The sequence below is a fragment of the Pelophylax lessonae genome, assembly GCF_965119305.1.
Source record: "Pelophylax lessonae genome assembly, chromosome: 3".
Taxonomy (NCBI): Eukaryota; Metazoa; Chordata; class Amphibia; order Anura; family Ranidae; genus Pelophylax; species Pelophylax lessonae.
Window position 1 is genome coordinate 265,721,583 of NC_138770.1, and position 72,089 is coordinate 265,793,671.

The 72,089-nt window shown below is 44.8% G+C and overlaps 1 protein-coding gene across 1 annotated transcript; it reads right to left on the bottom strand.

The window, feature by feature from the left end:
* Positions 1-19,957: 19,957 nt before the first annotated feature.
* Positions 19,958-32,436, bottom strand: RPL22L1 (ribosomal protein L22 like 1). Its single transcript, XM_082251475.1, has 4 exons — positions 32,341-32,436; positions 27,986-28,096; positions 25,550-25,671; positions 19,958-20,110 (listed from the first exon to the last, which is right to left on the bottom strand). Exons 1-4 carry the CDS (start codon positions 32,347-32,349, stop codon positions 19,969-19,971), a joined length of 384 nt encoding a protein of 127 aa, XP_082107601.1. The 5' UTR covers positions 32,350-32,436; the 3' UTR covers positions 19,958-19,968.
* Between the last annotated feature and the right edge of the window lie 39,653 nt (positions 32,437-72,089).

Genomic DNA, 72,089 nt, shown 5'->3' on the forward strand with positions numbered 1-72,089 from the left:
TGTATTTTGGGGTGTCATTTTTGCTGTGTACATGCTATGTGTTAGAAATAGCTTATAAATTGACAACGTTTTGGGAAAAAAAAAGAAAAAAAAATGTTTTCTTCATTTTCCCAAGAATTGTGGGAAAAAATTATAACTTCAAAAAACTCACCATGCCTCTTACTAAATACCTTGGACTGTCTACTTTACAAAAAAGGGTCATTTGGGGGGTATTTGTACTGTCCTGACATTTCAGGGCCTCAAGAAAGGAGATAGGCCATCAGTACATCTGGTGTGATCAATTTTCAGTAATTGGTACCATAGCTTCTAGACTCAATAACTTTCACACAGACTAAATAATATACACTAATTTGGGTTAATTTTACCAGAGATATGTAGCAGTATAAATTTTGGCCCAAATGTATGAAGAAAAATTAATTTTTTGCAAAATTTTATAATAGAAACTTTTTGCAAAATTTTTGCTCTTTTTTTGCTTATATCACGGAAAAAAAAAAACCCCAGTTGTGATCAAATACCACCAAAAGAAAGCTCTATTTGTGTGAAAAAAATGATAAAAATTTTGTTTGGTTACAGTGTAGCATGACTGAGCAATTGTCATTCAAAGTGTGAGAGTGCTGAAAGCTGAAAATTGGTCTGGGCAGGAAGGGGGTCTAACTGCTCTGTATGGAAGCGGTTAATAGGCCACCAGTCTCTGGGGTTAAAGTGTAACCAAAGAGAAAGATTTTTTTTTATTTTTTTTGGATAGAGTAAGGAGGGGTTAGCCTGGGTTCACACTACTGCGATGCAGGAGCCACCGCTATTCCTGTGCGGGTTCCCACATCGCATCTCCCCGCAGGCAGTTCACACTCCGCTATGCGAACAGCTGCCGGTGTCAAAACAAAGGTAATGACACCCCCAGATTGGTTTGCAGATCGCAGTGCAAACTGTGAATTCGGACAGGAATTGGATCGCATGGGATCCGATTCCTGTGCGGGGAAAAAAAAAGGTTCCTGCGGCATTTTCTTGGGAATGCAATGGGAGTTTAGCCAAACAAAATGTATGGCTGAATTCGCATTGCACAGACATCCAATGTGATCTGCATAGCAATGTGGTGCAAATCGCATGCGATGTCTGTGTTTGCAATAGTCTGAAACAAGAGGAGATTTCTCTTTACTTCCTGTCCCATAGCCAAACAGGAAGTGAGAGAAAATCCCTAGAAAGTTGAAGGATATCCCTGGTTGTCACCAGAACTAGTGTCACCATTGGATGATTTCCCCTCTATTCCTGCTCTGGGGACACCCAAAATTTAGGGTTTTCATTTACTTTGACATTTGATGATAACAGTAAACAGGACAAATAGAGACAAACAGAGAGGGTAAATCTATCTAACAGGGACATAGGCAGTGATGGAAACCTGACAGAGGATCTAATCCCTCTCTTCTCTATCAACAAACTAGAAAAAAAAAATTGCATTTAGTTATACTTTAACAATGCAAACCAATAAGTCACGCTCAAACCTGGACAGAGGAACAATAATTCCAAACCAAAAGAGTATGGTTAAATGAGAAAGAAGTATAAATGTACAAATTGTGAAATATAATATAATAAATTAAAAATTCTATAGTATAAAGTTCAAAAAATTCAAAAAAATTATTGAGTGCAGAATTGTTGATATCCAACACAGGAGAATCAGCATCTAATAGGGAAACGGCTTACCAGAGATGAGTAAAGAATAGCATGTAACTAAATCCTCAGTTCCTTCCTAGAGGTACAGAATCCGGATTGGTGTGTGTGGAGTAAGATGGCATCACATTTTCCTCAATTGAAAAGAAAAAAACGCCATAGCATGATACCACAAAAATAAATAGTGAAAAGTGACCCAACACCTCGTGTGTGTGAAAATTTATTGAATTAAAAAAAACACCTCCAAAGTGTTTTAAGGATAAGGGTAGGTACTTCTTACCAGAAAAATATATAAAAAGGTGCACCATAAGAGCCCAGAAGAGATGTGTAGAAGGGAAGCACTCAGTGGAGGGATTCCTTACAATGGATGGATAACAGTAGCAGCAATAATAACCCCAAGCATCAGTGCCAGTTTACACAATAACAAACCACATCATTGACATCAGCAGCAGCAATAATAACCGTCAGCATTAGTGCCAATTTGCACAATAACAACCCAAAGCATTGGTGTCAGTAGCAGCAATAAAAAAACAGCATCAGTGGCAGTTTCTGCAATTGTATCCCCCAGCATCGGTGCCAGTTTAAACATATTATCCCCATCATAAATAGCAGTTTCCATAATAAAATCCACTGGTGCCAGTTTACGCAAAAAAAAACTTGAGCGTTGGTGTCATTAGCAGCAATAATAACCCTCAGCATTAGTGCCAGTTTCTTCAACAATAATACCCAGCAATGTTGCCAGCTTATGTAATAACTCCAAGCATCGATGGTATGTGAACTGGCTGGAGTGGTTGGCTCTCGGGGGTAAAGGATAAGTTAGGTTTTTTTTTTAATAAATAAATGCACATACACATACACAGTGAACTAATACAGAAGTACATGTACATAGCTATTTATAAAATATCATTTCCATGTGGGGACACATGTGTGAGGTGAGCACCTACCCCATAGATTAACATTCCCTCATATCCAATTATCTTCTATAACCAAAGTGATGGCGCACAGGAACTACACTATTTATTTTTTTTTAAATAGTGACAGTAAAGCCCAGTACACACGTACCGATCGTCGGCATACAAATGTTCCTCTTTTCTCCCCGGGATGTCGGTGTCTGTTGAAAAGTGCAAAGACAGCACAAGGACAGCACAAGAATTTTGTCTGCAGACTTCAGCTGACTGCAGAAGTGATGTCATGTAATGGTTAACTTTCCCTGTGTTTTTAATTTTCTGAGCATGCCCAGTCTTGCAAATCTGCGGTCTGTCGGCCGAATTCTGTACTGACAGGCGAACAATCGTCCGTTCTGGTGTCCGCAGACAAAAATTTTCATGTTTGCACGAAAGACTTTTGTCCGCGGATTGTGCGCAGACATCTGTCGGAGGCACCATACTAACACGCGTACAATCGGCAGATCTTTCGTCCGCCGACGTTTGTATGCCGACGATCGGTACGTGTGTACGGGCCTTTAGTTCTGGAAGAAGATCCTCTGATTGCTGTCACTAGATCCAGTGGATCGGGGAGAACCTGCAGGAGTGGGAACTTGTTACATCTTCCCAAGGATGTACTTATCCTTCAACCACTTGCCAGGCACCTTCACCCTCTTCCTGCGCAGGCTTATTTTCAGCGCTGTCATGGGACACTGTACCCATATGACATTTTTATCATTTTTTTTTTTACACAAACAGAGCTTTTTTTTGGGAGGGGGGGGGGGGGTGGTATTTAAAACACCACTGGATTTTTTATTTTTTTGCAAAACATCAAAAAAAGACAAACATTTTTGAAAAAAAATGTTTTCTTAGTTTGTTATAACATTTTGCACATAAGTAATTTGTCTTCACTGATGTGCACTGATGATGCTACACTGACAGGCTGAACTAATAAGCAGCACTGATGGGCACTGATAAGTTGGCACTAATGAGGCTGCACTGATAGGCAACACTGATAGGTGGCAACGATTAGCTGCACTGATAGATAGGTAGGCCTCACCCCCCCCCCCCCCATGAGTTAGCCCAATTTAAGCAATTCTGAAGGCACTGATGAGCTACACTAGTGGGCACTGAATGGGAGCACTAATAGGTGGCACCGATGAACTGCACTGATAGGCGGCACTGGTGAGCTACACTGATAGGTGACACTAATTGGCACTGATAGGCAGCACTGATGAGCTGCACTGATAAGTGACACTGATGGGCACTGATAGGCGGCACTGATGAGGGGCAGTGATAGGCAGGACTGATGAGCTGCACTGATGGGTGGAACTGGTGAGCTGCACTGATGGGCACTGATAGGTGAAACTAATTGGCACTGATAGGCAGCACTGATGAGCTGCATTGATAGGTGGCACTGGTGAGCTGCACTGATGGGCACTGATTTGGGGCATTAATAGGTGGCACTGCTGAGCTACACTGATAGGTTGAACTGGTGAGATGCACTGATGGGCACAGATAGGCAGCCCTGGTGGGCACTGAATGGGGGCACTGATAGGTGACATAGATGGGCACTGGTGAGCTGCACTGATAGGCAGCACTGGTGAGCTGCACTGACAAGCACTGAATGGGGGCATTAATAGGTGGCACTGATGAGCTGCACTGATAGGTGGGACTGGTGAGCTACATTGATGAGCACCGATAGGCGGCACTGAATGGGGGCACTGATAGGTGACACTCATGGGCACTGATGATAGTTGGCACTGGTGAGCTGCACTGATAGGCGGCACTGATGAGGGGCACTGATAGGCAGCACTGATGAGGGGCATTGATAGGCGGCACTGATGAGGGGCATTGATAGGCGGCACTGATGCGGGGCACTGATAGGTGGCACTGATGAGGGGCATTGATAGGCGGCACTGATGAGGGGCATTGATAGGCGGCACTGATGAGGGGCACTGATAGGTGGCACTGATGAGGGGCATTGATAGGCGGCACTGATGAGGGGCATTGATAGGCGGCACTGATGAGGGGCATTGATAGGCAGCACTGATGAGGGTCATTGATAGGCAGCACTGATGAGGGGCACTGATAGGCAGGACTGAAGAGTGGCATTGATGAGCTGCATGGTGGGCACTGCTAGGTGTCTAGTGGGTAGGCCTCATCAGTCATCACTAGACCACCACCACTCCCCCCCACTAGACCACCCCCCCAACTAGACCACCAACCCCCCCACTAGAACACCAACCCCCCCACCCCCCACCATTTTCCACCACCTCTCCCCTCCTAAACCAGTTACATTTCAGAATAGTCAATTCTGCAGCTCACATATTCATTTCAGCCTACCTTGAAGCTTTACAATTAAGCACCAGAGCGGCAGAGCCCAGACAGACAGTCACAGTGCCAGTGTCTGCTTGCTTCCAGGACCCAGACCTTCTTTCCTCCTCGTTCGGTCGTTCCTCCTCACGCTGGGCCGCAGTCACTTTACCAACGCTCGGGCCGGTCTCTGGATGACGTCACATCGCGCCCGGGATGAAGCTCCGCCCAAGTGGAGGAGCACGCAGCCTCGGCACACCGCGCTCCATAGACTAGTGCACACAAGCATTGGAGTCTCGGTCACAGACAGTCACGGAGGCAGTGTCCTTTCGGGGGGGTGACTCGGGGATGATGCTGACAGGAAGTATTGTGTCTGGACTTATTAGGTAGCCGGCCGGCTGCGGCCAGCGGCCGCTGATGTAAAATGTAGCCTCCCTGCTGAGTGAGTTTACATTGGGCCTAAATAGTGGTGGGGGCCTGGAGCTGCAGCTCCAATAGCCCCTACCTTAATCCGGCCCTGACAATACGCCAAACAGCACAGAGACAAGCCTTAAACCTTCTGGCACAAAGTAATTTGGAGCGATGAGACCAAAATTGAGCTTTTTGGCCACAACCATAAACGCTACATTTGGAGGGGAGACAACAAGACCTATGATGAAAGGTACACCATTCCTACTGTGAAACATGGAGGTGGATCGCTGATGCTTTGGGGATGTGTGAGCTAAAAAGGCACAGGAAATTTGATCAGAATTGATGACAAGATGAATGCAGTATGTTATCAAAAAATACTGGAGGAAAATTTGCATTCATTAGACCAGAAGCTGAGAAGGAGAGGTACTTGGACATTCCAACATGACAATGATCCTAAACACAAGGCCAAGTCAGCCTGTCGTTGGCTACAGTAGAATAAAGTGAAGGTTCTGGAGTGGCCATCTCAGTCTCCTGACCTCAATATCATTGAGCCATTCTGGGGAGATCTCAAACATGCAGTTCATGCAAGACAGTCCAAGAGTTTACAGGAACTGGAGGCTTTTTGCCAGGAAGAATGGGCAGCTTTACCATCTGAGAAGATGAAGAGCCTCATCCACAAATACCACAAAAGACTTCAAGCTGTCATTGATATTAAAGGGGGCAATACACGATCTTAAGAACTGGGGTATGTAAACTTTTGATCAAGGTCATTTGGGTAGTTTCTGTTGTCATTATGATTTAAAAAGAGTAAACACAGTTGATTGATAAATGGCTTCAGCCAAACACTAACCATAAGTGAAAAAAAAGTTTTTGTATTATTCATATTTCCTGAAAAGCCAAGAAATAATAAATTCTGCCAGGAAATGTAAACTTATGAGCACAACTGTAAGTGTTAATTTATATTAGAAATCTAAACAGCTTGGCTATTAGCATCCTTTTTATACAGGTAGCTTACCAGGTCCGCATGTCAGTTTTTCAAGCAGACCTGATTGTGAGCTTCATGCTATCCTATAGGCAGCTGTTTACATCCAAATATCCTTTGGTCCAAACAAAAAAAAAGGTCTCTGTTCTTTTCCATTTTTTTTGGACCTAAACATGACAGTAATCCAATGCAAACAGAAGCACCATCGAATAAGCATATAGATTTAATAAGGGTGTGGATAGCTTCTGTATTTGCAAAAAGCAAAAAAACGAAAGGACGTGGATGTCACAAACACAAATATCCGTTCCGTTTTGCTTTGATTCAGCAGATCTGTTCACGGATCCCCTGATGAATAGAACAGAAAAGCCCATTGTGAAAGAAGCCTTATTTGGTGCAGATTTTTTCTCCAATACTTTTCTGTGTATTTGTTTCTTTTACCTTTGTTGGAATAACACAAGGCTTTGATTTTGGCTTTAGGAAACAGGTTTATTTCTATTAGAAACATTTTTTGACTGGTTGCTCTTTGCAGTGGAATCATTCCAAATGTAACTATAAATAATGCCAAAGCTTTGGGAAAACTTTGCTTCCGCTTTGGTTTCAGAGTCATTTATATAGTAGTAAAAGATACGCAAGCGATCTGATTCCCAGAATACTGTAAACTGGTCCTGTAAAACATTTTCTTTTCTATAAATGAAAGCTTCATAGCCTACACACTAAATTGCCATTCAACAGTGGGCTAGAATTTTCACAACAATGGTCACAGCTCCATCTACTGGACTAAAACTATCTCCTGGATTTTACTGATACCAAAGAGCACAAAGAATGCATTTTTATCCTGTCCGCTTTTATAAACTTAAAAAAGGTCAGAATTTAGTAATAAATCACTTTGCCAATCCTAAGAGGAATTGTAGTAACTTAATATAGCATTAAAGCGGAGTTCCACCCTGGAATTTTTAATTTTTTTTTTAAATACCCCCGGGACAGTCAGGGCTAGTGCATTCCACAATGGATAGCCTCTGATCTGTCCCGGGTTGCACTTACCTGTTAGGACAAATACTTACCTTGAAAAAGTCTTGTCCAGCGCTGCCATCTCAGATGTGGGCAGCTTGAAGCCAGCGCGATCCTCTTCGGAGTCCTCTTCCGCCTTCTTCGGTCCCACGATGCCCTGCGCCGGCCCCGCCGTCACTTCCGGGCACGCGCGTCATCCCTCCACAGCTTCTGGGCATGCCCAGAAGCTGTTTAGAAGGGGATGACGCGCGCACCCCGGAACTGACGTCGGGCCGGTGCAGGCGCAATGATTCCTGGGAGCTATGACGTTCAGCTCCCAGGAATCATTGCAGAGCCAGGAAGTGACGACGGGCCGCGGCCGAGGAAGGAGGAAGAAGGAAGTAAGGTAAGTATATTTTCTTCGCTACGAGGTAAGTAAAAAAAAAAAAAAAATGCGATTAGCCATTTGTTTTTCAGGTGACCCGGAGCGAGAAGATGGAGGTAAGTATAAAATTAGGGTGGAACTCCACTTTAAGCAGACTATCAGGGATTTGATATCTTTTTTTTTTTCTAACTTTTCGCTGCCAACGCGGTTTTTACACACATTAAAATTATTTCAGGCTTGAAGATTACACAAAACCCCAAACATGATATACTTTCCAAAAGTAGACACCCTAGAGAATAAAAAAAAAAAAAGTGGTAGTTCTAATTTTTTATGTCAGACAATATTACCGCACAGGTCTAGGAAACGCAACATTTCAGTAAAAACACAAAGTGGAGTTCCACCCTAAAATTTAACTTCGGTCCATCTTCTTGCTCCGGGTCACCTGAAAAACAAATGGATAATCGCAATTTTTATTATTTTTTTTACTTACCTTGTTTTAGAAGAAAATATACTTACCTAACTTCCTCTTCCTCCCTCTGCGGCCACGGCCGGTCATCACTTCCTGGCTTGCAATGATTCCTGGGAGCTGAACGTCATCGCTCCCAGGAATCAATGCGCCTGCACCGGCCCCGACGTCAGTTCCGGTGCCGGCCCCCGACGTCAGTTCCGGTGCAGAAGCTGTGCAGGGATGACGCTGCAGCCCCGGAAGTGACGGCGGGGCCGGTGCAGTGCATCGTGGGACCGAAGAGGACGCAGAAGAGGATTGCGCTGGCTTCAGCTGCCCACACCTGAGATGGCAGCGCTGGACAATACATTTTCAAAGTAAGTATTTCTTCTAAAAGGTAAGTGCAACCTGGGACAGTTCAGAGGCTATCCATTGTGGAATGCACTAACCCTGACTGTCCCAGGGGCATTTTTATGTATTTTTTTTTTGTTTTAGGTGGAACTCCACTTTAAAGAAAATTTTAAGGCCAACAAATAAATGATCCAAAGTTTTGGTAAACTATAAAAGCAGAGATTGGACCAAGTAAATAGATACCCAACATTCCAAACCTTTAATTTGTGTGGGTCCGTGAAATGGTGACAAACTTCATTACCTTATATTTTCTATAAGCAACATTTCAAAAGCCCCCCCAATAAGTCATCAGTTTAGTGTTACAGAGGTCTTGCGCAAGAATTAATGCTCGCGCTCTGGCATAGGAGGTGATATCTAACAAGCATTGCAACCTATGTTTTCATGCGTAGGTGCCCTTAACACATGGGATTATGCTCATACTGTACATGCGTATATGTGAGGGGGGCCTCAAAAAATTTTGGGGGGGTTTTATGTACTTGAGTGTAACAATTTCTCTTTTTTTGCAATTAAAGTTTTTTTTTTATCACATGTGGGTCTCTGTCCCCTATAGGATGATTTTTTTTGTGACAGGTTCTCTTTAATGAGACATGCAGGGTCTTTTAGACCCAGCATGTCTCCTCTGGATGTATTGAAACATTCCTTCACGGCTAGTTGGGGAAAGTGACATTGTACATGTCACATTCCAGGTCATCAAGGGGGGAGAGTGGATGTGTCCACCCTTCACGTCGGTCCCAGGCCCAAAAATGGGCAAGCAGATGCCAGAAAACATAACAGGGGCACCCTTACCAGGAGCGTGTGGAAGCAACCAGGCTCCAGCACAGCCACAAGAACACTTCCACCTGACAGGCAGAAGCTTGCTTGTCAGTTTTACACACCATTCCAGTGGCTACAGCCATCGGATTGTGTGTGGAAACCCCCCCTTGCTGTCTGGTCTGTACGCTATACGGACCTGGCAACAAAAGAAATGTCAGATGCACCCAAAGTGGAACCTAAGATGTGTTCCATTAGTTTTAGGCTTTATTCACACCTAGGCATTCCAGAATCACAAGCAATTCTGCCTGCACTGGCAGAACCACAGCAAAATGAGAAGGAAAGGAGTAGGAGCTTCTTTTGGGTGACAGCGTCGCGCATTGTGAATTAACCACTGAAGCCCCGGAGGATTTGGCTGCTCAAAGACCAGGGCCTATTTTGCGATTTGGCACTGTGTGACTTTAACGGACAATTGCGTGGACGTGCGATGTTGTACCCAAATGAAATTGACGTCCTTTTTTTTCCACAGAGATTTCTTTTGGTGGTATTTGTGATCACCTGTGCGATTTTTACTTTTTGCGCTATAAACAAAAAAAGAGCTACAATTTTGAAAAAATAACGATATTTCACCTTTTTTTTATATGAAATTCCCCCCCCCCAAAAAATGTAAAAATCAAAATTTTTTAACATTTTAGGCCAATTTGTTTTCTGCTACATATTTTTGGTGAAAAAAATCGCAATAAGCGTATTTTAAATGGTTTGCGCAAAAGTTATTGCGTTTACTAACTACGGGAAAGATTTATGTCATTTTTATTGTTTTTTTTAACTAGTAATGGCGGCGATCTGCGATTTTTTTTGCGGGACTGTGACATTGCGGCGGACAGATCGGACCCTTGACTGACATTTTTGGGGGTACCAGTGACATTACTACAGTAATCAATGCTATACATTATTATTATTATACAGGATTTATATAGCGCCAACAGTTTGCGCAGCGCTTTACAATGTGAGGGAAGACAATACAGTTACAATACAATTCAAATCAAGAGGAACTAGAGGGCCCTGCTCGTTAGAGCTTACAATCTAGAAGGGAGGGTCAAGTGAAACAAAAGGCAATAACCATGGGGGATGGGCTGATGGAGAAAATGGAGGTATATTTGTTAGGTGTGGGTAGGATAGGCTTCTCTGAAAAGGATGGTTTTCAGAGATCGCCTAAAAGCTAATAGAGTAGGAGATAATCGGACAGATAAGGGTAAGGAGTTTCATAGGATTGGAGAGGCTCTGGAAAAGTCCTAGAGGCGGGCATGGGAGGAGGTGACGAGGGAGCTAGAGAGCAGGAGGTTTTGAGAGGAACGAAGAGAGGGATTAGGTTGGTATTTTGAGACTAGGCTAGTGATGTAGCTAGGGGCTAAACTGTGGATTGCTTTGTAAGAATTTTAAATTTAATTCGCTGGGTGAGCGGAAGCCAGTGTAAGGCTTGACAGAGAGGAGCAGCGGACACTGAGAGATTGGTAAGGTGGATGAGTCTGGCGGCAGCATTCATGATTGATTGAAGGGGGATAGCCTGTGTAGAGGTATGCCAACGAGAAGGGAATTGCAGTAGTCGAGGCGCGAGATGACCAGGGAGTGAACTAAGAGCTTTGTTGTGTCTTTGGTAAGAAAGGGGCGTATTTTGGAGATGTTGTGGAGGCTGAGGCGGCAAGATTTGGACAGCGATTGGATGTGGGGTTTGAAGGAGAGTTCAGAGTCCAGGAAAACACCTAAGACCTTGGCATGCGGGGATGGGCTGATAGTAAGGCCATCGATATTGTCAGAGAAATCAGGGGAAGGGGCACGTGGTGGCGGAAAAATTATAAGCTCGGTTTTGGATGGATTGAGTTTGAGGAAGTGGTGAGACATCCAGACCGATATATCTGATAGTAAATTAGTGATATGTGAGGAGACTGAGGGAGAGAGCTGAGGGGTGGATAGAAAGATTTGGGTATCGTCAGCGTAGAGATGGGTATTGGAAGCCGTGGGAGGCTATCAACTGACCCAGAGAGGAGGTGTAGATTGAAAATAGGAGGGGTCCAAGAACAGAGCCTTGGGGGACCCCAACAGAGAAGGGAAGAGGAGGAAGTAGAATTGTACATAACGCTAAAGGTGAGGTTGGATAAGTAGGAAGATAACCAGTGAAGAGTACAGTCACGGAGACCAAAGACATGGAGTTTTTTGAGGAGGAGGGGATGGTCAACCATATCAAAGGCAGCAGAAAGGTCCAGAAGTAGGAGTACAGAATAAGGTCCATTGGTTTTGGCCATTAGTAGATTATTTGTCAGTTTTAGGAGAGCAGTTTCAGTGGAGTGTTGAGGCCGAAATCCAGACTGAGGGGGATCAAGGAGGCTATTCTCGGCAAGGTGGTCGCATAGTCGGTTGTAGACTAGATGTTCGAGGAGTTTGGATGAAAAGGGGAGCAAGGAAATAGGGCGTAGGTTGTTCAGATCGGTTGGGTCCAGTGAGGGCTTTTTAAGTATGTTGCTGACTAGTGCATGTTTTAGAGAGTTGGGGGAAGATGCCAGAAGAGAGGGAGAGATTGAAGATGTAGGTTAGAGAGCGTAGAATAGGGCCAGAAGGTGAACGTAGCATTTGTGAGGGAACAGGATCCAGAGGGCAGGTCGTTAAAAGGACGTTAGCAAGTAGTTTAGTAACCTCATCTATAGTGGCGGGGTTGAATGAGGGAAGTAATGATTGCACCTGTGGGCATGAAGCATAAGGCATGGAAGGTATCTGAACAGCAATGATCTCCTTATGAATTGTATCAATCTTCTGTTTGAAGTAGTAGGCAATCTCCTGGGCAGTGAGTGAGTCGGTGGGGGGGGGGGGGGGGCAGGGGTAGTGGAGGACGGAGTAGAAAATTAAAGGTAGCGAAGAGTTGCCGGGGGCGTGATGACAGGCTGTTAATGAGAGTGATAAAATAGGTCTGTTTGGCAGTGTGGAGACTGGAATTGTATTTTTGGAGGGCAGATTTATATCGGTTGAAATCCTTCTGAGACCTAGTCTTACGCCATAGGCGCTCAAGAGCACGGCTATGCTTTTTCAGACTTCTAGTGTTATTTGTTTGCCAAGGTTGAAGGGGTCGGGGACTGATTCGGTGTGTGGTGAGGGGGGCCAGTGTGTCCAGGGAGGCTAAGAGTGAAGCGTTGTAGACAGAAGTGCCTAGGTTGGTGCAGGACAGGGGTGCGATTTTGCCATAGAGGTGGTCGGTAGCAGAGTAGAGAACAGAAGGGTTGAGATGGCGTAGGTTTCTGTGGGTAACTGTAAGGTAGCTGGAGAGAGAGGAGGTGGAGGAGAGGGAGAGAGTGAAACTAATAAGGTAATGATCAGAGAGAGGGAAGGGATTGTTTGAAAGGTTGTGCGGAGTGCATAGGTGGGAGAAAACAAGGTCAAGGATATTGCCTTCAGAGTGAGTAGAAGCATGTATCTATCGCTTCAGGTCAAAGGAGGAGGTTAGATTGAGAAGTTTGGAAGTGGCAGGAGTGTTAGTATTAATAGGGAAGTCGCCAAGAATGATTGTGGGGATTTCGGAAGAGAGAAAGTAGGGTAGCCAGGCAGAGAAGTCATCAAGAAAGGTCGATACTGGTCCAGGGGGGGCGGTAGATCACAGCTATCCTTAGAGAAACAGGGGAGAAAAGACGAATGCAGTGTACTTTAAATGAGGAGAGTGACAGAGAGGGGGGGTGGGTGAAGTACCTGAAAGGTGCTATGTGGGGCTAGAAGGATCCCGACACCCCCTCCCTTGCGTCCATTGGGTCTAGGGGAGTGAGTCCATAGAAGACCACCTTGGGATAGGGCAGCAGAAGACGCAGTGTCGGATTCGTGAAGCCAGGTTTTGGTGATGGCGAGTAGATTAAATGAGTTAGCGATGAAAAGGTCATGGAGAGAAGTGAGTTTATTACAGACAGAGCGGGCGTTCCAAAGGGTGCAAGAGAAAGGGAGTCTGGTCTTGGGAAGAAGAGAGATGGGAACTAGATTGTGCTGACTACGGCTGCAGCCAGAGGGTGCAGGGTAAGTGGTGTGTTGAGCATGGGTAAATGATGGAGGCCCAGGGTTTGGGAATATGTCTCCAGAGGCTAGGAGAAGCAGAAAGGTGAGGGTGGTAATATGAGAGTGTAATTTATATGAAGGGACATGCCCCAGTGTCCTGGGGGATTTGTGTGCGTGTGGATTTAGAAGTAGAAGGCGATGGTGAGTGCAGTAATAAGGTGAGGACAGAAGTGAGGGTGATATATATAAGCTGTGGGGTGGAGAAGAGGGGTGAAGCAGAGAGAGGTTAAGGATAGAGGACACTGCTGTCAGAAGGAGTGGTAGAGAGTGCATTTTACAAGGAGAGAGCTGAAGGGGTAAAAAAAAAGTCCCCTGCAGTCTATGTGGTGTATATCTCTGCCTTTCCTGTGTTCATTCACTTTGTGCATTCTCTGAAGTGCAGAAACAGAAGTGCTTCCCACTTATAGAAATCGCCCCACTTTGAGAAGAGAGCCCCAAAAGCAAAACGTGCCCCTTGCAAACGTGCCTTTGCAAGGAGATGCTTACTTAAATACTGTTAATTGATAAGCACCCACCCCATCACTAACTAATCAAGAGTTAATAAGGTAAGGCTGGCTAAACAGAGCAACATTTTCTCTTCTGAACAGATTTATAAGTTGAGAGCCATAAAGATAAGGGGGCAAAAAACCTATAAGTTACAACTAGAGACAGAGGAAAAAAAAACAACAAAAAAAAAAAAACACATTGCAATGAGAACAGTCTACACATGGTTGGGAAAAAGAAACATACCATAGTTAAAAGACAAGAGCATTAAAGAGGAGCAGTTTCAGAATCGCAAGTTTGCATCAGTGGGGATGTACCATAGTTTAAAGACAAGATACATATGCACTGTTACTGTAAAAATGACACTGGCAGGGAAGGGGTTGACTTTATTGGTAAACATTGGGTTAAATGTATCCCTAGGGGCATGATTCTAACTGTTGGGGGCGTGGCTTGTGATGTAACCATAGAGACATACAGGATCGTATAGTCTCTGCAGTTACACCAGGGAGAATGAGAGATGGCTTTGTTTACATTAGCCGTCTGCCTTTCTCCCTCTCCAGCGGGAGATCGCAAGTGGCCCGCGGACATCAGAGCCGCCGGTCACTCGTGCGGGGATGCTACTGAACGAGCGGGGGCTCGCGCTCGCCCCCTAGAGGCTCGTGAGCGAGCGACATACCCCTACGTTGCTTTGCCCAGGAGGGGCTGACCGCCGCAGTAAATATACTGACAGCGGTTGGCAAGTGGTTAACGCAGGGCAAATTCCATTACCCAATTATGTGCAAACAAATACTTTTTTTGCATGTGATTGGGTGTACTTTGCAAAGTGAAATTTTACAACAATCACTAAGCGAAGCAAATTCCCATGCAAAGAAAACAGACTATTTGTCCTTCGTAAACCTGGGTTATACACATCCCGAAAGTTGATCAGCAACAACTGGCCGACTTTCAAGACATGTAATGCTCTGTTCAACTGAATCTGGTCTGACGTCCAGCTTCTGTCGAACAATCCTGCTAGAAAAGTATCAACACTTGCAGGCAATGGCTGCAGCAGTGATCTGTGCATTCTGACATCAGAATATAATAGCGCAGCAGGAGAGAACCCTGCATTACACATGCTCTATTTAAATGTAGGGATCTTTGAGGTAGGTTTGATTAACCCTGCTTGATGTGTATACCCTACCTAAATCAACCCAAATGGGTAAAGGTTGGCACTTTGGGGGAAGATTTACTAAAACTGGTGCAGCTGTGCATAGTAACCAATCATCTAACTTTTTCAATTAAGCTTTGACCATGAAACCTAGAAGTTGATTGGTTTCTATGCAGAACTACACCAGATTCTGTGTGCACCAGTATAGTAAACATACCCCTTTTTGTCAAGTTTGTACTGTTGTCCACATTCTTGTTGGGGAGATTTATGTATGCTTCCTGCTTAGAAGGCCACACAGAAAATGAGGGCAAATCTTACCAACATGGACAGTAATAGAAATCTGATAGTTTTGCATAAAAAGGAATAAAGTTTAGAAGCTAAGGGCCACATGTGTTGGATGGTTTATTCGAGCACCATTCCACCACATAGACAAGCATTTTGCCTTGTCCATGTTCAAAATTGGTGAAAAATCTGCACAATAAAAAAAAAAAAGCTGCTATGCAAGACACAAAAACACTCAAATAACAATAGTGCACCACTTAAATGTTATGCATATATGAATAAGAAAACACCAATTGTTTTGTAAAGTCCAAAATATCCAAGAAAAAGGTTAAAAATGCCAATTGCAGTGATCCCACAACCGTGATGGAAAAGGAATCCTTAAGAAAGCCAGGTGACACCATTCACTCTCGCACTGTCTACTAAGATATCATGTGACCCCCCCCCCCCCCCAATAAGAGTGGTCAACATATGCTCATCATACAAAGACAATCGGACATCTCAGGTAGGTAGGAGGGTCACTAAGATTGGTGAGCAAACAGCTCCAGCAATCAAACGGCAGCCTGGACTTCCTCTTCTAGACAAGCTTATATTCTGCAGTTGTCCATATCTGTTTGCAGAGAAGACACATCCTTAGGCTTGAATAGTAATTACGGTGTTGTCAACTTTCCTCAAAGAAAGTCGCTCACAGTGAAGTCCAGGGTAACTCTGATAGCACTGACAGCCAAAGGGATTCCATGTCTCTGAACACAGGGGGACCACCCCACTGCAGCTGAGGCAGAGGTTGCTGGCCAATGAGCAGCCATCCACTGTCAGAACTGGTGTGGCAGCCATCCCAAGCACATGCAGCCAATTGAGCACTCCAAGCTGCAGAATCAGACAGGCAGCACATGTGGAACTCACCCATTGTGCTCAACCCAAATTGCTCAGCTAGCAGCTAAAAAAAAGTTGGGAAAAAGAACAGTTCAGGAAGCAGCAGTAGCACCTCCTGAACACCTGTCAGTCACTGCTATATTGCCTGCTGAAGTGATCCACTGCAGACCACTTTTTAGAGGGCAGTGGTAAGCTCCACACAAATGTAATCGAAGCCTTCCTCACTTTATAAAAGTAGATCTAAAAAAGGTAAAAAGCCCCCCACCCAATGCACTGACCCAGCCCCTGGTCTCCATTATAGTCACTTACTGAGGATGTAGGGATGGAGCAATCACAACAGTATGGGCAACAAGTCTTTACGTACTTGTTGCTTAGGGTTATGGTGTATTATCTCTATGTGGAAATCCTCAGTGCCCTCCAAATTCAGCTGAAGAGAGACCGTATAAAATGCTAGATAACCTGCAAGACAGGTTAAAACATTAAAATCTAAAATCAAAGTATATTATATTGCAGCTTACCCATTAGATGTGGTGGCTGAATTTGTTTTCACCAGATGATCTGGCTAGTAACACCCCTCCTGTAAAAGGACACCTGGATGAAGCTGCAAGAAACCTTTGTACAGCAGCATTGGCAGTCTAGGGGGGAAGGAATATGTCCTGCTCACTGTCATACAGGGGGTGCAGGTAGAGGGCTGCATTGGGTTTGGGCTCCCGCAGGACCCAATGCAAATCTTGCGGGAGCAGACGGTTTTACCACTGCTGCGGGCGGGAGTGGGCGGTCAAAAAATTTTGCGGAGACCCATGGAGTAACGTATTTTCCGGTGTATAAGACGACTTATTATAATAAAAAAAATATACCCCAAGAATCAGAGGTCTTATACACTAGGTACTGTAGCTTCAGCTAGTTACAGAACATATATGTATGATATATGGTTCCTGCGCTATCGTGGATACTCCCAGCCACCCTGATGCTGCACCACAGAGACTGAAACTATAAAACAGTTGTAGATACTAATTATTAAGGGGGTTGTGATGCGCTCCGGGGTGCTTAAAATATATTAAAGTACTTGTGTGTAATTATCACCTCAAAAATAAATATGTGCAAAATTAAGTATACTGCATTCCTGTTGCAGATGTTCCAAAATATATCTGATTCATATACATAGAATAATAAAGTGCTTGTGTGAATATCTTAATCCAATAAAATTAATAAGCAAATAGTGCTTCTTATAGGTGCTTCATTAACCACTTGCCTACCGGTCACCTCCTTCCCATCCAGGCCAATTTTCAGCTTTCAGTGCTCTCACGCTTTGAATGACAATTGCACGGTCATGCTACACTGTACACATATGAAATTTTTATTTTACACAAATAGAGCTTTCTTTTGGTGGTATTTAATCATCTCTGGGTTTTTTATTTTTTACAAAAAAAAAGAAAGAAAATTTTGAAAATACATTTTTTCTCCTTCACTGATAGGTTGAACTGATGGGCACTGATGAGGAGATACTAATATGCCGCACTGCTAGGCACTGAGAGGCGGCACTGATGGGCAGCACCATCAGTGCCTAGATGAGCAGGCACTGACTGGCAGCACTATGGGCACTGATTGTGGGCACATTGTCCCCGACGGCTGATCGGTTCTCCTCCTTCCTCACACTGCAGTCTCCGTGTGAGGAAGGAGCGCTGGCGATGAGAGATGATCTCATATGTTTACATATGAGATCATCTCTCATTGCATGGGCCGATTATGTGGTAAATGGCCAATGTGATTGGCTATTTACCACAATCTGTGATTGGCTGTGTCCAAGGGACACGGCCAACACAGATTTTCCCCAATGCGCGCTCGCAGGGAGACTGTCTCTGGGAGGCCGTATAGACGGCCTCCCGGAAATGTGAGTCCACGCTGTAACCGTCTATCGCGCGGATGGCAGGCGGTTAAGAAAGTGCTCTGTGCATCTAGTGCCAATATCAATATAGGTATCAATTAAGACTTCAACAATAAAAAACAATGTATCAAATATGTGCAAAATAGCAAATACACATCACTAGATGTCCAATCCAAACGGTGCACCAAACAATTCTCAATAGACTGGCTGCACCAGTTAACTTGATGTCCAAAATATTTATATAAAAAACCAATACAATAAAGAACGGTGATTGAGTGATGAAACTTTTTCCCTCCACCTTGTGCTGTGATTTCACTTCTAGGTGTGCTATATTCTCACCTCAAATCAGAGGATAATACACCTGTATTATCTGGGTAGATGGTGGTTCCTTTTCCTCCTTTGTTCCAGCGTGGTGTCTAGTGGATGCAAATTTCTCCTCAGGGGTTGTTACTTCCCAATCTTGTACTGTCTGTGGGGATCCTTTAATGCTTTCCCTAGGGTGCGATCTCTTTGGGTGTGTATCAGCTCCTTAGGGCTCATTAAAGTGATGGGGCCATTATTGTGCAGTATTTCAAAATTTTATTGCATAAAATATAGCAGACTTACATTTAAAATCGCCTTTTCCAGTGTCAAAACAACGTCATGGGAGCTCTGTCCCGTACCGCACGTCACTTCCGGGTTCCTACGCGTTACATCACAGTCACGTGACATCCTCAGGGAATCAATGATTCCCTGAGGAAGTCGCATGACTCCATGACGTAACACGTAGGAACCTGGAAGTGACGTGCGGTATGGGACAGAGCTCCCACGCTGTTGTTTTGACAATGGAAAAGCGATTTCAAATTGGCTGAGTCAGAGAGGCAGGTTTATACCTTTGCCAATCCAAGCAGGCTTTGTATGCAATAATAGCATACACCGCTTGCCGTGATTGGCTCAGTGTGCTACATAGAGTATTACAGCACAGGGACATTCTGTAAGTAGCCAAAGCTTACTATATACACATCCAGCAGGCTAAACTATTAATAGAGAAGTTCTGCATGTAGCAGAAGCTACAGTACATATTAGGGCACATCCAGCAGGCTTATGTATTTAATAGGGACGTGATGGCTACACTGATGTTATGAAATGGTGTTGACTCAGAAGAGGGGGTAATCTTATACAGCAAGTATAGGGCAAAACCGCAGGAGTGGAACAAAAACATTGCAGGTGCGGGCGAGAGTGGAACAAAAACATTTAGCCGGTCCGGGCTTAATAAAACAGTCCCACGCAGGGCTCTAGTGCAGTGGTTCTCAATTCCGGTCCTCGGGACCCACTAACAGGCCAGATTTTAAGTATTACCTTGGGGGATGCAGACTAGAATACTGAAATCACTGAGCAGCAAATGAGATCACCTGTGATGTAATTTAGTTATCTTGCAAACCTGGCCTGTTGGTGGGTCCCGAGGACCGGAGTTGAGAACCACTGCTCTAGTGCAGGGGATACTGCATCTGTAACACCTTACATCCTGAATATGAGTAACATGTTACAAATGGCAAACTTCTCTTTAAGGCTAGAACAAGATTTTATCTGGCATGTCGTTTTGGCACCAAAGCTTTCACTCAAACATCCACAATTACAAGAGGATTTTCCAGCCAGAGCTCTGCTTTAAAAGCAAAGTGCCATCAAAATTTCACCACACCAGAGGCAGTCAAATATTTTAGAAGTGAAAAGGTAGATAAAATGCACCCAAACAATTGGAAAGGTCTTAAATTACATTTTTACAAAGAAAATTTATAGTCCCAACTACAAGCATGCATTTATTGTTGTAAAATGTTTTTTTTACATATCTACCAGAAAATGACAGGCTATCATTTCTCATATTTCAGTTCTCTACCACCAATACCCATATAGATAAAATATTGAATAGGGAAACAAGAAGTGCATAAAAGATCTTTATTAAAAGACATTTATTCTTCAGTTTCAGACTCCTCATCCTGGCTGATCTGGAAGTAGCGAAGCTCATAGGTCTCCTTGTTTGATGCAACTACACGTAACCAGTCACGCAGACTGTTCTTCTTGAGGTATTTCTTTGTGAGGTACTTTAGGTACCTAAATGGGGGGGGGGGGGGGAACAAAAATGAACATACATTAAATGCAAGTCAGAAAATTCTCTATACAACCACAACATTTACATTGCAAGGTAGAAGATACTGAAGTTAGGCCCTTTTCATACAAGCTGACTGATTGGGTCCACCTGTCAGATTTCAAGGCGGACCGGATCAGACCATCCATTGCCTTCTATGGAGCGGCAGATGTCAATGGACTTGTGTTCACTTAAGCCCCGTACACACACGCAGATCGTCGTCATACAAATGTTCGTCTTTTCTCCCCGGGATGTCGGTGTCTGTTGAAAAGTGCAAAGACAGCACAAGAATTTTGTCCGCAGACTTCAGCTGACTGCAGAAGTGATGTCATGTAATGGTTAACTTTCCCTGTGTTTTTTATTTTCTGAGCATGCCCAGTCTTGCAAATCTGCGGTCTGTCGGCTGATTTCTGTACTGACAGGCGAACAATCGTCCGTTCTGGTGTCTGCAGACAAATTTTCATGTTTGCAAGAAAGACTCTTGTCCGCGGATTGTGTGCAAACATCTGTCGGAGGCACCATACTAACACGCATACAATCGGCAGATCTTTCGTCCGCCGACGTTTGTATGACGACGATCTGCGTGTGTGTACGGGGCTTCACACCCACTGATATCTGATCCACCAAAAGCAGATGGATGGGGGATCCATTTCCCCATTCATCAGGCAAATTGGATGACCTTTTGATGTAAAATGGGCAGGCGGTCCGTTTGCATGCAACCATCCCATAGAGGAAAGTGGCTGTGTCAGTGTTTGCTGTGCATAGCAGAGACAACATGGGCCTATCATTTTGCCTGCTCAGCAGAGATTCCTCATTGAGCAGGCAGATCTCCACCAGTATAAAAGCCCTTACATTAGATCACTGACTACTACAGGTGTCAATGAGGTTTTTCATACTCCAGACTAACTTCTTCCCACCCCTGTACACATATGCCGCCTCACTGAAGTGGGTTTTTTTTTTTTTTTTAAAGAGGCCGCATATGTGTACCAGTGAGTCCTCGGAGCATGCTGAACAGCAAACCAAGCACATAGCCCTGGGTCTCATACTAATGACTGGAAGTTAGGTGTCCCAGTTCCCAATCACCTGATTTGCTATCAGGTGATCAGTCACTGGGCAGACCACCCACATGTTTTTCTCCTCCCGATGGGCAGAAGGCTACACACTAAGGTCAAAGGTCAGGGTCAGTATATTTTCAATAGGATTTTTTTTTTTTAAAGCATTTAAAGTCATACTTGGGAAAAATAACTAACTTTGGCTGCGATCGTCAGAAGCAGAATTTATTTTTGGTTGTTTTTTGGCGATAAGTTATGGTAATTGTTAAATTTTACTATTTTGGGCTAATTCGCTTTGATAAAAATAAAATGTAGGAGATACCAGTTACCACCAAAAGTCACAATTTGTCTTTGGAAAAAAAAAAAAAATATATAATCCACCTGGATAAACAAAGTTGTAATTATATGTACAATTTTACTAACATGTCAAGGTTGCACAATTGTGTTGAGAACTTAGTCCCGGTTCCCACTTGTGCGATGCGGGAAGGCTGCGAATTCGCAGCCTGTTCCCGCATCGCAAACGCACCTCTGGCAGTTCACACTGCCATATGTAATACGCAGGGGGGTGTCAATTAAATGTTAACGACACCCCCAGTTTGATTGCATATCGCAGTGCGATCTGACTGTTCGCACAGGATCGGATCGCACAAGTGTGAACCACTGTGCAATCCGATCCTGATGCGGCTGGAAAAAAGGGTAATGTGCGTGTTTGGTGCAGATACAGTGCGAATTCAGCCATACAAAGTGTATGGCTGAATTTGCATCCGCACATCCGATCGCATGTAATGGAAGGAGCAGTGCGCTCCGAATTACATGTGATCGCCGCACTCGCACAAATATGAACCGGCCCTTAAGATTTGTTTTACTTGATCACAAAGGGGTTAAAAAAAAAATCAAAAAATCTAAGTTTTGATCAAACACCCAATCACTAACAGAATATGTAGCCAATTTACTTAAAATGCTGGTTTCATCTTGCAATCAAGAGTTACCGTACTTAAAATAATTTTAAAAAATACAAATGTGTTGCTAGAATATGAGTATCCAGCGTGTAAGCCAAGTAAACAATTATTCAACGGTGCGGGTTCCAGCATCGCAAGTCACTCGCCGGCAGTTCACACTGCCCTCTGTGAAACGCTGTGGGTGTTGATATAAAGCCAATAACAACCTCAGATTAATTTGCAGATCACAGTGCAAACTGTCAAATGGAACAGGAATCTGATCACCCATGTGATCATATCCAGTAGCAGACAAAAGTCCTGCACCATTTTGTTGCGAATGCGATTTGGCTGAATTTGCATCACGTGATCTGCACAGCAATGTGGTGCAAATCACATGTGATGTCTGTACACACCTGTGTGAACCCAGCCTTAACCATTTAGCATCTTCACATCCATCCTTCCTCACAATTCTAGATTTTTCTCTTCTTTACTGCAAACACCGGAGTAGGCAAGGGAGCTGGAAGACCTTGTTCACTCCATGCTGGTATTACTTGGGAGTGGTAAGTAACTGCTTTAACCATGTTACTGCCACTGACTTGGTGTTGGCAACATGGGATTTACACACACCCAACCAACCCACTATCGACTGTCCGATTTAAGCAAATGTTACTATAAACCTTGTTAACTTGATCCCCCAACAATAATGTAGATACATGCATTGGGGTGCCTGCACAAAAATGTTGATTGCTCACATGTGTGAAAGCCAGAGACAATTCTAGGCCCATTTTTAAATGGATGACCTGTAGGGGCTTTTAAAGTTGTAGTAAACCCCAAACCAAAAAACCTCCCTGCAAATTAATGTCATATTGTGGTAGTATGCATCGCATACTAGCACCTTATAAAAGACCTCTCTGAAAAGGAAGCCCTCCAGTGGCATGCTGTCACCACTAATCCAGTCTTAACCCAGTCTTCCTTACAGGTTCGCAGACAGCTTCCATTCGATTGGCCGAGCCGCAATGACATCCCCATGCATGCGTGTAGGAGACATGGGCAGGTTCTATGGATTTGCACACTGTCCATAGAGAAGACAGGGCGCATGAGCCAGTGACCTCAGCTGCGCTGTTAAAGTAAATATCTCTTATCTACCTACAGGTAAGCTTTATAGGCTTACCTGTAGGTATTCTAAAAAAATTTTTGACTTGCCATGAAATCCATTTCTCTTATGTTCATTGACAGTCACAGCGCCTGATTTTTCTTAACCATTAGGTTATACTGCCCCCTTAAAGAGTAGGACACTAGGCAGGAAAAGCTGGACTACATCCATGGGCAAGTCCCAGGGGGTATACACCCACTCTCAGCTATAAGCACTCCGTTTTCTTACAAGCACCGTTCGAAGAAAGCCAACTCCGGAGGGTGCACTGGCAACCAAGTGGCCACCTTGCAAACCCGGGTCACTGACACATGATGGAAAGCCCAGGAGGCCCTAGGCGCCCTAATAGAGTGCACCTTGACAGGGAAAGGAGGAACCTGACCCTTGATGGAATGGGCATGAACCATCGTCTGTCTGATCCATCTGGGACTGCCCATAGGCGTAATCAAGCTTTTTCCTGCCTAGTGTCCTACTCCTGTAGGGGGCAGTATATCCCAATGGTTAAGAAGAATTAAGGGCGGTGTCCATCAATGAATGAAAGCAAAAAGCCTTTACTACGACTTTAAAGCATCATCTATGCAAAATCTAGGATACTGAACTCTGTCACTGTTTCACATGCAGTTTTAAAGCTTGACATGTTTGAGTATTTAGTCGGTGCAATCTCATCTCATTTTACAAAAAAAATGTTATATGGCGTTATGTGCTCTAAAATTATCTTATCTGAAATGGCAGAAACCGTGCCGGCAGCAAAAGGGCCAAATCACTTCAAGCATGTGCAACTTGCAGTTCTGTTCCATTATACAAACCTGAACAAGTTACTGGCCCCTTGGGAAAGGGCCAAACAAATTCAAATGGCACACGATCGAGGAACATGCTCAACTTTATATTGCTAACGAATTCTGGGTCCATTCTCACCCACGTACAAATTGTGAATCATACAAGTAAACGACAATGAAATCTTTGGTCTTCATTGCAACACTAAAGCAGTGTTTCTCAACTCCGGTCCTCAGGGCACACTAACAGGCCAGGTTTGCAAGAAAACTGAAATACATCAAAGATGATATCAGCTAATAAATAGCGCATACTCAGACTGCTCTGAGGTGGTAAGTGGGGTCCCCCAAGGCTCAGTCCGGGAACCAACCTTGTTCAATTTATTCATAAACAGCATTGACGGGATCAGTAGTTCTATATCAGTTTTTGCAGACACAAAATTGGGCAGGGCAATAACTGCACAGCTTGAAGCAGATATGCTACAGAATGACTTGGACAAAATAACAGAGTGGGCAACGACATGACAAATGAGGTTTAATGGTTTAAAGTGTAAGGTTTTGCACTTGGGGACTAAACATAAAAGCACAATACTTTAGGGGAGAAACCTTTGGGGGAATCAAAAATGGAGAAAGATCTGGGAGTCTTAGTAGAGGATAGACTAAAATAAGCATAGCATAGCAATAGCATGCAATGTCAATCGGCAGCTGCCAAAGCCAGCAGAATATTGGCATGCATAAAGAAAGGGATGTATTCCAGAGATAAAACTATAATCCTTCCACTTTATAAAACGCTGGTCCGACCACATCTGGAGTATTCTGTCCAGTTCTGGTCGCCAGTCCTCAGGAGGGATGTGCTGGAGCTGGAGAGAGTCCAGAGAAGGACAACTAAACTAATTAGGGGATTAGAGGACCTTAATTATGAAGAGAGTCTGCAATCGCTTGATTTATTCTCCCTGGAGAAGAGACGCCTGAGAGGGGACATGATCGCAATTTATAAATATCTCAATGGTGATCTCAGCATAGAAAAAAAGCTATTCAGTCGAAAGGATTGCATGAGGACTCGAGGGCATACAATACAATTAGAGGAGAAGCGTTTTAACCTCAGACAACGTGGGGGGTTCTTTACTGTTAGGGCTACAAGATTGTGGAATTCTCTACCACAAGAGGTGGTTTCTGCGAGAAGTAGGGAGGCTTTCAAAAGACTCTTAGACGTACATCATAAGGATCAGAACATTCAGGGGTATGAGAGATTATTACGGCCACACACACCTACACAGGTGGAACTGGATGGACTATTGTCTTTATTCAATCCTCACCTACTATGTAACTATATACTGCTCAGTGATTGCAGTATTCTAGTCTGCATCTCCGAGGTAATACCTAAAATCTGACCTGTTAGTGTGCCCTGAGGACTGGACTTGAGAAACACTGCACTAAAGAATGAGTATTAAAAGAGGCAAAGCAAGTCACACCCATGAAGCCTCACAAGACTTACCTTTTAGAAAACTGCTTTTCCGAAACCACGTTAATTTTGTTCTTTTGACGTTCAATATGAACAACGTTCCCAAGATTTCCAGTTTTCCCATTGACCTTCACTCTCTGCTTGAGAAATTGTTCCTGTTTTGACAAAACAGAAATATGTAGACACTAGGGAAGGGAACCCTAGGTACAAACTAGGGAAGGGAACCCTAGTTAGAGCACTCATTAGAAACGATGGTTTTGTAACCACTCTAGCAAGCTCACTACCAGTTTTACTGTATACTAATGCATGCTTGGTATTATTGCTTACATCAATCCAACTGAACAAGATTTTTAAACCTGTCAGTACACACAAGGGTGCTTGTACCACTGGTTAAGAACCTCTGCTTGGAAAACTCTTGCATATCCTGGGTTCACCCAAATTCCAAGATACTGTGACATGCCAGGTTGAGCACTTGGAACATGTATATGGAAGGGCATCTCTCACCACCACTAGGAATCTAAACTAGCATGTTACAGCAGCCCAGAACTAATGGAGCAGATTCAGTCATTCGAACATACAAAACACCGCCACTGGGTGCATGCAAAACACTGCTGTAGTCAAAGCTGAACTATAGCACATACTGTTAAAACATACCTTTCCAAAGCTTCTGAAACCTATAAACCTATGAACAGTGCATGCATGTCAGAGATGTGGCCACTTTGCACTAGAATTACAACCAAAAAAGGGTTCCACGTCACTTGCTGCTGTGTTTGCCTTGAAGGCTACAGTTGGCTTACTTAAACATGAAAGTTCAGGCTAAATGTTAAACAAATGGTGTCTGATTTGTGCGCTTCTAGTTCAGCAGTGCCGTTTAATCCTATAAAGTATTGTGTTCAATTAAAGTGGAAGCTCTGTTTGACTACTCTCACCATCCAGGGCCACATTTGGCACCTTTTTGAGGGGGGGGAGTCGGTACCTGTCCCCACTTCCGGGAGATCGCTCCACACTCACTCAAAAGTTTGGCCGGCCTCCTACACCCACCACCCCCCCAGCCATTCAGAAAGTGATCCGTAGGAAAACATTGGCTGGGGTGCAGACATCGCTGGATTCAAGGACAGGTTAAGTGTCCTAATAACAAAAGTCAGCAGCTACAGTACGAGTAGCTGTGGACTTTGAAGTTTTTGCTGGGAGGGGCAGAACTGTACCATGATCAATAAATGGCTGCAATCTTCCTGGCTGTGGAGTGGCAGGGTTGTATTCATCACAAGTATGATGGAGTGAAACTACTAACCCTCTTCCAGGAAACCTCAAACCCCAAATATTAAAAGCCATTTACTTGGGAGTTACACTTTAATTTCTGGTACTACACTAGCTATATTCCTAAAGCAGCAAGAATACATTAGTAACATCTGCCACTTCAAAAAGTTGATTTGACCCGATCTGTTGCTCAAGTTCACTTCCAACTGCAGACCCAATATTTTACTCCCCCCACCCCCCTTGCTAGAGGTCATGGGAACTTTCATAAATATCAGTAAGAGACAGGATACTGTGCCTCTGCATATGACCAACTTTCATAGACCATCTTAAAGTGGAACTAAACCCTCCTATCTGAAGACTGCACCATCTTATGGCACTTTTACACTGCAAGTACCGGCTCGGCTCTACTCAGCCCTGCTTGGCCCGGTTTGCTTTTCCACTGCGGTACCGCATGGTATAGTGTCGGAACGGTTCGGTACGGTATAGGTTTGCTTTTCCACTAAAGTAGTACTAAAGTTAAGTGGGTGGGATAACAACGGGGTGGGTGTGATTCTCTGACCAATCAGTGGCTAGTAGTGACTGCATGCAAAGGATTGTGGGATATGGTACCAGTTTGGTACCTGTTGGAACCACAATCGAGTAGGTACTGTTTTTTCAGAGCCATACCGTTCGGTTCCATGCAGTGGAAAAGCAAACCTATACCGTACCGAACCGTTCCGACCCTATACCATGCCGTACCGCAGTGGAAAAGCACAAAAGAGTGCCGACCCGGTACGGTTCTATGCAGTGGAAAAGCGCCATTAGCCTCTTATTTAGATTTCCACTTGCTATGGTGCTGCATAGGTGAGCAATGCAAGGGCTTTGAAAGTTTGGTTGTGTGCCGACACCGGCAACTGCAACAGTCATCACCAGAAGCACACTCTAAAGGGGAACTGAACTCAACTGATTTAACTTCCTGAAAAGTTACATTCAGGGCATGCTGGGAATAACTGACATAGCTGCATGTAATCTCAGCTGAACTGTCAAACCATCATATGGCTGCTATCATTAACTGAACACACACAGCATCATGGCATCTGCAGATCAAAGGCCAATTGACGATAAAAGTGTTTAGTTTTATTTTAAATGCATCCGTTTTAGAAAACCAGTAAAGCAGTGGGGGTTTAGCTCTTCTAAGTATCCATAACAAAACATTCTCTACTAAACACTCACAAAGTTGGTAGAGTCAAAGATGCCATCTTCTACAGGATGTGTAAGATCCAGAGTGAACCTCCAGGTAGCCTTTTTGGATTTCTTCACCGTTGGTGTCCTTTTCACCTTTTGCTACAAAAAATAAAAGGTGGCCATTAAAAAAAAAAAAGAAAAAAAAAAAAAAAGGTGTAACATTTTCATCTTTCCCGCCCTCAAACTGCGTGCTTCCCATATGCTAGAGTTGCCTCTCAAGACATTCCCAATAAAAGTCAATAGGGGGTGCACTGGTACAGCCATGACCAAAGGGGATTTCTGACTGCAGAGAAGCAAGCATTGCGTTGGGAGGAGCTTCTGGTAAAGGGCTAAGGCGCCTCATACACAATACAATCTGACCACATAATAGCCATCCAATCAATTTCAAACCCACCAATACTATGTAATGTGTTTACATAGGCAGATAACTGTTCTGCTCCTCCCGGTGATAAATCGCAGGTGGGCATACAGTCGGTCCACCGGACCAGTCGCTTGATATCCCCGCTAGCCAATCATGCCTCCCAGCAGTGTGATCGCACCTTCTAGTGGCTATTGAACGAGACGACGTACAGCTACGTACAGGTATGTCATTTCGCGCAATAGCGACACTTTGCTACAGTAAATACATGGCAGCTGGTCAGCAAATGGTTAAAAAAAACCGGTCACCAGAAAAAAAAAAATATCCCAGGGGACGTTGCTTCCTATGAGAAAAAATAGTGACTTAAAATTGTAAACAAATGTAAAAGCGTGTGTCGGGGTGCCTTCACATGATCACCCCGACACGCCAGAGCAATATTTCTAGCACCAGACCTGCTCCATAACACTAAACTGATGACTTCTAGGGGGCTTTTAAAGTCTCTCCTATGGAAAACATAGGGTACTAAAGTTTTTCACAATTTCACAGGGCGCACGCAACTTTAATGTTTGACATATTAAAGAGGTTGTAAACCCACCTCACAAACTTTTACCTATAGGTAAGCCTATATTAAGGCTTACCTATAGGTGCTATAAATATCTCCCAAACTTGAACCGTTTAGGAGATATTTAGAGTGCATACTGCCGATAATGTCATCAGCGCAGGCGCTCTGAAGGAACGGCCACCTGTGCCGTTCCTTCAGAGCTCAGTGCCCTGAACGGTGGCTCCTGCGCGCAGGCGCGGGAGTGATGTAATCGCGCCTCCGGCCAATCAGATGGCTGGAGGACGCGAACCCGGAAGCAGGATGGCCGGACATGTCGCCGTCCTGTCGCTGAGGTGGCGGCACGGCGGGGGCTTCGTTTTAAGGTAAGTACTACATAATGAGCTAGTATGTGATGCATACTAGCTCATTATGCCTCTCTCTTTACAGGGCTTTTTTTTTCCTCTGTTTTTTTGGGGACTTTACTTCCTCTTTAAAGTGGTAGTATCACGATTTTTTAACTTTTAACTACAGGTAAGCCTATGATCAGGCTTACCTGTAGGTACAATTAATATCTCCTAAACCGGCACGGTTTAGGAGATATTTGCAGTGCATGCAGCCGCTCGCACAAGCAGCGCATGCGCTCTGAAGGTCCGGCGGACCTTCAGCTTCCCTTGCCGGCAGCTTGCCATCGCGGCTCCGGCCAATCACAGCGCCGAAGCCGCCGAACCCGGAAAAAAATTGTTTAATTTATGGTTTGTGCGCCCTGAAATTATCCAGTTACCGGCTGGGACGGATTTTGTGTCCCTTCAAATCAGGGAATAAAATCTTAGTAAATGCAGCACATATAGCACAGTAAACACTGGTAAGGCAGTTAACCCTTTTGATTGCTCCTGATAAACCCTTTCCAGACAGTGTCAGTACAGCAACAGTGCATGTTTTTAGCACTGATCACTGTATTCGTGTCTCTGGTTCCCAAAAAGTGTCAGTGTCGATTGTCCACCACAATCCTGCTAGAAGTCACTGATCGCTGCCATTACTAGTATAAAAAAAAATAAATACACTTCAGCCTATATCCATTTGTAGATGCTATAACTTCTGCATAAACCAATATAATGGGAATTTTCTTTTTATCAAATAAGTAGCAGAATACATATTAGCCTAAACTTATGAAATAATTTGATGTTTAAAAGGATTTAAGAGATTTCTTTCTGGTTTTATACCAGAAAGTAAAAAATGTTTCTTCAAAATGGTCTTTTGTTTACAGTGCAAACAGAAAACTGCAGTGGTGATCAAATAAAACCAAAAGAAATCTATTTGTGAGAAACAAAATAGAACAAATTTTATTTGGGAAGCATCAAATTTTTTTTGTCAGTTAAACAGTGCCATATCACAAAAAATTACCTTGGTCATGAAGGGGGGAAAATTTTCTGGAGGTAAAGTAGTTAAGTTTTTTTTTTTCTGACAGGTTGCATTTCCTAGACCTTTGTGGTAATATTGTAATAAAAATTGGAACTAGCGACATTTTTTCTTCTAGGGCAGTGATGACTGACCTTGGCACCCCAAATGTTTTGGAACTAAATTACCCATGATGCACACTGCAGTGTAGTTGAGCATCATGGGAAATGTAATTCCAAAACATCTGGGGTGGTGTCAAGGTTTGCCATCACTGCTCTAGTGTGTATTTCAGAATATATATAATTGGGGGGTGGTCCTGTAATCTTCATGCCTACATTTTTTTTAGACATTGGTGCAAAAACAGCTCTGGCAGCAAAAAGGTTAATCCTGCAGAGATCAGAGTGTGCTGCTCTGTAGTGGACAAGCTGCGAAGCCTATTGACAAGGTGGTCTCGCTTCTCATATCACAATGTGTGTCCACAGACCATCCTTATAGTCTCAGTTCACACTGGTGCGATGCGGGAAACACTGCAATTCAGTGCTGGTTCTCACATCGCACCTGAATCACACACTGGTTCCCACTGTAGATCTGCAACCCACCGAGGGGGTCAATGTAGAGTAAGGGCTGGTTCCCACTGTAGATCTGCAAACCACTGGGGGTGGCAATGTAGAGTAAGGACTGGTTCCCACTGTAGATCTGCAAATCACTGGGGGGTGGCAATGTCGAGTAAGGACTGGTTCCCACTGTAGATCTGCAAACCACTGGAGGTGGCAATGTAGAGTAAGGGCTGGTTCCCACTGTAGATCTGCAAACCACTGGGGGTGGCAATGTAGAGTAAGGGCTGGTTCCCACTGTAGATCTGCAAATCACTGGGGGGTGGCAATGTCGAGTAAGGACTGGTTCCCACTGTAGCAATGCCAGACATTGCTGTGCAGATTACATGCGATGTCTGTGCAATGCAAATTCAGCCATACAAGCTGTATGGCTAAATTTGCATTCGGACCAAACTCGTCCAGGACCTTTTTTGATCAGCACCAGAATCCGATCGCATGGGTGATTCCTGTCCAAACTCGCAGCTTGCACTGCGATCTGATCTTGGGGCATCATTAACCTTGTATTGACAAACAGCAGTTTGCAGAGGTCAGCAATTCAGGTGCGATGTGGGAACCTGCACTGAGGGCCGGTTCACACTTTTGCGAGTGCACCGATCGCATGTAATATCGGAGCGCACTGCTCCATTACATGCGATCGGATGTGCAGATGCAAATTCAGCCATACACTTTGTATGCCTGAATTCGCACCAAACAAGCACATGACCCTTTTTGCCAGCCGCACCAGGATCGGATCGCACAGTGGTTCACACTTGTGCGATCCGATGCGAACTGTCAGATCGCACTGCGATATGCGATCAAACTGGGGTGTCATTAAAATTTCATTGACACCCCCTGCATATCGCATATGGAGAGTGAACTGCCAGAGGTGCGTTTGCGATGCAGGAACAGGCTGCAAATTTGCAGCCTTCCCGCATCGCACAAGTGTAAACCGAGACTAAAAGTGCAGGGTTTCCCACATCGCACCATTGTGAACTGGCCTCAACACTCCCAGATCAGTTCGCAGGTCACAATGCAAACTGTGCAGAAATCAGATCGCAAAGGTTTAAACACCCATGTGATCCAATTCCACTGCAGGCAACAAAAAAACTAGTTTGGTGCAAATACAATTTAAACCATACAGCTTGTTACATTGGATCTGCACAGCAGTGCAAATCACATGCGAGGTCTAGCATCTCACAAGTGTGAACCCAGCCTTAGGATCGGCGATCAGAGCACTCCGACTGCCCGGAAACAGCCTTCCCCTCACTGGACTAGTGGAGATCCAATCAGCTGTGGTGGATCTACAGAGGCAGCGTGAGTGGGCTAAATACACAGCCAAGCAGCCGCCATACAATATCTCCCTTCAAGCTGCAGAGAGCAGCCAATGACGGTCTAACCACCCGCTCAGACAGCCTATCTACATATACCGGGCTCTATCCACGTGTCCGCCACTCACCGGCGCCATCTTCTCTAGCTGAGCCTTCTCAAAGAGACCGCACAGCGCCAGCCCCCTGTACTTATAGACGGAGTCACGTGGTTCCTGCTCAGCATGTCACTTCCGCCGCGAGTCGCCAGTGACTGAGTCAGGAATAGACGGGGGGGGGGGTGAACGTGTGTGTGTGTGTGTGTGTGTGTCCAAGAAAGGGATCACTGTCACTGAGACTGAGCATGGTGCGTAGTCCTCAAGGCACACAGAACCATTCCAGGGAAGAAATCAGTTTTCCGGGACCCCAAAGACACTACAGGTTCCATAAAAACATTTTACCAAGAATTCATAAAAAAACAAAAAAGCCACAACATTAAATTAAAATCATATATAAAGACCTACACATTTATAGGATCCCCTTATACAGAGGCGTAACTAGAACCTTCAGGGCCCTGATGCAAGAAACCATGAAGGGCCCCCCAGACCCCTGGCCGGGGCCCTTACCTTCAAGCCCAGGGCTCTTCCCACTAATCCTGGGGCTCTTTACACTTGTTGCATGGCCTTTTATTACGGTCCCGCAGCAGGATTCTTTCACAAGTTCTGCAGTGGGCCCCCTTCCTGCAATCTTGGGGCCTCCCCACAGTGGTGCAATGCCAGGGTCCGGTTGCAAGTGTGACCTTTGCGATCCTGGAAGTTCACCCACTGGTTTGCTACCGGGCCCCCTGGAGCATGGGGCCCAGTAGCGATTGCAACCCCTGTAGTTACGCCCCTGCCCTTATAAGATTATGAAAGTTCAAATAGATGACACAAAGCCAATTTAGTAAATGCTCCAGATGTTAAAGTTGAACAGGAGTTCCAGTCCCCCAACCCCCCCCCCCCCAAAAAAAAAAAAAAATAAAAGCAACTACAAGTACTGTAGCTGTTGATTTTTAATACAAGGACGCTTACCTGTCTAGCACTGTCCTCACCCGAGCTGATTCTTCAATTGGCTGTAGGTCCAGGCCTCAGAATCATAACGCCTTGGAGACTAAACCTTTTTGGGTGCTGTGTCCGTCAATGAACATCAGAGAAAAGGATTTAACGGTAAGACAAAAATCACGTTTTCTCTTTCGTTCATTGACGGACACAGCTCCAGAATCTTCTTGACCATTGGGTTATGCTGCCCCCTACAGGAGTAGGACATTAGGCAGGAAAAAAATTTACCACACCTATGGGGCAGTCCCAGGGGGTATACTCCCACTTCCTGCTGTAGGCACTCCGTTTTATTCTGCCTAGTCAAGAGTAAGGACCTAGTTTCTTGCTGGGATCTCTGGTCTAAGCATTTGCTTCTTTTTTAAGTGAATTTTTTTCCTCTTTTATTGTTTTGTGTTCTTGTGAGAATTAAACGTCTCGCAAGGATGCTCAGACCTGGTCACATACCTCTGGCCTGCAGCACCCCCATTCCAAGATGGTGCAGTGGTCTGCCTGGAGTGGTGCCCACCCGGTTTCCATGGTGCGGTAAGTAGTGTCACCCCTTTCACTGGTGGCCTGTTGGGGTGGATGTGGGCCCCTCCCTGGGATGGTCAGATCCCCTGAGTTCCCGTCCTTTCTGCATAGCGTCCCCCCTCATTTATCGGGGTCCTGCTGTGGACCACCCCCCTATAGGGTTGACTGTACAGGATTAGCTGTTTTGGGGAGGTTAAGCGGGTGATGGGGGGCGCCATCGGTTGCAAAAATGTATTTTTTTGGGGGGGGGTGGTCCTGATGGGGGTTTCTGCCAGGGCCCCCTCTTCCTGCCCAATCGTTTTTGGGGTTCTCGGGTGCCGCATGGAGCTGCCATTTTGTCGTGGATGGCTACTGTATTTATCAACGGCCATGTCTGTGTAGTCCACGTTCTTGTAGTTCCCCATTAAATAAAGCGGGGGCCATCTTTTTGAAGCCTACAGAGCAGTGATTCTGCGGTGGGTCTCTAGTGTTAACTCCTGCACTTCCTCCTTCTCTCTGATCGCCGCACAGCGTGTGCCTGGATGCTTTGCTCTGTATCTGGGTCAGTGGTGGTGAGTCACTGTGGGTGTAAACAGCTCTCCCTCTTCTCTGCTATAGCAGCAACTTGTGTGCTGGGACTTGTGGTGCTGCTCGTGCGGCGATGGGGATTTTTTAGCAGCGTTTTTTCCTATTTTGCTAAGGTAGTTCCAGGGTTCACAATGGAGTCCCTGGAGCATGTTTCTCCACCTGACCCTCTTTCAGAGGCTGCGGGTCCTCCGGGCCCAGTCCGCTATGTCTACTATGACCTGGTCCTGGAGTCACGAGTGTCCAAGGTAGATATGGTCCTGCAAACCAGGATGGGCAAAAAGCGCCCCGCCTTCACCTGCATTCTCTGTCTCTTTAGATTCTGAGGTTGATTCGGCCGCCGCGGACGCGAGTCTCCTACTGGTTTTATGTCCATGCATCCTGAGTGCTCCGAAAGTTAGGATGATTCCTCTTCCTTCCACTACAGCTGCGCACAGAAAAGGCGCTAGTGGATGCACTGATTGTAGCAGTGTGGAAAACTTAAAACTGGAGGATGCAGCTGCTGCTGCTGCTGCTGCGTAGGAGGAGCCGGTACGTTTCGGTACCCGCAAATCCTCTAAGGCGGCAAAGGTTTCCCTTTCCCGCCTATTTTGACAAAATTGTCACATGTCAGAGGGGTTCACCTAAACCAGGGGTGGGGAACCTTTTTTCTGCCAAGGGCCATTTGGGTATTTATAAAATAATTCGGGGACCGTACAAAATTATCAACTTAAAAATGTGCCTATTATATTTGGTCAAACATTTAATTAACTCACCCCTAATGTGATGGATGCAACTGCTTCTCTTTGGTGAGGTGTGTGATGTTAGCTGGTATTGATGTTGCCAGTGGCGTAGCGTGGGGGGTGCAGGGGGGGCCGGCCGCACCGGGCGCAGCATCTGGGGGGGCGCATCCGCAATGTCACTCTGTCTGTCTGACTCTGACATACACAGTTCACACACTGTCTGCGGCTGCCTCCATCTTTAGGCTGGGAGATGTCCAGTGTGGCGCCCTATGGCTGAAAATGGTGGGGCGGGGCTGGACTGTGCCTCACCTATCCATTGGTGTAGGGTGGGGTGGTGTTGCAAGCCAAGCCCCGCCTATGCGGCCTCTCCTCACTGCTCAGTCAGTTTAGCAGCGAGTGAGTCAGCAGCCTGGCGCTGTCACAGAGTGGGGTTTTTTTTTTAATCACCTGATTAGAGCCAGAGGCTCTAATAGGCTTCAAAAAAGGGTGGACCCGGGGCGCAGAGCAGTGTGCCCCGAGCCCACCCTTTGTGTGACAATAGCGAATGAAAATTCGCTATTGTCACATGGATCCTCCTCCTGGCCAATCAGGAAGCGGGTCCTGAGACCCGCTTCCTGATTGGCCGAAAGGCGAACTCATGACATTGGCCAAGGAGGAGGCGGGAGGACTCGAGGAGACATGGGGAACTGAGGAGAAGCCGCCGCTGCAGGTAAGTCTCTCTGCATTGAAAGGGGGCACGCTAGTCACTCTGCATTGAAAGGGGGCACACTAGTCACTCTGCATTGAAAGGGGGCACAATGATCTCTCTGCATTGAAAGGGGGCACGCTGATTATTCTGCATTGAAAGGGGGCACGATGGTCATGCTGCATTGAAAGGGGGTATGCTGGTCTCTCTGCATTGAAGGGGGCACACTGGTCTCTCTGCATTAAAAGGGGGCACGCTGGTCATTCTGCATTGAAAGGGGGCACGCTGGTCTCTCTGCATTGAAAGGGGGCACGCTGGTCTCTCTGCATTGAATGGGGGCACGCTGGTCATTCTGCATTGAAAGGGGGCACGCAGGACATTCTGCATTGAAAGGAGGCACGCTGGTCTCTCTGCATTGAAGGGGAGCACGCTGATCATTCTGCATTGAAAGGGGGCACGCTGGTCTCTCTGCATTTAAAGGGGGTACGCTGGTCATTCTGCATTGAAAGGGGGCACGCTGGTCACTCTGCATTGAAAGGGGGCACGCTGGTCTCTCTGCATTGAAAGCGGGCACGCTGGTCTCTCTGCATTTAAAGGGGGTACGCTGGTCATTCTGCATTGAAAGGGGGCACGCTGGTCACTCTGCATTGAAAGGGGGCACGCTGGTCTCTCTGCATTGAAAGGGGGCGCGCTGGTCTCTCTGCAATGAAAGGGGGCACGCTGGTCATTCTGCATTGAAAGGGGGCACGCTGGTCTCTCTGCATTGAAAGGGGGCACGCTGGTCTCTCTGCATTGAAAGGGGGCACGCTGGTCTCTGCATTGAAAGGGGGCACGCTGGTCTCTCTGCATTGAAAGGGGGCACGCTGGTCTCTCTGCATTGAAAGGGGCACGCTGGTCATTCTGCATTGAAAGGGGGCATGCTGGTCATTCTGCATTGAAAGGGGGCACGCTGGTCTCTCTGCATTGAAAGGGGGAACGCTGGTCATTCTGCATTGAATGGGGGCACGCTGGTCTCTCTGCATTGAATGGGGGCACGCTGGTCATTCTGCATTGAAAGGGGGCACGCAGGACATTCTGCATTGAAAGGAGGCACGCTGGTCTCTCTGCATTGAAGGGGAGCATGCTGGTCATTCTGCATTGAAAGCGGGCACGCTGGTCTCTCTTCATTTAAAGGGGGTACGCTGGTCATTCTGCATTGAAAGGGGGCACGCTGGTCACTCTGCATTGAAAGGGGGCACGCTGGTCTATTTTCATTGAAAGGGGGCACACTGGTCATTCTGCATTGAAAGGGGGCACTCTGGTCTCTCTGAATTGAAAGGGGGCACGCTGGTCTCTCTGCATTGAAAGGGGGCACGCTGGTCATTCTGCATTGAATGGGGGCACGCTGGTCTCTCTGCATTGAATGGGGGCACGCTCGTCATTCTGCATTGAAAGGGGGCACGCTCGTCATTCTGCATTGAAAGGGGGAACGCTGGTCTCTCTGCATTGAAAGGGGGCAACGCAGGTCATTCTGCATTGAAAGGGGGCATGCTGGTCTCTCTGCATTGAAAGGGGGCACGCTGGTCATTCTGCATTGAAAAGGGGCACGCTGGTCATTCTGCATTGAAAGGGGGCATGCTGGTCACTCTGCATTGAAAGGGGGCACGCTGGTCTCTCTTCATTGAAAGGGGGCACGCTGGTCATTCTGCATTGAAAGGGGGCACGCTGGTCTCTCTTCATTGAATGGGGGCGCGCTGGTCTCTCTGCATTGAATGAGGGCATGCTGGTCTCTCTGCATTGAATGGGGGCACGCTGGTCATTCTGCATTGAAAGGGGCACGCTGGTCTCTCTGCATTGAATGGGGGCACGCTGGTCTCTCTGCATTAAATGGGGGCATGCTTGTCATTCTGCATTGCAAGGGGGCACGCTGGTCATTCTGCATTGAAAGGGGGCACGCTGGTCTCTCTGCATTGAAAGGGGCACGCTGGTCATTCAAACTTGTATTTAGATGCATTTTACTTTAATTACATCAGTATTTTCATAACAAACAATACATTTGCTTAGGGGGTAAGGGTGTCTTTAACTAATCTAGTGTAAGAGACTCGAGTGCTAAAATCCCGCGGGTTAGGTGGCGCTAATTACTTGCCTTGCCCCGGGTGCTGACAACCCACGCTACGCCACTGGATGTTGCTACTGGCAACTGGTTTTCCAGGTTTGCGTCAGTCAGTCTGGAGTGCAGTTGACTCTTTGTGGTGGTAAGTTTGGAAAAGAACTGCTGGCGGGTACAGCTGGCTGGTATGCTGTGGGTACTGCTGGCTCAGGCTGGTACTGCTGTGGGTACTGCTGGCTCAGGCTGGTACTGCTGGTGGGTACTGCTGGCTAAGGCTGGTACTGCTGGCGGGTACTGCTGGCTAAGGCTGGTACTGCTGGCAGGTACTGTGCTGTATGTACTGCTGTCTGGTACTGTTGTGGGTGCTGCTGACTCTGGCTGTTACTGCTGTGGGTACTGCTGGTTCTATTGTGGGTACTGCTGGCTCTGGCTGGTACTGCTGGTTCTGCTGTGGGTATTGCTGGCTCTGGCTGGTACTGCTGTGGATACTGCTGGTTCTGCTGTGGGTATTTCTGGCTAGTACTGCTGGATCTTAGTGCCCCCATCAATGCAGAGTGATTAGTGCCCCCATCAATGCAGAGTGATTAGTGCCCCCTTAATGAAAAGTGATTAGTGCCTGGGAATTAGAGCGCCTCCTGATTACAAAGAGCAGGGTTCTTCTGCTTACCCGGCGCGGGCGCTCTCATACGAAGTCACGCCTCCTGGAACGACTCCTATGATAGACGTCACCACTGTGCTGTCTATCATAGGTAGGAGGCATGACTTCGTATGACAGCGGCCGCGCCGGGTAAGCAGAAGAACCCTGCTCTTTGTGTAATCAGGAGGAGCTCGCCCTCCCCTTCCCCTCCGGAGGCAGCCCAATGGTAGGGCCGGCCCTGGGTGCCCCCGGCCAGGATCGGCCAAGCAAAGTGGGGACAGTGTCCTCAGTCCAGGGACGTCTGGTCACCCTAGCACAGGGGGCAGGATCAGATGACTTCGGAGGCCACATACGGCCCGCGGGCCGCAGGTTCCCCACCCCTGACCTAAACGCACTGTCGGGTTACCAAAACATTTCGCTAGAAGGTATCCTTTGAAGAGTCCCTGTTAAAAAACTGACAGTCCCACCTTTGGTGAACTCTCAGTTTTCCAGGCATAATAAAGCCACCCTTCTACCGGTGGAGGACTCTCTGTCTTTTAAAGACCCTTTTGACAAGAGAGCTGAATCTCTGGTATGATATCTTTTTACCATGGCTGGTTCCATCCTTAGACCAGCATTTACCATAACTTTGGTCTCCCAGACCTTAATGGAATGGGCAAAGCTTTTGCGCTTGGATTTGGAGGGGGAACAGATTTAGCCTAACCTCGCGGAGCTGGCGGACCGGTTTGTCCAGGGGTTGCAGTTCATCTGTGATGCCTCTCTGGATGTGGCTCCTTTAGTCTGCAGGGTATCTGTAATAGCAGTGACCCTGAGGCGCATGATTTGACTCAAACATTGGTCTGCGGACCAGGCTTCCAAGAAAGTTCTGTCTGATCTTCCCTTTGTAGGCGATCGTCTGTTCGGAGCTTCCATGGATGAGATCATTAAGGGTCTTACAGGGGGGAAGAGTACTCTTCTCTAGAGGTGTACCGAACTGTTCGCCGGCGAACTTAGCATGTTCGCGTTCGCCGCTGCGGGCGAACATATGCGATGTTCGGTCCTCCCCCTATAATACATCATTGAGGCAAACTTTGACCCTGAACTTCACAGTCAGCAGGCACATTTCCAGCCAATCAGCATACCTCCCTCCCACACCCTCCCACCTCCTATAAATAAGCAAGGGCAGCATCCTTGTTAGATCATTCTGAAGCAGTGTGTGTTAGTGAGAGCAGGGAGAGCTGCTGCTGCTGCTGTTAAGCTAGGGACAGTTGTTAGTCAGTGTTCCTGGTCTTGCAGTGTTCTTGGTCCACTACTGCTGTAAGGACAGCATCCTGACAGCACCCCAAAAAGCCCTTCTAAGGGCTGGTATTTGTGTAATTTTTATATATATATATATATATATATATATATATATATATATATATATATATATATATATATATATATATCTCTAGTGTCCCCAAAGCCCTTTTAAGGGCTGGTAATTGAGCTTTTTCTTCTTATATATATATATATATATCTAGTGTCCCCAAAAGCCCTTTTAAGGGCTGGTAATTGAGGATTTTTATATATATATATATATATATATATATATATATATCTATCTAGTGTCCCCAAAAGCCCTTTTAAGGGCTGGTAATTGAGTTTTTTCTTCTTAGATATATATATATATCTATCTATTGTATACTGCAGTTGCCTGCCCGCTGTGTGTGAGAGGCCACAGACCCACCACAGACTGTACTGTGTGCACACCACACTCATTTCGGGTGGCACAGGCACAGTACCTTGCATTTTAAAAAATATTTTTTTTTTCCTCTGTCATAATTGCAGTGAGTGCTGTGTCAGGTCCACAGAGTGCACTGTACCCACTGCAGTGCACTGCCCACCACTGATATATATACGGTGGCACAGCATCTTGTTGCAAATTGAAAAAAAAAATATATTTTTTATTATTGCAGTTGCCTGGGCTGCCAGCCCACTGCATGCCCACCCACCACTGATATATACGGTGGCACAGCAGCTTGCAAAGTAAAACAATATATATTTTTTTTATAATTGCAGTTGCCTGGGTGCCAGTGACTGTCAGGTCCACAGAGAGTGTACTGTGCCACTGCCCACCCACCACTGATATATAAGGTGGCACAGCAGCTTGCAAAGTAAAAAAATATATATTTTTTTTATAATTGCAGTTGCCTGGGTGCCAGTGACTGTCAGGTCCACAGAGAGTGTACTGTGCCACTGCCCACCCACCACTGATATATAAGGTGGCACAGCAGCTTGCAAAGTAAAAAAAAATATATTTTTTTTATAATTGCAGTTGCCTGGGTGCCAGTGACTGTCAGGTCCACAGAGAGTGTACTGTGCCACTGCCCACCCACCACTGATATATAAGGTGGCACAGCAGCTTGAAAAGTAAAAAAATATATATATTTTTTTATAATTGCAGTTGCCTGGGTGCCAGAGTGACTGTCAGGTCCACAGAGAGTGTACTGTGCCACTGCCCACCCACCACTGATATATAAGGTGGCACAGCAGCTTGCAAAGTAAAAAAATATATATTTTTTTTTTATAATTGCAGTTGCCTGGGTGCCAGTGACTGTCAGGTCCACAGAGAGTGCACTGTGCCACTGCCCACCCACCACTGATATATAAGGTGGCACAGCAGCTTGCAAAGTAAAAAAATATATAATTTTTTTATAATTGCAGTTGCCTGGGTGCCAGTGACTGTCAGGTCCACAGAGAGTGTACTGTGCCACTGCCCACCCACCCACTGATATATAAGGTGGCACAGCAGCTTGCAAAGTAAAAAAATATATATTTTTTTTATAATTGCAGTTGCCTGGGTGCCAGTGACTGTCAGGTCCACAGAGTGTACTGTACCCACTGCCCAATACTCCTATAGGGTGGCACAGCACCTTGCACTCATAGTACAACACATTAAAAAAAAAAATTACAGGCAGAGGCAGGCCACCCCGCAAGGGCCGTCCTGGTCGTGGTGCTGTGATTTCCTTAGGCCCTAGAATAATGCCCAGTGTTCAGAGGCCACCACAGACCCTGAACTCAAAAAATTCTGAGGACATAGTTGACTGGCTTACACAGGACACCCAATCGTCTACAGCTTCCGCTCGGAACCTTAATGCACCATCCTCCTCCAGCTCAGCTTCGGGCACCTCTCAATTTACCACTCGCCAGCCCGCCGGCACCACCACCAACACTAGCACCACAGCCGCTTCACTTGATCCGTCAGAGGAGTTATTTTCACATCAGTTGGAAGAAATAAGTGATGCGCAACTATTAGTGCCAGAGGATGTAGATAACGGGGATATGTCTGTCAGGCAGCATTATACATATGGACGTACATTGTGATGATGATGATGATGTTGTACCTGCTGCTGCCTTTGCTGAGTTGTCAAGTGAAGCAGCTGATGATGACAATGTGTCTATGGATGTCACCTGGGTGCCTGCTCGAAGAGCAGAAGAAGAGGGGGAAAGTTCAGATGGGGAGACAGAGAGGAGGAGGAGGAGACGAGTTGGAAGCAGGGGGAGGAGGTCATCGCAAGGAGCTAGTGGCGCAGTCAGACAGCATGTAGATTCGGCACCCGGGGTCAGCCAGACAGCACGCCAATCAACGCAAGCTGTTGCCACCACCAGAATGCCGTCCTTGCAAAGCTCAGCAGTGTGGCATTTTTTTTGTGTGTCTGCCTCTGATATCAGCGATGCCATTTGTAACCTGTGCCAAAAGAAACTGAGTCGTGGGAAGTCCAACACCCACCTAGGTACAACTGCTTTGCGAAGGCACATGATCTCACATCACAAACGCCTATGGGATCAACACATGAGTAAAAGCAGCACACAAACTGAAAGCCACCATCCTCCTCCTGGTCCTGCATCTTCAGCCACGTCAACCACTGCTGTCCTCCATGCCCCCTATCAACAACCCGCCCCTCCGCCTCTCACCTTCAGCAGTTCCTGCTCATCTGCCCACAGTCAGGTGTCTGTCAAGGAAATGTTTGAGCGTAAGAAGCCAATCTCACAGAGTCACCCCCTTGCCCGGCATCTGACAGCTGGCTTGTCGGAACTCTTAGCCCGCCAGCTTTTACCATACAAGCTGGTGGAGTCTGAGGCCTTCAAAAAATTTGTCGCTATTGGGACACCGCAGTGGAAGGTACCCGGCCGAAATTATTTTTCACAAAAGGCAATCCCCAACCTGTACTCTATTGTGGAAAAGGAAATCATGTCACGTCTGGCACACAGTGTTGGGGCAAGGGTCCATCTGACCACTGATAGCTGGTCTGCAAAGCACGGTCAGGGCAGGTATATCACTTACACTGCGCATTGGGTAAACCTGCTGGCGGCTGCCAAGCATGGAATGCGTGGCTCTGCTGCAGAGGAGTTGGTGACACCGCCACGACTTGCAGGCAGGCCTGCTGCCACCTCCTCTACTCCTCCTACTCCTCCTCGGCTGAGTCCTCTTCTGCTGTTGCGTCTTGCTCCACACCAACTGCACCCCCCCCCAGCTCCCCAGGGGCTATTCCACATGCCGGATAGGACAGTGTCACGCTGTCTTGGGGTTGACTTGCCTGAAAGCAAAGAGTCACACCGGACCAGCACTACTGTCCGCCCTGAACACACAGGTGGATCAGTGGCTGACCCCGCACCAACTGGAGATCGGCAAAGTGGTGTGTGACAACGGAAGCAATTTGTTGGCGGCATTGAATTTGGGCAAGTTGACACATGTGCCGTGCATGGCACATGTGTTGAATCTGATTGTGCAACGCTTTGTGCAGAAGTACCCAGGCTTACAGGACGTCCTCAAGCAGGCTAGGAAGGTGTGTGGCCATTTCAGGCGTTCCTACACGGCCATGGCGCACTTTGCAGATATTCAGCGGCGAAACAACATGCCAGTGAGGCGCTTGATTTGCGACAGCCCGACACGTTGGAATTCAACACTGCTAATGTTCGACCCCCTGCTCCAACAAGAAAAAGCGTTTAACGAGTATTTGTATGACCGGGGTGCTAGGACAGCCTCTGCGGAGCTGGGGAATTTTTTTGCCACATTACTGGACGCTCATGCGCAATGCCTGTAGGCTCATGCGTCCTTTTGAGGAGGTGACAAACCTAGTCAGTCGCACCGAAGGCACCATCAGCGACATCATCCCATATGTTTTCTTCCTGGAGCGTGCCCTGCGAAGAGTGCTGGATCAGGCCGTAGATGAGCGTGAAGAGGAAGAGGAAGAGTTGTGGTCACCATCCCCACCACCAGAAACAGCCTTACCATCGCTTGCTGGACCTGCGGCAACACTGGAAGAGGAGTCTGAGGAAGAGGAGTCAGAGGAGGAATGTGGCTTTGAGGAGGAGGAACACCAACCACAGCAGGCATCCCAGGGTGCTCGTTGTCACCTATCTGGTACCCGTGGTGTTGTACGTGGCTGGGGGGAAGAACACACCTTCAATGACATCAGTGAGGACGAGGAATTGGACATGAGTAGCTCGGCATCCAACCTTGTGCAAATGGGGTCTTTCATGCTGTCATGCCTGTTGAGGGACCCTCGTATAAAAAGGCTGAAGGAGAACGACCTGTACTGGGTGGCCACGCTACTAGACCCCCGGTATAAGCAGAAAGTCTCTTGATATGTTACCCAATTACCGGCAGTCGCAAAGGATGCAGCAGCTACAAAATAAGTTGAAAAGTATGCTTTACACAGCATATAAGGGTGATGTCACAGCACAACGGGAATCCAACAGGGGAAGAGGTGAAAGTAATCCTCCTCCTACCACAACCACGCCGGCAAGGACAGGACGCTTTACAGACGTCTTGTTGATGGAGGACATGCGGAGCTTTTTTAGTCCTACGCATCGCCACAGCCCTTCGGGGTCCACCCTCAGAGAATGACTCGACCGACAGGTAGCAGACTACCTTGCCTTAACTGCAGATATCGACACTCTGAGGAGCGATGAACCCCTTGACTACTGGGTGTGCAGGCTTGACCTGTGGCCTGAGCTATCCCAATTTGCCATTGAACTTCTGGCCTGCCCCGCTTTAAGTGTGCTGTCAGAAAGGACCTTCAGCGCAGCAGGAGGTATTGTCACTGAGAAGAGAAGTCGCCTAGGTCAAAAAAGTCTTGATTACCTCACGTTTATTAAGATGAATGAGGCATGGATCCCGAAGGGACTGACAGTGGGGGATGCATTTGACTAAAACAGGCCTGGTGATGACTGAGATGCCTTGGTCCACACGCTGCTGTATTTAATCATTCTCTGCATGCCGGATGACTTACGTGACGTCTCCGCCACCAACTACGGTTCAAGCCGCAATGTTTTAGTGCACTTTCTGCCTTGAAAACCTCAATTTTTCAGGCCACGGCTGCAACAATACCTACTTTTTCATTCATGTGTACATGCCTAATTTTTCTGGCCTCTGGTGCTACACTGTGGCTGCAAAAAAACAAAAAACAAAAAAAAAGGCACATACATGTGTCAATTCCCCTTCGTGATCGTTACCTTGTCGTGGTGAAGGGGCTTGCGTATCACAATGAAGCGATCACCTCTAGGAGTGTGTTGGCACACCCCAGATGATAAGGTCGTTGCTTCATTGTGAACAGACCAAAAGCGATCCGCGGGATAATTTTTCATAGAAAAAACATTCATTTTCTTTCATTCTTTCTGCGGAGCTGGGTATTTTTTGGCCGCGTTACTGAATGCTCATGAACAATGGCTGTAGGCTCATGCGTCCTTTTGCGGAGGTGACAAACCTGGTGGTCAGTCGAACCCAAGGCAACATCATCGACCTCATCCCATATGCGTTTTTTCTGGAGCGTGCCCTGCGAAGAGTACTGGATCAGGCTGTAGATGAGCATGAAGAGGAAGAGTTGTGGTCCCCATCACCACCAGAAGCAGCTTTGTCGTTGTCAATTGCTGGACCTGTGGCAACGCAGAGAGAGGAGTCTGAAGAAGAGAAGTCAGAGGAGGAAGGTGGCTTTGAGGAGGTGGAATACCAGCCACAGCAGGCGTCCCAGGGGGCTTGTTCTCACCTTTCGGGGACCCTTGGTGTTGTACGTGGCTGGGTGGAGGAAGAGACCTTCAATTATGTCAGTGAGGACAAGGAACGGGACATGGCTAGCTTGGTATCCAACCTTGTGCAAATGGGGAGTTTGCGGTTGTGCAAATGGACTGACTGACTGTTAAACGGGGAGTTTGGTCTGTCAGAGTTTGGTCTGTCAGAGTTTGGTCTGTCACTGTGAAGCGGGCGTAACCCTTACACTACTTGACCGATACAACATCATACCTGATCGTATTCACACACTGGATGTTTTAAAGCACGTTATTCCAAACTATTTAGGAATGTTAGGTGATTTATGCCCTTTATGGATCAAAACCCAACTCTGCGTCAACTACGTAATTTTCCATGGGAGTTTTGCCATGGATCCCCCTCCGGCATGCCACAGTCCAGGTGTTAGTCCCCTTGAAACAACTTTTCCATCACTATTGTGGCCAGAAAGAGTCCCTGTGTGTTTTAAAATTCGGCTGCCTATTGAAGTCTATGGCGGTTCGCCCGGTTCGCGAACATTTGTCGATGTTCGCCGTTCGCGAACGGCAAATTTTAGGTTCGCGACATCACTACGTCTTCTCCCACAGGCTACCAGGAGCAAGGAGGCTCGTCGTAAACGTGGGACTTTCTTTTTGGCTCACAAGTGGCCTTTTCATTTCTCAGTATCTCAGGACAAGGGATCGAAATCCGTTCTAACCCCCTCGGGAGGTTCCAAGAGGCCCTGGTCTGGTGAGCAGAGGGCTGGTCCCTTCAGAACAGCAGACAAGCCCTTTTCTGCCTGAAGGGGCGCCCTCACTCATATCTGGGGCGGGGGGGCGTCTTCACTTTTTCCCAGACCTGTGGACCTCCTTAATTCAAGACAGGTGGGGCCACGAACTGATTCGATCCGGTCACAAAATTGAGTTTCGGTCTTTGCCTCCGGCAAGGTTTTTCTATTCCAACCTGCGTTTGTCCCCAGATAGCATGCGAGGTCTCTACGGGGCGGTGCACAACTTACTTCTACAAGGGGTCATTGTACCGGTTCCTGACTTGGAATGCTTTCAGGGGGTTTACTGAAACCTACTTACTGTTCCCAGGAATGAGGGAAAAGTTTGTCCTATCCTGGACCTCAAGGCCTTCAACCGCTTTGTGCGGGTACAAAATTTCCGGATGCAGTCCATTCGCACGGTAGTGGCATCCCTTCATCAAGGGGATCCTCTGACCTCTATAGATATCAAGAACGCTTACCCTTACATCCCAATATATGCCAGACATCAGCGTTTTCTTCTCTTTGCCGTGGGCAAGGCGCATTATCAATCCGTGCCATTACCTTTTGGTCATGCCTCAGCTCCTCGAGTGTTCACAAAAGTGTTGGCCCCGGTATTAGCATTGTTGCACCAGCAGGAGATTGCGGTACTGGGGTACCTGGATGATCTCCATCTGCGAGTAGAGTCTTCAACTGCCTTGACAGACAACCTGGACATCACTGTGCGAACCTTGCAAGAGTTCGGTTGGAAACTGAATTCCCAAAAATCTGCTCTGGTTCCATCCACCAAGCTGGACTACCTGGCCCGACCTTGGACTCAGACTAGGCCCAGGTGTTTCTTCCAGGGAAAAAACTCCAGAAGTTGCAGGATGCGATTCGGGTCCTGTTGTTCAACAGGAGGTCATCTCTCAGGATTTGTATACAAGTGCTGGGCCTGATGGTTTCCACCTTCAAGGCGGTTCCATTTGCACAGTTCCATACAAGACCTCTGCAAAGGGAGATTCTTGCCAAGTGGGGCAGGAATCCACAGTCTCTAGACAATCTGATCTTGTTGAGCTGGGGTACTAGAGGGTCCCTGATTTGGTGGCTTTACTCTTCGGCTCTTCGACAGGGAAAATCCTTTCTTCCCCTGTACTGGATGGTGGTCACCACGGATGCCAGCCTGTCAGGGTGGGGAGTCATCTTGGGCATGGATTGTGCTCAGGGTGTTTGGAATCTGGAGGAGTCCAAACTGCCGATCAATATCCTGAAAATTTTGGCGATCAGGCTTTGATATAGCTATATGCTTGACCCATTGAACAAATCGTCTGCAGGGGCACCCAGTAAGTATTAAATCGGACAATGCCACGGCTGTGGCATATGTCAATTACCAAGGGGGCACAAAAAGTGTCCTGGCGGCTCAGGAAGTAGCCAACATTCTAAGGTGGGCAGAACGTTTCGTTCTAGCCCTCTCTGCTGTGCATATTCCAGGGGTGGAAAATTTGGCAGGTGGACTACCTCAGTTGGCAGGCGTTGGACCAGGGAGAATGGTCTGCTTACCCGGAGGTGTTTCATCAACTGTGTCTCCGGTGGGGAACTCCCAAAGTGGATCTGTTGGCCTCTTGTCTCAACAGGAAAGTACAGAGGTTTGTAGCAAGGTCTCGGCATCCTCTGGTCAACGCCACAGACGCTGTGGTGGCCCCTTGGGGCCAGTACCATCTGATATACGCATTTCCCCTTCTAAAACTTCTGCCGGAACTTCTGCAAAGAATCGGGGCAGAAGGGATTCCGGTCATCCTAGTGGCCCCAGACTATCCTCACCGGTCTAAGTACTCAGATCCGGTACGGCTGGTCGCCGACGTCCCTTGGAGACTTTCTCTCAGAGAAGATCTTCTGGCTCAAGGGCTGATCTTCCATCCTGCTTTACAGTCACTAGCTTTAATGGCTTGGCTATTAAAAGCCAGGTGCTGAAGTATAGAGGGGTGTCCCATGGTGATTCCCATGCTGTTAAAAGCTAGAAAATCTACTTCTAGGAAGATTTATCATCAAGTCTGGAAAGCATACATTGCGTGGTGTGAGTCTCAGGGGGTCTCCACCCGTTCTTTTTCGGTGACGCGAATCTTGGAGTTTCTCCAAAAAGGTCAGCATTTGGCCTTGGGAATCATCAGGGGCCAGGTTTCAGCCTTGGCGATTTTTTTTCAATGCCTGTTGGCTACGCATTCGTTGGTTCACACCTTTATTCAAGGGGTCCACCACTTGGCTCCCCCAGTGAGGTCTCCGTTGCCTCCGTGACACCTCAATTTGGTGCTGTCGGTTCTTCAGAAACTGCCTTTTGAAGATATTTGTGAGCTTCCTCTGCTTACATTGACACAGAAGGTAGCCTTCTTGGTCGCTATTGCTTCTGCACGCAGGGTGTCGGAGTTGGCTGCGTTGTCTTGTTGTTCACCTTATTTGGTAGTTCAGAGAGACAAAGTGGTGCTTCATCCCTGCCAGTCGTTCCTTCCTAAGGTCGTTTCTGGTTTCCATTTAAATGAAGTGTTGCCTTCCTTGTGTCCCAAGCCTAAACACCCTAAAGAGATTGCCTTGCACTCTTTGGATGTGGTTCGGGCAAACAGGTGTACCTGGTGGCGACAGAGTCATTTCGGAAATCGGACTCGCTATTTGTCCTCACGGATGGACCTCGTAAAGGGGTGGCCGCGTCTGCTGCGACCATTTCCAGATGGATCAGGCAGATGGTGGTGCAGGCCTATTCCATTAAGGGTCAGGATTCTCCTTTCCCTGTTAAGGTGCATTCTACGAGGACGCTTAGTGCCTCTTGGGCCTTCCGTCATCAGGCATCAGTGGTGCAGGTTTGCAAGGCGGCTACTTGGACGTCTGTGCACACTTTCACAAAATTTTACAAAGTGGATGTGTTGGCATGTGCAGATGCTGCCTTTGGCCGCAAGGTTTTGCAGGCTGCTGTTGAGAGGACTAGTCCTCTTTGAGAGTGTATTTTTCAGGTGAGCTCCCATTGTTCCTGGTTGAGCTCTTTGTTACCTGGTTGGCTAGATTTAGCCTTTTTGGGATTTTTTTCTGCTGTATTTTCCTACCCCACATGCTTGACACTGCTTTGGGACTGTCGTGTACCTTGTAGCAGAGCCTGACATGCAGAGGGAGACCTCTCTTACAGCCCTGGCTCAGGCACCACTAGAGTTGCAACAGTGGATGCGAGAGCTCAGTGTGGTAAGAGTGCCTGCGCTGATCTTCCGTTGGCAGCCGAGATTAGTGGCCGATGAGTCACTGGACAGGACTGGATTGCTGAGCAGCAGGTAGAAGCAGGTACAGTGGTGCGGATGCAAGGCGAATGCAGGACAGCATCACCAGGCACTGGATGGAGCAGGATAGGCAAAAGACTGGAGCAGGGTCAGACAAGCCTGATCGGTCACAGATAATCAGATATAGTATGAGCAGCAGGCAGAGAATAGTCGGTGTACAGGCAGAAGTTAGCAGCAGGATATCAGGCAGAAAAACAGGTATAGCAGAGTCTAGGCAAGCTGGGGTCAGGACTGGAGATAAGCAAACGTGGTCAGACAAGCCGGGTCAATACAGGAATTGAATACAGACATAGGAACAGAACTCAGGTAAAGCAGCAGATCAGAAAGCACTTCACAAGTATATATGCCATTTAGGCGCCAATGCTAAAACGGCAAACGCGCACGCATGCGCATAGGTGTTCGCATTTGGCATCTGCCTATTACCGGAATGTCCCTGACAGGGACATCCCAATGGTAAAGAAGATTCTGGAGCTGTGTCCGTCAATGAACGAAAGAGAAAACGTGATTTTTGTCTTACCGTAAAATCCTTTTCTCTGATGTTCATTGACGGACACAGCACCCACCCCTCTATTGACTCTGCTAGCAACAAAACTGTGCCTATAGCAGGAAGTGGGAGTATATCCCCTGGGACTGCCCCATGGGCGAGGTAATGTTTTTTCCTGTGTAGTGTCCCACTCCTGTAGGGGGCAGCATAACCTAATGGTCAAAAAGATTCTGGAGCTGTGTCCGTCAAGGTTTTTACAGTAAGACAAAAATCCAATTTTTTATTAAGCAGATCACCCTTTTTTATCAACCAGATTATTCCCACTCTCTGGTGTGACCAGCAAAAAAAGCTCTGAACCAGTGTTGCAGCTTTCACTATATCAGGATGCAGCCACCCCTTATATTGATATAACAAGGACTGTGGACAATCTAAACAAATAACAACAGACCAGGGAAGCGCATGCCCTAGTAGTGCAATAATCTTCTTTATTAAGCAAAGATAAAATGACACATAATCCCACTAGATGTAATCCACTTGGCTAAAGGCTCCTCTTCCTGTGTCTGTGTGTTAGAAAAGAAAAAGAGCGGAGAAGGTTCCATGGGCCACATTAGGCAAGCAGACCACAGGTTGAACATGCCTGGTGTAGAGTCCTCCTACATGGTGTCTTTTTACATTGGTGGTTTGTGTTTAGTCCCCCTACAATATTGGTCACTAGAGAAGTCACCCCTTACATTGGTGTTTAGTATAGAGTCCTCCTACATCGATCATCAGTAGAGGTGCCCACTTACATTGGTGCTTAGTATACAGTCCTTCATTATTGGTCACTGGAGAAGTGCCCCCTTACATTGGTGTTTAGTCCTCCTACATCGTTGGTCAGTAGCGATGTGCCCCCTTACATCAGTGACTAGTGTAATGTCCTACTACATTGGTAGTGATTCCCACAATCGTGTCTGACTTCAAGTTAACACTAAAGTGTGTCTAAAGGCAAAACATTTTTATTCCGTTTTCAATAGAATAAAATCTACCCAATGTGAGACAAATGTAAAAAAAAACAAGGATTTAACCCTTTCCTACTCTTTAAAAAAAAGGTTTGATTTTATATGGCTTTACAATTTACTAATTCTAATGGTAAAATCCAGGCTATCTGAATGGATGTATATTATATGAGGTTGTTGGGGGAATGCAAATGCACTTAAAGGTTGTTGATAACTCTGAAAAAGATCTTACAGATTATGCCAGCAATTTGTGACACGCGTGGCCAGCTTTAGGATATGATTTAAATTACTGCATTTCATAACTCATGATCCATCTGAATTTCTAAAACATAAAGGATAATACAATACATAAATCTTATAAAATACAATTTTATATACAGTATCTCACAAAAGTGAGTACACCACTCACATTTTTGTAAATATTTTATTATATCTTTTCATGTGACAACACTGAAGAAATTACACTTTGCTACAATATAAAGTAGTGAGTGTACAGCTTGTATAATGGTGTAAATTTGCTGTCCCCTCAAAATAACTCAACACACAGCAATTATGGTCTAAACTGCTGGCAACAAAAGTGAGTACAACCCCCCCCCCCCAAGTGAAAATGTCCAAATTGGACCCAGTTAGCCAATTTCCCTCCCCAGGGTCATGTGACTCATTAGTGCTACAAGGTCTCAGGTGTGAATGGTGAGCAAGTGTGTTAAATTTGGTGTTATCTCTCTCACTCTCTTATACTGGTCACTGGAAGTTCAACGTGGCACCTCATGGCAAAAAACTCTCTGAGGATCTGAAAAAAAGAATTGTTGCTCTACATAAAGATGGCTTAGGCTATAAGAAGATTGCCAAGACCCTGAAACTAAGCTGCAGCACGGTGGCCTAGACCATACAGAGGCTTAACAGGACAGGCCTTGCCATGGTCGACCAAAGAATTGAGTGCACGTGCTCAGCATCATATCCAGAGGTTGTCTTTGGGAAATAGACGTATGAGTGCTGTCAGCATTGCTGCAGAGGTTGAAGGGGTGGGGGTCAGCCGGTCAGTGCTCAGACCATACGCCGCACACTGCATCAAATTGGTCTGTGTGGCTGCCTTCCCAAAAGGAAGCCTCTTCTAAAGATACAAAGACAGAAAAAAAGAGGACCTTTACCCGTGCCACATCCTATTAGAATAATGCTAGCAAAAAGTTTGCAAGACACAGTCCTGCTATGGTGGATTTTAATGGCACTGACATGAGACAGACCTATTGTATAAAAAAATCTCTTTTATTATAGTATTTAAAAACATAAGCACCAATCGATAAAAAAGATATGTCAATAACAATGAAAATATTTATGTGAACACCTATGTACAGTCATCACTTACATGCACAATTATCAGAGGCACACGCATATCGCATATGTATGGGATGGACACAGGGGACTAGCAGCCCATTATCATCTAGCGTTCGTTGGCTGGATCTACATTTGTATTCCCTTAAACAAATATTATATCAAATTTGATGTTAAACTTCTATTCACATATACATTTATTAATATATATATATATATATTTGTTATCATGTAGGTTGTTTTACCTGGTGTTGTTATGAAGAGATCGAGTATGGACACTCGTTACAACACGATCGTGTTTCATTCACCTATATTAAAGGGGAGGCGCTAAATTAATATTAAAATATAATTCATATACTGTGGTAATTCCCAATGATCTATATGCATCTATTAGACTGTTTTACATACCTTCAGATTTTATCCTTATTCTGGAGTATTATTGGGCATAGAAAGGCCTGAGGTTTATATACAAGAATTTATGAATTGTAGTTACAATCGACATATATTTCAAATGCCCATATATATATATATATATATATAATATATATATATATATATATGTGTATATATATATATATATATATATATATATATATATATATATATATATATATATATATAGTATATATATATATATATATATATATATATATACAGTGCCTTGCGAAAGTATTCAGCCCCCTTGAACTTTGCGACCTTTTGCCACATTTCAGGCTTCAAACATAAAGATATAAAACTGTAATTTTTTATGAAGAATCAACAACAAGTGGGACACAATCATGAAGTGGAACGAAATTTATTGGATATTTCAAAATTTAACAAATAAAAAAACAGAAAAATTGGGCGTGCAAATTATTCAGCCCCCTTAAGTTAAAAATTTGTAGCGCTGCCTTTTGCTGCGATTACAGCTGTAAGTCGCTTGGGGTAGGTCTCTATCAGTTTTGCACATCGAGAGACTGACATTTTTTCCCATTCCTCCTTGCAAAACAGCTCGAGCTCAGTGAGGTTGGATGGAGAGCGTTTGTGAACAGCAGTTTTCAGTTCTTTCCACAGATTCTCGATTGGATTCAGGTCTAGACTTTGACTTGCCCATTCTAACACCTGGATATGTTTATTTGTGAACCATTCCATTGTACATTTTGCTTCATGTTTTGGATCATTCTCTTGTTGGAAGACAAATCTCCGTCCCAGTCTCAGGTCTTTTGCAGACTCCATCAGGTTTTCTTCCAGAATGGTCCTGTATTTGGATCCATCCATCTTCCCATCAATTTTAACCATCTTCCCTGTCCCTGCTGAAGAAAAGCAGGCCCAAACCATGATGCTGCCACCACCATGTTTGACAGTGGGGATGGTGTGTTCAGGGTGATGAGCTGTGTTGCTTTTACGCCAAACATAACATTTTGCATTGTTGCCAAAAAGTTCGATTTTGGTTTCATCTGACCAGAGCACCTTCTTCCACATGTTTGGTGTGTCTCCCAGGTGGCTTGTGGCAAACTTTAAACTACACTTTTTATGGATATCTTTAAGAAATGGCTTTCTTCTTGCCACTCTTCCATAAAGGCCAGATTTGTGCAGTATACGACTGATTATTGTCCTATGGACAGAGTCTCCCACCTCAGCTTTAGATCTCTGCAGTTCATCCAGAGTGATCATGGGCCTCTTTGGCTGCATCTCTGATCAGTCTTCTCCTTGTATGAGCTGAAAGTTTAGAGGGACGGCCAGGTCTTCGTAGATTTGCAGTGGTCTGATACTCCTTCCATTTCAATATTATCGCTTGCACAGTGCTCCTTGGGATGTTTAAAGCTTGGAAATCTTTTTGTATCCAAATCCGGCTTTAAACTTCTCCACAACAGTATCTCGGACCTGCCTGATGTGTTCCTTGTTCTTTATGATGCTCTCTGCGCTTTAAACGGACCTCTGAGACTATCACAGTGCAGGTACATTTATACGGAGACTTGATTACACACAGGTGGATTCTATTTATCATCATTAGTCATTTAGGTCAACATTGGATCATTCAGAGATCCTCACTGAACTTCTGGAGAGAGTTTGCTGCACTGAAAGTAAAGGGGCTGAATAATTTTGCACGCCAAATTTTTTAGTTTTTTATTTGTTAACAAAGTTTGAAATATCCAATAAATTTCGTTCCACTTCATGATTGTGTCCCACTTGTTGTTGATTCTTCACAAAAAAATTACAGTTTTATATCTATTACATAAGGGGGTGTTTGTTGAAAAAATTAGACAATGTACCAACATCCCTGTCAAACTATTCAAGAAAGGACAGGTCTGTGCAGGATCCGGGTGAAGGTGTCCAGCACCAAAACCGTGCTTTCAAATGAGGAGAAGGGGGAAAAGAATAAGAAAAGAAGGGGAAAAGAAAAGGGAACAAGGGGAAAAAAAAAAAAACAATTGAGGAATAAAGATAGAAAAAACAGGGTGGATGAGAAAAGAGGACAAAGAAAAAAGGGGAGGGGAAAAGGGAAAAGGGAAAGGAAAGGGTGAGGAGAAAAGGTTGAGGGCTGATGGGATTTTGATGGTACTGTATTAGAGATGAATAAACATCATATATAAAAAAGTATAAATTTTATTCTTAAGATTAAAAACATAACAAAAATAGGACAAGACATAGACATGAAATAAAAAAACATGTACAAAGCAGTATATCAGGAATATACAAATATATTCTAATAGGCAATAACAATGTATATAAACCGGTGATTTACACCAAAAACACCGGGTAATGACCCAACATGTTTCGCGGTTTCAGATATACGCTTCTTCAGGGGTATATTGATTTTAAAGTAGATAAATTTGCCTTAGAATTCCTGTATGAAAAGGAGATAATACGTTAGAAAGACAACATTATTGTACAGGGAAGTTTGCATGTTCTCAAACTTCCCTGTACAATAATGTTGTCTTTCTAACGTATTATCTCCTTTTCATACAGGAATTCTAAGGCAAATTTATCTACTTTAAAATCAATATACCCCTGAAGAAGCGGATATCTGAAACCGCGAAACATGTTGGGTCATTACCCGGTGTTTTTGGTGTAAATCACCGGTTTATATACATTGTTATTGCCTATTAGAATATATTTGTATATTCCTGATATACTGCTTTGTACATGTTTTTTTATTTCATGTCTATGTCTTGTCCTATTTTTGTTATGTTTTTAATCTTAAGAATAAAATTTATACTTTTTTATATATGATGTTTATTCATCTCTAATTACAGTACCGTCAAAATCCCATCAGCCCTCAACCTTTTCTCCTCACCCTTTCCTTTCCCTTTTCCCCTCCCCTTTTTTCTTTGTCCTCTTTTCTCATCCACCCTGTTTTTTCTATCTTTATTCCTCAATTGTTTTTTTTTTCCCTTGTTCCCTTTTCTTTTCCCCTCCTTTTCTTATTCTTTTCCCCCTTCTCCTCATTTGAAAGCACGGTTTTGGTGCTGGACCCTTCACCCGGATCCTGCACAGACCTGTCCTTTCTTGAATAGTTTTATATCTATGTTTGAAGCCTGAAATGTGGCAAAAGGTCGCAAAGTTCAAGGGGGCCGAATACTATCGCAAGGCACTGTATATGGGGAAAAAAAGAAGAAGAAACAACAACCTTTTATTCCCAATGTGCCAAATGTATATTGCCTATATTTTAATTAACCCATGTATTATCAAAGCCGTTATACCTACCTTAGAGTACACCTTTAAAAAGATATTATCCAAAGTCTCTGTTAAGGTATCAACAGGCTGGTCCCCCATTGTATTAGGATCCCATAGTTTACAATTGCCTGCAAATGTCCCTATATAACAGAAATGTATGCATAGATTAGTTCCAGCATAGTTCCTTCTGAGCCTCAAAGTTCTCCCAAAGGTCTTAATAATTAGTTCCTTACTCCCTATATGTTCTCTTGTCTGTTGCCACAAGCAGACGCTAACTGTGGGCTGCTTATATGCCCCACAATCGCTGCCTATTGTCACGGTGTCGCACATGCCCCATCTCCGTGCATGTGCATATCGACGACTTGCGACGTGAGGCATCGTTTGTTTACTGGAATGCGAAGTCCACCCAATTACGGGCATAGACTAAGGGCATCCAGTTATTCCGACAAGAAATGATCAGATATTATGGTATCAGATATAGTATCAAAACATGCCACATAAAAAGTCCATAAAGTCCCAATAATAAATGATGATGACAAAATCCTAGATGTAGTCCTGGACCAGACTCCCTTAAGGGTATAAGCTTACCAGATTCAGGTAAGAGAGAAGCAGATGCTCTATAAATCTTGTCACCTTGATAGAAGATCCAGGCCCACGTGAGCGATAGACTCAATGGTCATTGGATCATGAAAAAAGCGTGCCCGCATGATCCAATGACCATTGAGTCTATCGCTCACGTGGGCCTGGATCTTCTATCAAGGTGACAAGATTTATAGAGCATCTGCTTCTCTCTTACCTGAATCTGGTAAGCTTATACCCTTAAGGGAGTCTGGTCCAGGACTACATCTAGGATTTTGTCATCATCATTTATTATTGGGACTTTATGGACTTTACATCTCCATTTATCATACTTAGCGCAACTTAATTTACAAATATTCTACAGGGTGTGGTCACACTTGAAGTTGCTGCTGTTCAAAATTATTTCCTTTAAGCGCGGTTAATCCCCCTCTATATACTATGCCACATAAAAAGATATAATAAAATATTTACAAAAATGTGAGGGGTGTACTCACTTTTGTGAGATACTGTAGTTGTTTAGCAACACATAGCAATAGCAAAAAATAAGAATGAGAGTCATGCCTTTACAAGTTTGAACATATATTCTCCATCTAAAGATCTGTTAGCAAATTTACTCAAAGGCCCAAGACCTTAAGACCCGGTTCACACTACTCCGACTTGTCAGGCGACTTTATCGCCTGACAAGTAGCGCTCCATTCTTTGCAATGGAACCGCTCTAATCAGAGCAACTCAAGTCGCTCCGACTTAGAAAAAGGTTCCTGCACTACTTCTGGGCGAAGTAGGAGCAACTTGCATTGACTTCTATTATGAGAAGTCGTTTGCAAGCCGCGATGAAGTGTTGCTGCACGGGCGACTTCAAAGTCAGGGCAACTTTGAGTCTCCCTGGTGTGAACCGACTCTTAAGCCTAGTACATACAATGAGATTATCAGAGGAATGATCGTCTGTTTTTTTTTGTTTTTTTGTTTGGATGCTAGACTCCATGAAGAAAATGAGTAGATTACTAAAGTACAAAACTTCTCATATGACAGAATAAAAATTCAGAAGTGATGTAATGTATTTGTATTGTATTTTTGGACGAAAACCGTACTGATTAAGCATAAATTGTATGATCTGATATTGTATGAGAAAAATTTTCATGTTTGTCCCTTCAGAAAATTTCAGACGAAAGCTGTGTACTACTAACTATTAAATTATCATACAATTGCGTAAAACAAAAGCTGTATTTTTCGTATGATATTCTGATCCTGTGTACGGGCTTTAGTGTATAATGATATGACTGATGTCATGAATGGGTATTAATAAGAGTTACTGTGTTACATCACACTGTGAAGATATTTACAGATTTAAAATTGGCTCTTCTTCTCCTTTAATGTACTCCAAAAAAAAGGATTTTGCATTAAAGTAAAAAAACCTAAGCTTTTTTGGCCATCCTTCTTCAATTAGTTTTGATGTCACTCAGGTGCTCCAGACTATGGAGGTATCCTGACTTTGCTGAGAGCCTGAGTGCTGCAGCCTGGCGCTCCTGGGAGGGCAAAGCAAAGAGCCGGTGACTGACAGTCAAAGACTTTCTGCTCACTGAAGACCAAGAACTGAGCAATCAGCAGTCTGATCTTGATCGCTTAGGTCTCTGGCTTAAGCCTGGTACACACTATGAGTCGAATTAAACAGAAAAAAAAATCTGTTGTGTTCTGACAGGGGGACTGCCCCCCCCCCCCCCCACCAGAACAGTCCATTGGTTGAGAGTGCTGATTGGGAGCCGGTCAGGTGCTGGTTTTCCAGCATGCTCATCCGACAGAAGCCAGCTTCTGTCAGACTGGCTGGCATACACACGGGGTGAATGTTGGATGGTTTTTATTGAACATTTATCACGTTTGTAAGGGGCTTTAGAGGCAGACAGATGCAGCATTGGACCGATCCTGCATCCACCTAGGTGAGTATGTGTGTGTATTTCATCCCACACTTCTTTCTTAAGGGACAAAGGATGAGTAATTCAGCTACATAAAGTTATGCTGCCACCTACAGAGGAATTGGACACTGACAACCAAAACATTTTTTGAACAGGCAGTATAACTTCTTGTATTCCCAACATGCTTCAGTTTTGTGTAAAAGCAGTAGAAGAGATCAGAAGACAGAAGGTGGGACCTGTGTCCCATATTGTACTCCAACAAAAGGATTGTACGGTAAGTCAAAAAAACCTATTACCACTAGAAGAGACTCAGAATGAGTAATGCATGTACATATGGGCAACCAAATGCAGTCCAACTAAGTAGTGGGCAACACAGCAAACAATGTGCTAATACCAGGAGCTGGATAGGGCTCACGGAGCAGCCTGAGGAACCTTACATTCAAAGCTGACATTAAAAGAAGCCTTATTATTCATCTGATAAAACTGAGAGAATGTGTGAACAGAAGACCAGGTAGCAACTTTGCATTCTGGGAATAGATGCCTGATGCTGATGAGGCACAAACAGTTTCAGTGGAGTGACCCTAGGCAAGAAAATATCGAACCTTGTTCTAAAGTCTATAGGCTTGATTGATGAGCTGCCTAAACTGAGTGAAGAAAGATTTCCTAATTAGGGTAAGGGAAAGAAGCACCTTAGGTAGAAAGGAGGCCCTAGGCCTCAGAACAACTTTGTCCTACTATAGGACTAGAAATGGTTCTTTGCTGAGGTGAGAGTAAGAAGGAAAAACACTTTAGTAAGTAAGTGTATGCAGAGGGAATGCAGTGGAATGGTTCAGAGTGGATTGCAGAACTAGGTTGATCGCATACGGAGTCAACCATAGAAGAACAGATAGAAGTATGTGAAAAACTCATGTACAAAGGCTGTCACCAAGGCATAAGAAGAAAGTGGTCTTGAAAAAGAATTGCTACAGTCAAGTTCTGTACTTAGATATAAATAAAGGCCAAACTTTGATCAAGATAGGGGGAAGGTCATGATGTCTCCCACAGAGCATTTTATGGGGGTGTAATGTTCTTGCCTTACAGGAAGCAAAGTACTCTACCTTATGAAAGATGGAAATCCTAGCTTATAGCTTATAGGAGCATAAGAGTGACAGATTCAGATAGGCTCCAATCTCTTAGCATCACCATTAAGTTAAAAGCCAGCAACCATGAAGCAGGGTCGTAAACTTTTTTTAGGTTAAAAAATCCAGGTGACTTGGGAGAGCCCACAGAGAGTCTTGTCAGGGTTATGATGAAGTCTGTGAAGTTCTACACTTGCCAGAAGCTGGTCAGTTTGTCTTATGCTTCAAGGCTTTTGGTTCCTCCTTGATGGTTAACATATACAACTGCTGCGGCATAGTCCAACTCAATCCAGGCAGGATGACCTTGCATTGGAGAAGTTCAGGGATAAAGTGTTAGCCAAATTGCTCAGAGGTCCAGTTAGCTTTTTAAGGGATGTGCATTCTCCAGCAACAAAGTTCCCTGCACCGAGGTGTCAATGACTCCTCTCCAGCCTGGCAGGCTGGTTTCTGTCATGAGAATCTTCCAGAGTGATGGAAGAAGGAATTTTCTTGACTCTAGAGCTGTAGATTTAGGCCACGAGGCCAAGCATAACCTGGTCCTGGATGACAGATGCATGTAATTGTCCAGATAATGAGCTTCTAATCCCATGCAGAAAAATGTTGAGCTGCAACAATCTGAAGTGGAATTGGGCATAAAGAACTGCCTGAAAAGTGGCAACCATCAAGCCCTGAAGACTCATACAAAGGCAGAGGGGTAGACAGCTCCTGAACTGCAGTCCAAACATGGGTATGGAAATCCAGGAACATATCTTGTTGAAGAGAAACCTCAAATTTAGCAGTACCTAGAAGCAAACCTATATAGTCTAAGCAATGATAGGTTCCAGCATTAACTTACAGATCTTCAGGATTCAACCAAACCACTGAGTTTGAACAGAGTTTAAATAATAATACACGATATATGGTATAAGTAAAAGTGTTGGAAAGTCACAGTAACTTACAAAAAACACACTAAGATGCTTGTCTAATGACTTCATATACCAGTAGGGATACTCAAAGGGCCTCTAGCACTCTAGGAACCTCTGGTAGACCAGGTGATAGAGCCAGCCATATATCATACTGGGTTTGTCCCAAAGGACCATTAATCCAAAAATCAACATAACCAACAAAGGGCCTGGAATCTTAGGACATTAGCAAATTAACTACAAAAAAAGTGAAGCATGATGCGAATGGAAGGGGTTATATTCGTTCAAGAATTTTCTGATTCAGTGTTTAGTTCCTGTAGGTGGCAGCATAATCCTGTGTACCAGAATTACACTACCTGTGCCCCTTAATGTACAATTAGGAAAAAATAATGAAGCCCTCTTTTGTGGGTTATAACAAATAGTTCCCCCCCCCAAACAGTTTTTTTGTGCAAAACCTATAAATAAAAAGAAATCAGAACCTTTGCTAAGTGAAAATATGGAAAACATTAAGCAGTAATCTAATCAAAGTAATTAAGAGCAAATTAACTACTGCAACCAATATATAACATTGCTATAAATATGTAGATGCATACAAGCTTTATATAATAAGAGATTAATAATAGTACAAGCATGTATTATTGGCAAAGGATCCAACAAGAATCCTGCCAAAAGTGTACACTTATGCCTGGGTATATAGTTAACAGAGATACCTCCAGATTAATGTTGCAGCAAAGTTCGGTTGCAGGGGGCCTTGAGGATGATCACGATGCAACATCTGTCTTGGTGTAGGAGATCTGAGGACAGGATCGGTGGTGAAGCAGAGACATTGTTCAACGAGCCTGGGAATATGGCTTTTCAGCAGAAACTGTGGTGTGGCACAGTTTAAAGTGATACTAACACACACTGTTTATTACACACACTGTACATTGTCCCTTCAATATTTGTATGTGGATGATGGCACTGTAACTATATTAAAAAAATATCTAAGTTCTTTTTTTCCTAATCATTTTACAGCTGTCACATGAACCGGCTCTCTCCCAGCCTGTCTGCAGGGAAACATAAGCAGGAGGAGCTTCTAGTCCTCTGTTCCTGGTCACATGTTCAAAATAAAAAACAAAACAGCCTTTTGGATACAGAGTAAAAATAAATTATTAATATCAATAAACAGGGGATAAAGGAGAAAAAATGTTGGACTTTATAGGCACTGTTTGTTAAAATTGTATGCTTTATTAAGAAATAGTTAAAAAGTCAAAACAAAGAAAGAGAAAAAAAAAGGGGGGTAAGAGACCTTAATAATAAAGGCATGTTACCTCAATAAACATACATCACATAGTCACACATATAGTACACTACATATGAGTTGTTGAAAACAATAGCGACATAATACATCACATATTAATAGGCCTCAAAGACAATTACAAAAGGGGTTAATGAATCGCCCCTGAATTCCACCTATGTGAGCATTGGTAGACAGACGTTGCATGTAGCCAGGTTGCCCTACATGTTTCACTTACATAGCAAGCTTCCTCTGGAGCTACTGGTACAGGACGTGTCTGTATGACAACATGAAAAATTGGTTTATAAATTCAAACATGTACATATACAAATTCCAACATGTGTACATATCATTGCGGCCAAAAAGGTGTGACAATGGGAGCAAAACAGAAAACACAAAGCATTGCATAATACAACATCTTTTATCAATATAGGAAAGCTGTGAAGTGGGGATCCCCCCAGGGAACAGGGATGTCATGCAGGAACGCACCTAGGGGCCACAACACATAGAATGACATATTCTGAATAAAAAAGCCAGAACATTATAATGAAAAATCGTTAAGCTCATACATACCTGGATGAGAACCAGGTGATGAGGGGATACAATATGAATAAAATAGACCTTGATAGGTATAGCAACTAACAAGGGGGTCCTCTCTTTCTGGAGTGTGCTGCCGGGAAACGCCCACATTTTTCAAAGGTAAATAGTTATATCTTTAGGAGACCAAGAACTTGTCTCCGTATAACCTGGAATAAGCAATTGTACCAAATAAATAAATATGTATGACCATATAATGGTAAGTAAGGAGACCCACAGTGGGGTACCGTAAAATAGATCAGGAGATGAAATACCAGGACAACCCATGGAGGTATGAGTACACCAGTGCCGGAGAGGTAAGAATAGTTTGTGTGTTTGAAAAGAAAGGTGTGTGCCTAGAGAGAGGAGAGAGAGGGTGAGAAAGCCATTCAATTAAGGTGGCTGACATAGTTGATAGTCAGAGGAAAAATTAAACGATACCGAAGTACAAGGCCCACCTATAAGGAGACCGGAGTATAAGAATTCCTAAAAAGCAATCAGAAAAGGGGGGGTCATGAGCACACAATGATGACCCAACCAAATAGCTCACCAAAATTGTAATGCCAGTCAGGGGTGCAACATATGGAGGCTTACAGGGTATGGAGGTCCAAAAATGGAGGACGCATGTAGTAGAGCAGATGCTCCTATGTTGACATGGCTAGAGGGAAAGGAAAAGTTCTTATAAGGAGGTAATCAGGAATATACAGATAAGAATTGATGATGATATGGTCACCGGAATGAATAAGGTATAATGCTTACCAGGGATTAATGTAGGGTGGAAATCACTCCAGGATAGAGAACGTGTAACCCCCCGGATGGGGAATGCCGCCATGGAGAGGGCAAGTAGCGCGCCCTATTTATGTGTGGCAGCCCCGGGAGGTGAGTCAATGGGCGGTGACATAAACAGCCCCGGCCGGTAGTCCCTGCGCATGCGCCAGTGCAAGCATCGCCGCAATGATGTAACGTGGGACGCGATCGCGCATGATCGCAGGGATACGGGAGCAGAGGTGAGTCAAAAAGAGTCACTACGCTCCCAAACCACACAAGCAGAAGGCGCCAGAGGCGGAGCCTTTGATGCAGGCGTGGCTACCCAGCCGTACGTGAGTCCCAAAGACATCCATGAGAGTGAAGAGGAACCCCTCACAGCACCTCCCTGTGGACAAAAAAGAGAAAGTTGACAACCACAATACAAATTATGCTGAAGAAGGGGAGAACAAAAATATATACAACCAAGTAAATATAAATAGTGAGATCTGTGCACAAATCCATCCCCGTGCAACAGCCCAAAGCATCCAAAAGGAAAGACACAATGCGCCGCGCTACGGGGGTGGTCAGTGCAAGTACCAAAATTCCAATTAAGGTAATATGTATATAAAATGGTATAAAACAAGAGCAACAATATTGCTGTTTATAAACAATAAAAGTAACAGACAAGCGGGAAGGATTATGAACCCAAGGGTACAAAGACCAGGGGAAGAAGAAAAGGGGGGGAGAAGGAAGGGGGGCCAATACCCAAGGGGGTGCTGGCCTAAGGTAAAAATGTCTTGGCATCAAGGCTGATTGGAGTTTGGACTATCCTATAAAAAGGGTTTGTAGGATTGAGCCTCGTTGAGACCGGGACGGATAGTGGCATTCAAGCGCTCAATCCATAGGGACTCCCTCTGGAGGATGCGCTGATTCCAGTCTCCGCCCCAGGGGTCCCGAGGCACAACCTCCAAAACAAAAAACTGGGCATTTTTGGTGTTGAAACCATGATATAGGTCTATATGCCTACTTACTGGGGTAATCATTTTACCTCCTGAGGAATAGTACACGTGATCGTTGATACGCCGCCGAAATTGGCAGATAGTTTTCCCCACATAGAACATACCGCAGTTGCAAAACATGAGGTAAACGCCCCCCTCGGTACTGTAGTTGGCTCTAAAAGTGGGTGTAAACGATTCCCCATTTGGCAGGGCAAAATTGTTGCCCTCAGCTACCCACGGGCATAGGTCGCAATTGCGACATTTGTAGGTGCCACGTGGGCCGGAGTGTACTGATTTGGTACGGTTGTAGAAACTGGAAGTTAAACGGTCACGGAGGGAGGTTGTGCATTTAAAGGTAATCTCAGGAAAGGCATTGATATGTTTGCGAACTATAGGGTCTTCCTGTAACAGGTGCCAGTGACGATTGAGTATGCTCCTAAGGATGCCTTGGTGACTAGAGAATTTGGTAATCAGTTTGACGGTGGGATTAGAAGGAGTGGGCTTCGTACGATACAAAAGAGAATGTCTATTTTTAGAAAGAGCCAAGTTATAGGCTTTACGAAGGGTACTTTTGGTGTAGCCTCTCTTAGGGCAACCGCATGGGCAGTAACTTAGCCTGTTTGTTGTAGTCTTCCAAAGATGTACGATTGCGTCGGAGTCTTATGTATTGCGCATAGGGGATACTACGTACCAGTGCTGGGGGGGTGTGCACTGGAGGCATATAGTATGGTGTTTCCCGCTGAGGTTTTTCGGAAAAGATCAGTAGTGACTCGGCCGTCCATGTCCTTCTTAATGGTAAGGTCCAAAAAGTGGACCACTGACTGGTTGACTGAAAATGTAAATTGTAAATTAAATTTATTGATGTTCAAATGTTGGACAAATTCAATCAATAATTGATGTGAGCCCATCCAAACAATAAATACATCATCAATATACCTTAACCATACTTCAATATGGGCAGTATATTGAGATAAGGTGTCATCAGAAAAAATAGAGCGTTCCCACCCCCCAGGTACAGGTTGGCGTAGGCCGGAGCGCAACAAGTGCCCATGGCCACGCCCTGTACCTGGAGGTAGTGGGACCCGTTAAAAGAAAACCAGTTATGTGTAAGAATAAAAGAAAGTAGACTGAGAAGGAAATCATTGAACGGCCAAGTCCGGTGATCTTGCTCCAGGAGGAAGGTTTTGATCATCCCGATGCCCTGCTCGTGAGGGATGCTCGAGTATAGAGCCTCGACATCCAAGGTCACAAGCAGGGCATCGGGAGGAAGAACCAACCCCTCCATCATTTTCAGAAAATCAAGGGTGTCCTTGAAGTAGGACGGGAGTCCGAGGACATGTGGTAAAAGAAAAAAGTCAATAAAACGGCTGACATTTTCTGTTAAATTGCCTATTCCTGAGATGATGGGATGGCCAGGGGGAGAGTGTATGTTTTTATGTGTCTTGGGCAAAGCGTAGAATGTGGCTTCTCTGGGGAAGCGAATATTTAGAAAATTGTATGTATCTTGGTCTATTAGGTTGGATTGGAAAGCTTGTCCGATTAGGTCTTTATATTCAGAGTTATATCTAACCGTTTTAGACAGGTTGATTTTCTTGTACCAGGCCATGTTGCTCAATATGTCCATACACATTTTCTCATAATTGTCCCTGGTCATAAGGACAATATTACCCCCCCTTATCTGATGATTTAATAATCAGATCTGGGTGGTTTTGGAGAGTACATATAATTTGCTGTTGACTAGGGGAGAGGTTACGATGAGAAGGCAATTGACAGCATTTGATCTCGCTGACACATGTAGTTAGGAAAGCCCAAATTTTAGGGTTGGTCGTTAAATCAGGGAACTGTGTGGACTTAGGTTTAAATTTCCTACTTGGTGTACACGGAGGGGGTTGTGGTGTGGATGATGGACTTGCTAAAGTAGTATTCGAAGGAGAATTGGGATTCCCGGGATCATTGTCCTCCAATAGGAGGATTAGATCGCGAAGTGCCCGAAACTCCTTCATGGTAAAGTTTTTTATACTTTCAGAGATTTGGCGTTCTTGATTAAGCCGGGTGTTGGTCTGATCAAAGATATATCTATATGTGAGATTTCTAGAAAAAAGATATAAATCTTTTATGGTGTCGTATTTGTCAAGTGAGGCTGTAGGACAAAATGTGAGACCCAATTTGAGTATCTCGTGTTCCTCGGTGGTGAGGCTGTAAGGAGTAAGATTGATCACTGACAGGTTTAAGTCGGTAATGTGGGTGTCTGGCTCAAGGGAAAATTTGAGGATTGTGAGATGGGAGGGTTGAAATGTGAATCTAGGGTAGTTTGTCTAGTACCAAGGTTGGAAAGTGCTGTGACAGCCGACATTTGGGACCCCTGTTGTATTTGTATTGAGCCGGTAGATGTATTGGTATTGTGTCCCGGTTGAATGTTACTATTAGGTGATCTATTTTCAGTGGTGACTGAGGGAGGTTGTAACATTTGTAAAGCTTGGATCGCAATATTCCCTAGGTAGGGGTCTTGTGTGTTTGCTGATGTCTCCATGAAGTAGGTAGTGTTTGTGATTTAGCTGGTGCATCAGGTCCTTTTTTGGGATGAGGTGTGTGGTTGACCTCACGTAGAATGCGCGTTCGTGAGCCTACTTTGGATTTTGAGCGTGTGATGATGGTGTTCGAAAGTGTCAATTGTTGTGAAGTATTAGAAACCGATGAGGAATCCGATTCCCACTCAGTGTCTCTCTGATCTGAAGACCTAACTGTGTCTGGGGGGCCACGTGGGTGGCGAGGGCGCCGAAAATGGGGCGGACCTTGCCACGGGTAGGCAAAGCCCTCCGAAAAATGTCAGTTTATCTTTTAGAAATTTTGTTTGTTTCTTATTAATGATATCTTTGTTTAACTTTGTAACATATTGTTTGACCTCATTTCATCTTTTTGTCAAAAGCCTCATGTTTCTTAATCGCTTCATTTTTAGTATACAATGTTGAAAGTTCAGAGTCTAGAGATAAAAGATCCAGTTTATATTGAGTAACCAGAAGTTGACATAACTCCAAGCTACATTTAGTTAGAGTGTTTTCCCATTGTATTCTGAAATCATTTGAGGCATTGTCAAAGGAAGGAAATAGTTGGATTCTGAGACCCAGAGGGCATACACCCTCCTGGATGTATTTAAGGAAAAATTCTATATGCCAGTAGAGATTGGATTTCCTTTTAAGCAATCATTTGGCAGTATTTATATATTGATTTAAACCAATGTCATTTTTTATGGGGGTAGTACAGCTTTGTTGGATTTCAGCCATGTAGCCAGTCCACGAGTTCCCTACAAAATCCATAGTTGATAATATGGGTTAGAGAAATTAGAGAGAAAACAAGCAAAGGAAGCAAAAAGAGATGTTAATTGAATTACATAGTAAATAGTAATTACACAAAATGTTGTTGGTATAGTCCTAGGACGAAACCAAAAATATTACAGGCAAGTATTGGGAAGGGTTCATAGTCCATAATAAACAGGATAATCAGAACAATGAAAAGGGGATTTTAATGATGCCATACGACTACTGCTTGCTAGTGAGAACACTAGCGGGTGCTTCCACCCTCTTAAAGTTAAATGGATTGTTTGTTGCGCTACCAAGCCGCAGTAAGCTTGGGCGCAATAGGAAAGTTATACGGAGACAAGTTTTTGGTCTCCTAAAGATATAACCATTTACCTCTGAAAAATGTGGGCGTTTCCCGGCAGCACACTCCAGAAAGAGAGGACCCCCTCGTTAGTTGCTATACCTTCCAAGGTCTATTTTACTCATATTTATCCCCTCATCACCTGGTTCTCACCCAGGTATGTATGAGCTTAACGATTTTTCATTATAATGTTCTGGCTTCTTTATTCAGAATATGTCATTCTACGTGTTGTGGCCCCTACGTGCATTCCTGCATGACATCCCTGTTCCCTGGGGGGGATCCCCACCTCACAGCTTTCCTATATTGATAAAAGATGTTGTATTATGCAATGCTTTGTGTTTTCTGTTTTGCTCCAATTGTCACACCTTTTTGGCCGCAATGATATGTACACATGTTGGAATTTGTATATGTACATGTTTGAATTTATAAACCAATTTTTCATGTTGTCATACAGACACGTCTTGTACCAGTAGCTCCAGAGGAAGCTTGCTATGTAAGCGAAACATGTAGGGCAACCTGGCTACATGCAACGTCTGTCTACCAGCGCTCACATAGGTGGAACTCAGGGTCGATTCATTAACCCCTTTTGTAATCGTCTTTGAGGCCTATTAATATGTGATGTATTATGTCGCTATTGTTTTCAACAACTCATATGTAGTGTACTATATGTGTGACTATGTGGTGTATGTTTATTGAGGTAACATGCCTTTATTATTAAGGTCTCTTACCCCCCTTTTTTTCTCTTTCTTTGTTTTGACTTTTTAACTATTTCTTAATAAAGCATACAATTTTAACTAACAGTACCTATAAAGACCAACATTTTGTTCTCCTTTATCCCCTTATATCCATTGGGATGTGGCACTTTCCTATTCCTATTGCACCCAAGCTTACTGCGGCTTGGTAGCGCAACAAACAATCCATTTAATATCAATAAACAGTTTTAAATTGTCATAAAAATATATATTTGAAATGAAATCTTTATTATTCTTTGGCAACAACATGGTGTGGGAGGATTTCTGCTTGTCACCGGCTGTGTCACGCCCCTCCAGCCTTTGTCTGAGAATAAGAGGGAGGGAAAGCCACCATTAATCTACATGTAATATCCCACCTCTATTGTGTTTAGCTGGTTAGTATGCATGGAGGAGGAGGAGGAGGGAGGGAGCGGGCTGTCATTCATCACTGTGTATATGCCTATATGTATGACTCTATAGTCACATGGGCTGCTCAGATGTGATAGAGAGGAAATGGAAAACTGAGCATGGGCAGAGTTGCCACCACAGCTGCAAAATCCCTCGCTGAGATGGGGAAATGAACAGAAGATAGAGATAGAGAGCAGCAGGATCAACAAGTTTTTTTGCAGAATACAGAAAATGAATTCCATAGTGATTGAGTGAGTATGAACAGCATGTAATACAGCATTTATTGTTTAATATTTTTTATGATGTGGGCTTAGTGATGCTTTAATGTAAGTTTTGTGTAAGTTGCATTGTACAGAATCTGGATAGAATGTGCGGTATTGTTTAAACAAGATGGCTCAACTACATGTTTCTAGCCTTTTTTGCCCTGCAATTCTAAAGAATACTTATGTTGTAGCTGACTCAACCAATGTATGTAATATGACTCGTATAATAGCATATTTCTTGTGTCAACCCCTGGCACAAAAGAGAATTGTTGCAGAACCTGTTGGTGAAGTGTAAATTTTGTTTGTACTACAAATATATAATCATTACAGTAGTAATAAAAGATATGTTACAAATATGTTCTGTGGAACAATGATAAAAAAGGAAATAAAAAAGAATAATTAAACAGATGCCAGCCTTTGTGCCAGATGTTCAGCTTTTCCTGGCTGTAGTTCAGTATCTAAAGGAAGTGATGCATAGCTACATAGTTAGTCAGGGTGAAAAAAGACATTAGTCCATTTAGTTCAACCAACAAAAAGAAAAAAATCGAAAACCTCCATATACACTATCCTTTACACACAGTTGATGCGGAGAAAGTAAAAAAGAAAACACCAATAAGCCCCTGTTCACACGGGAGTGATTTCGCACCTCATTGCCTGCAATGGAACTGCTCATATCGCTGTGATTATGAAAAAAGGTTCCTGCACTACTTTTTACTGATTTCATTGTGACTTGCATAGGTTTCTGTTAACCACTTGACCTCCAGAAGGTTTTACCCCCTCCTGATCAAAGTATTTTTTGCTACTTTAACAGGTAATTGCGCAGCCATGCAACGCTGTATCCAAACAAAATGTATGTCCTTTTTCCCCACAAATAGAGATTTTTATGGTGGTATATGATCACCACTGGGATTTTATTTTTTTGAGATATAAACAAAAAAAGACAGAACATTTAGAGAAAAAAAAACGTTATTTTCTACTTTTTGTTACAAAAAATATCCAATAAACTCAAATTTTGTCTTAAATTTAGGCTAAAATTTATTCAGCTACGTCTTCGGTAAAACAAAGTCCATAAGTGTATATTGATTGGTTTGCGCAAAAGTTATAGTGTCTACAAAACTGAAAATTCCTATCAGATACTTACCGTAATTTTCCTTTTTCTGATGGTCTCCATGGCAGCCTACGTGTGGGTTAACCCCGCCTCCTCTCCAATGGTATAGGACCCCCCCCTCTATAAATTTCAGCTTGCAGGTACAGCCAGTGTTCCATATCTTAGCCGAATCCAAGACCAGAGGGTGGGAACTCTGGCTGCCATGGAGACCATCAGGAAAGGAAAAGTACGGTAAGTATCTGATAGGAATTTTCAGTTTTCCTGACGTGGGGGAAATAACTAGCCCAAGCCACACGGGTGGGAATGCTTTATCAAAGAAAATTTTACTTCAAGTTATTAGCAGACAAAACAGTCAAGCCAAAATTAACTGAAGTTAAGGAGGCCGGCTCCACACAATAATGTGTCATAAACGTATTAACAGAAGACCAGGAAGCTGCTCTGCAGACTACTTCTGGCGCAACATGATGTGAGGCCACCTAGGACGTGGAGATGCTCCTCGTTGAATGAGCTGACACCGCCTCCAGAGGAGCCAAACCCTCTACACTGTAAGCTCGTTGAATAGCAGACACAATCCAGGCTGCAATAGACCTTGACGAAGCCCGCTTTCCTCTATTTCTGCCTGAGAAGAGGACGAAGAGGTTATCTGATTGCCTGAAAGAAGCTGTTGACTGGAGGTAGTCCCTTAGAGTCTTCCCTACATCCAAGGGATGAGGTTCATTATCTTCAGAGGACCGAAAGGTAGGAAGAACAATCTCCTGGTTTTCATGAAAAACCAATGTCACTTTCGGATTGGAATTGAGCATCGGAATTAGGACCACTCGATCTGGAAAGAACGTAAGGAAAGGTTCTTTATGACCAAGGGAACTTATCTCAGAGACCCTCTTGGCTGAAGTGATTGCCACCAGAAAGGCTGTCTTATTGGTAAGTTCTCTGACAGAAATGGAATCCGTTGAGCTAGATCTTGAAAAGACGTTAAGGACAAGAGGAAGGTCCCATTTCGGAAATCTTGGTTTACTCTGAGGTCTGAGTCTGACCGCACCTTTGAAAAATTGTTGTTTAAGTGCATGCTTAGCCCAGGGGAACCCTGAAAATACAGATAAGGCTGATATTTGCACCCTAAGAGTCACAACTGAGAGAGATTTATCCAGTCCTGCTTGGAGGAACTTCAGAACTTCTTGAACTCCAAACTCCGAGGAAGAATTTCCCTTCGGATATGTGAATTCTAAGAATCTAGCCCAGACTCTGCAGTAAATTTTGTTTTTGCTTGGTCTCCTAGAGTTCATTAAGGTAGGGATTGCCCCAGGAGGGCATCCGAGGGATTCCAACCTCTCCCTCTCAAGAACCAGACCGTTAACCGGAGCAGAGCAGGGCAGGGGTGTAATGTTGTTCCCTGCGAGAGAAGGTCTGGTCTGAGAGGCAGGGGAATCGGGCTCCGATAACTGAGCTGCAGGAGAAGTGGGAACCAGGGCCTGTTCGGCCAATGAGGGGCCACCATGACGATCTCCACATCTTCTGCTTGGAGTCTTTGTAGGAATCTGAGGATGATGGGAAACGGGGAAAAGCACATGCCCTGCTGAATTCCCATCTGTCGGTCAGAGCATCTGTTCTGCAGGACTGGTGAGAACTGCCACGTGTGAAGTACTGGTCCAGTTTGTGGTTGCATGGAGATGCAAACAGATCTACTTCGGGTGAGACCCGTAGAGACAGAATCCACTTGAATGAGTCGATGTGGAGAGACCACTCGTGATTCAACTGGACTCTGGAAAGGAAATCTGCCTGGACATTCTGTGGCCCTGG

Bases quoted from the DNA above. Each gene is read 5' to 3' on its own strand.
- RPL22L1 (XM_082251475.1), bottom strand. The intron at 25,672-27,985 runs GTGAGTGTTTAG...TTGTCAAAACAG, and splicing joins TCTTTGACTCTACCAACTTT to GAACAATTTCTCAAGCAGAG. The intron at 20,111-25,549 runs GTAAGTCTTGTG...CCCCCCATTTAG, and splicing joins GAAAAGCAGTTTTCTAAAAG to GTACCTAAAGTACCTCACAA.